Consider the following 72,089-nt stretch of genomic DNA (forward strand, 5'->3'; position numbering starts at 1 on the left):
ATTTTTATGCAAATTTTTGAATAAGAAGGATAGCCAAAATTGACTTGAAGGTCTTGCTAAATTTTTAATTTTTGATCAACCAATGATAATCATTGGTCAGCCAAAAACTAGTCATTGTTATGGTCGTTAGAATCGAACATACAAATTATGAGAAACTAATGAAGTTTTAAGTTGCTTAGCCAACTTTGACCAATCTAACAAGATTAATATTAGAGCAATCTAACACACCGAATGTAAGCTAGGCTATCAAAAATACAATTTGGGATTGTTTTGGACATTCAAACTTTAACTATTGGTACAAGGCTCTCGAATTGCTTTACATGATATCATCACATTAACAAGTGACATGAACATGCATAATTTTATAAATATTATTAGAATTAATATCCAAATAAGACATGATCTCAAATAACATTATACAAGATCTGATCCCATATATACGAAGAACTACGTGATGAAAAGAAAGCAAACACTATCATACATTATTTTTCTTTGAAAAATATTTATATATATGATACGGTGGTTAAGATGGATCCCTTGAGATAGGCCAAAGTCCAGAAGGTCGATTGATGTGGTGATTAAAGTCCAGAGGTGGTCAACATTCTGACCCAAGGTTTACCATCATTTAGACCGAAAGCTTATCCTAACCTGACCCTTTGGCCGATCAAGCTTCGAGCCTCGATCTCCTAAGTATTGATGAACCTTAAAGTCAAGTATTAGCTAGCCCCGACCAAGTGCTCTAGTCGATTGGACATAGGGTTCGATTGGATGTATTGGCCATGCTTGGTTCACCCGAGTTCTCTGTTCAAGTGAAGGGGCCGAGCAAAGGTCGAGTCGTTGACTGTAGTCACCCAAACTGGCCTGGCAGCTCTTGCGAGGGATGGTCAGTCAAACTATAATAGGGACTCGATTAGTTTGCCGGGTGAGCTTACTATGGGCCCTATAGCCCAACGGTTTCATATTTCTTTTTGACATTTTGTGTCACAGGGGACATCGAATATTCACATGCAGGTTGTACATTTGAAGTTTCCTCTTTGCCAAATGCAAAGATTGCATGTCCATTTTAGGAAAGATGTCAAAACATGTTAATGGTATGTTCTTTTTTGAAAATACTTTGAAATTTGTGCATATACAAACAGTAACCTTATAAAAGGGGTCCCCATCTACAGGCGTAGATATGCGACACTACATAATTTTACACGCTCATTACTACTGTTCTTTCCACTATTCATTTTCTTAAACTGATCATTAAGTTGAGCGTTGGAGAACCTACATCGAGGACTTTTTCCCTAGCCTGATTGCTAACGCTCTTTGTGACACGCAAGACAGCGAGGAGTCTTCGTTTGCTCAACATCAAATACACATTCCTGTTGGTGCAATCAACCTCTAGCGTTTCGATATTTGACAATATATTTGGTCAGTTTGACCAAGGGTTGATCCAAACAAGACTTGATGTTTGGAAGAGAGAAGTCTAGTCAAGACTAGATGACTAGTAAAGGTAAGGCCTAACTGAAGGATAGGCAAGTGAGAAGTCTACTGAGTGACTAGTGCTAACTGGAGGTTAGGCAAGGGGAAGTCCTGCGAGTGAAGTTGTGCCCTAGTGAGTGAAGCTAGGTAGTGAAAGTCCTGGTAAATGAAGTCAGACCCTAGTGACTGAAACTAGGTAGTGGAAGTCCTGCTAAGTGAAGTCAAACCCTATTGAGTGAAGCTAGGTGGTGGAAGTTCTAGTAAGTGAAGTCGGGCCCTAGTAAGTGAAGCTAGGTAGTGAAAGTCCTGGTGAGTGAAGAGGACCCTAGTGAGTGAAGCTAGATGATGGAAGTCTTGGTGAGTGAAGCCAGAAAATGGAAGTTTTAGTAAGTGAAGTTGTGCAACCCTAGGGGGAGGTAACCCTACGTTATATGTGATCGACATATTTTCGGTCGACTACGGGTGATCGACCAGACTAGCGAATCCTAAAATTTGTTAACACTGTTTTACTTTACTATTTTATCTATTGTGTTAACTCAGTGTTACAAAAAAAATATTAGTAGATCAGCTTGGTCAAATACTAAGCAAGACTAGAGAAAGTCCAAACAGGTCTGGAGGACCAGATGTTTAGTGGGTAAATGAAGGTAAGTCACTAGAGGAGAGTGACTAAGTGAGGGCACATCCTAGTTGAGGGGGCAGTAGGCGTTGGTCCAATTTAGGTCCATTTCAAAACCTAAATTGAGACTTTAATTAGATCCGGATCTAGAAGACAGGATTTAATTAATACTATATTTATTGTGTCACGCCCCAGAGGAGTCTCTGTCCGAAGAAATTTCGGCAGCATCTCCCCTATACGGCGGACAATCTGAAACTTTTCTACAAGCACTATATACCTCAGCCACATGCGGCTGGAATAATAACAATAAAAGAAAACAAACACCACGCAGTTAATATCAAATTCAGCCTCTGGCTGACACCACCACGCAGTTAAAAATAAAGCAGCCCACTCGGCTGTACCAAAACCAAAACACAAACTGCTAGCCGGCTAGGCTTACACAACCAATAACAAATACAAAATACCACATAACGACATCAACACTCCAAAAACAAACCGGAGTACAGAGCTAAACAAACTGATACATAAACAAACAAAACATACGTGAAATCGATAAGTCCTCTGATGTGACGTGGGGACCAGCAGACAGGATGCTCCAAGCGACACCATAAATAACCTGGTACCTGAAAAATATAGAGTCCACGGGGGTGAGTTCAACAACTCAGCGAATACCAATAGACATGCCTAGTAAGATATATCTAACAGCAATAAACATGGAATACAGCTTCCTAATCATATATCTAGGAAAGATGCAAAACTGAAAGGTAACTAAGGAAGCTGTACTCACCAGGAACTCCTATCCAAACAAAAGGGTCGTCAAACCGAAAGTGCCCTAAATCCTGTATGCATGTCAAACATATGCATCCAACCAAATGCAGCAAATAAATGCAGCAAACACAATCACAAGAAATAAATGCATCAATGCATATGATGTCAATGATGCGTCCTGGTCACCCAGTCAATCATCTCACATACAAATGGCGAGACCGAGTGGGTAGGGTGTGACAACCGTGCACTCTGTCACCGCTCCCGATGAGTGACCGAGTGGACGGGATGTGTCGGAGTACTGTCCTGTGACCCCAAATAATAAATGGGGAGCTCAATACTCTCAACTCCCGCACATGATGGGGAGGAATCCCTGCCGCTAACACGTTGTGTCATACTACCCATGAGCGGACCAACGAGCCAAACAAAGTCCCTGCTACAACACTTGCTGAATCGACCACTAACCCATGAGTGGTGGTGTGTGCGGATCCATTAACTGGCGATGTGCTCAACGACAATGGAGTCGACTATCGCACAAAGATGCAATCATGATGCATGACACTAAGCATGGCAAAACGATCAACATAACCATATCCATACATACAAAATGGGTACTGTAAAAGCGATGGTCACATACCAAGATCTAGAGTACACGCAGATAGAATATCAATAACCCTATGTCCCGAACATAATAAGTATGGAATATCCTGATCAGCATAGAAAAATCCATATATACATAATATGGGTACCACAGTATCAGTAAGTCAAATCCACGGATCTAGGGTATACAAGTCCTCTAAGGTATAACAACCTAGACCCAAATCATATCCCTCTTCCATAGCATATGTACCAACAATATACACAGATCAAAGAATCAGGGTCTAAACACCCGAATCATATATGATATACAAATAGAGGTACACAAATCTGATATGGCACAAAAACCTAAGTATCAGATAATCTAGATACACAGGCCAGAAACAACAATCCAAATCCTAGTCCTAACCTCAGTAAGCATGGTATGTCACTGTAGAAACAAAGATACTCATGGTAACAAGATAATCATGGCAACAATCACGAGATATAAGCACGGATACATCACAGGTGACAAACCTAACATGCTAAGGATATCAAACAGTGACATACCAACGACAAACATGTTCATTGCATGTAGTTATAAAATACTATGCATATCCAAAGACATTATCATAAAAGATAAGTCAAGAGGTACCCGCCTCCAATAGAAAGGGTCTCATCCGATCCAAATCCAACGTCGAGTTGCTCATCTCGCGTCACAGTCCTGTAGTACATAGTATACAGATTTAGCTAATTAAATACCAATTAATTAGCTAAATCAAATCCTCGAGAAACTAACATAAATCCAAATCCAATTATAAACCCTAATTGGATCATTTAACTCCTCAATCAATTCTAATTAATTCATTCGAATTAGGGCTTGCAATAAAATAACCAATCATAGTATCTTACTTGATTTAGCCCTAATTCAATACATACCTAATTCATCAACAACATGAATCAATTTCCCTACTTCATACCTTAATCCACAGCCCAACAAATCCATAGCAAAGACAACTTGCTGTTGGAACAGAGGTAGCTATTGGAAATCAAGAAACGCCCTGCAATGCACTGTCTAGATCAAAATGAAGCTCAAGAAATCAACATCCAAACAACAACCAAATTCCCAGAACAACCTGAGCACCTTACCTCTTCCTCTAATCGCCTGAGATGACCAAGAACCCGACGAAGCTGCTGCTGGAAACCTTAATACCAGAGACTAAGGTCGATAACAAGCTGGCGGCTGGCACTGGACGGCAGGCAGACCAGTGCTAGGGCAGAGAACGATCGGAGTGGTGCCGGGAAACTAGGGCTCGGCGTGGAGAGGCTGGAACAGCCCGATCCGGCGGTCGGCAGTGGTACACAAGCACAGATCTAGGGCACGGCTCGGCCCTTGGTCGAAGGTTTGCATCGGCGACCGTGAGTCGGAACTAGAGTAGAGGGAAGATGGTTGCCGGCGCTAGGGCACGGGGAAGACAACGCCACACCGGCGTTGTTCTGGAAGGAGACTTCCGAGTGGCGCTCAGGCCGAAGAAGTCACGGTCGGTGCTAGGGCACAGGCGCCGACGGCACTGATCGAAACTGGTGGCCGGCAGAGATGGATCAAAGATTGGCGTCGCGTTTGCTAGAGGAGAGAAATCGGGCATCGGCACTTAGAGAGGAAGATCTAGGGCTTTTCCCTGGCTTGTCGTCGCGTGTGAGAAGAAGAATGAAGGCGCCGGCGCGAGGTGATTAGGGCACGGGTCGCGGCAGGGAAGAAAAGTCGGCCACACGGTGTCGAAGAAGAAGGGAAACTGCACGGCACAGTAACTGAGGGAAAAGAGAAATAAGAAAAAGAAATAGGAAAAGAAAAAAAAATAAAACTTTTCCTCACCAAAATAGGATAGCCTAAACAGGCTTTCCCGAATCCCGTTTTTATCCCCGTTAACTCATCCGTACGAGCTATGAAAAATTCCCGGAAAATTTCCAAAAATTCCGAAAAATTCCCTTATTAATATTCGTCTATTTTCGGTATTTTACATATTGTCTTAACTCTATTTTACAGGTTACTATTTATTTTTGAGCTAACATTGACTTGCAGGATCGAATGGTACAAATTCATCTCAGATGAACAGTGGTGAAAGTGCCTTTGAATTGGTTGGAGGCACCCTCGTGCATGGGTTAAAGGTGCCTTAGAGCTAAAGGAAGGCACCCTCGTGCTTGGTCTGAAGGCGCCTTAAATTGGATAAGAACATTGCTTTGTCGTGGATAAGTGTTAGGGTGTATACTAAAAGCCTAGTTTTTGGTATAAACATTTATCTAGTAATAAGAATCACATTGGTCAAATATCTACATTTATGATAAATGTAGTTGTTCAATTAATTTATATTGTAGATAACATGGTGTGTGATGTCACACACAGAGGATCATGTTATCAGTACCTTATAAATTATAAACAGTAGCTCACAACCAAAATGGAAAGGAACAAACCATTAGAAAGTCGTAGTGTAATTAGGTATCAGTTTATCTTGACTGTATAATTACACTAGTACACTTAGAGTGTATTGAGTAGGACCATTTGAGGTCGTTTCTTTTATACTGATTTTATAAAGAAACAAAGACCTCAGTTATTATGGAAGTGTGTGCTCTTAATCCTAATATAATAACAAGCACATATATTTGATATTTATTTCTTTAATTTATCAATGGGTGAGATTTAGTTCGATGAATCAATAAGCCCGATAAGTTGAGAAATGGTATCACTTATAGTGTGTGTTGTTGATTATAGAAGGAAACTGTGTCCTAGAGATACTAGGTTGATAATGTCCTCAAGAGGAGCTCATAAGGATTGTCATGTTAAACCCTGCAGGTGGACCTAGTCCGACATGATGATAAGGTTGAGTGGTACTACTCTTGGACTAAGATATTAATTAAATGAGTTGTCAGTAACTCACTTAATTAGTGGACATTCGATATCTTAAACACGGGAGACTAACACACTCATGATAAGAAGGAGCCCAAAATGTAATTTGGGATTGGTGCGATAGTTCAATAATAGTTCTCTAGTGGAATGAATTATTATTGATAAAATTAAGTTGTGTGTTCGGGGCGAGCACGGGATGCTTAATTTTATCGGGAGACCAAAACCAATTCCTCCTCTCGGTCCCTATCGAAGCCTCTTGTATATAGAGATTTATACCCACCACATACCCACCTTCTTACCCAACCAATAGGGGCCGGCCAAGCCAAGCTTGAAGCTCAAGCTTAGGGTCGAGCCTTAAGGTGGTCGGCCAATAGCTTGGAGCCCAAGCTTGGGTGGCCGGCCACATCATATTAAAAAGGATTTTTTATTAAAATTATTTCTTATGTGGATATCATAGTTTTAAAAGAGAGTTTAAAAATTAAATCTTTCCTTTTAAAAGCTTTCTACAAAAGATTAAGAAAAGATTTGAAATCTTTCCTTATTTGTAGATTGAAAGGAGATTTTATTTTTAAGAAAAACTTTCCTTTTTAACCATGATAATAATTTAAAAGAGAAGTTTAAAAATTAAATATTCTCTTTTATTAGTTTCTACAAAAGATTAAGAAAAGATTTGATATCTTACCTTATTTGTAGATTGAAAAGAGATTTTAATTTTTAAGAGATAACTTTCCTTTTGGAAATGATCCACATGTTTAAAAGAAGAATTTTAATTTATAAAATTTCCTTTTTATTAACCACCATGAAGGGAAAATTATTGGAGAAATTTTTTATAAATTTCTGGAGACAAATTAGGAAGTTTTAATTAATTAAAACTCTCCTTGTTTATAGCTTGATGGTGGCTGGCCATGTAAATTGAGAATAGGAAAATTGTTTTTAATTAAATAAATTTTTATTTTTCATGGCAAAAGAATTAAGGAAGTTTTTAATTAAATTTCCTTATTTGCCAAGACCAAGGATTATAAAAGAGGGGGTAGAGGTGCCTTCATGGGTGATTAACTCTATTATTCTTCTCCTCTCTTTTCCTCCTTGGTGGCCGGCCCTAGCTTCTTCCTCTTCTCTTCTTCTTATGGCCGGCGACAACCTCTCTTGGAGCTCTTGATGGTGGCCGGCTCTAGCTAGGCGAAGAAGGAGAGAAAGGTGGTTTTGTTTCTTGCATCCCTTGGAGCTTGGTGGTGGTGGCCGGACCTCTACTTCTCTTGGAGAATTGTGGTGGCCGAAACTTGTAAGGAAAAAGAAGGTGCTTGGTGGTTCTCATCTCGGAAGATCGTTGCCCACACAACGTCCGAGGTTAGAAGAGGAATACGGTAGAAGATCAAGAGGTCTTTTAGAATATATAACTAGTAATTTTTCCTTTCCGCATCATGCTAGTTATTTATGGAAATAATACTAAATACAAGAGGCATACGATTCTAGAGTTTCGAATTCGTTTTCGATATAGTGTTCTTTTGTTTTTCTTTTCCTTGTGATTTGATTGTTCTTTTCGGTTAACCTAAAGTTATTTTAGGAAATTAAATATTAGCTTTCTATAAAAGGTTTTGTCTAGTCGGTGGTGGTTGCTCCCATATCCAAGAAGGTCATGTGCCTCGCCACGTCAGTACTGGGAACCGATTATGGAAATTAATATTTAATGGAATTAATAACTTAAGGTGACTTGGGTCGAACGTGTTAAGTTTCGCAGGAGATCCAAGTCAAAACCTAAAAGAACAAATAGATTAAGTTTTGGATCAAACGTGTTAAGTTCCGCAGGCGATCCAAAATTTAATTTAAAAGAACACATGGTAGCTAGGAAAAGGTTCAGACCTTTGTACAAAATTTTTGTACAGTGGAACCTCTAGGCTTTCCGAGTAGCAACCAACAATTGGTATCAGAGCTAGGGTTTTGCCTCTGTGTATTTGGTATTAGTTTAATTATGCACATGTCATACATAATTTAGGCAGGATAATAGTAGGATGTGCTAACTTTGTGGATGCAGGATCCAACTATTATGGCTTATAGTTTTATGTGTGTGATTGGACCCTTGGACATGTCAAGGGCATTTATATGTGTGTGCATGATTGTATTATAAAATACAGCAGGAGCTGTATTTAGTTTTATTAGGATTTTATTTTTGATCTAGATACATGTACATTCCTTTTATGAAATATAGGATCAAAATTGTAAAATTCTATTTATGTCGCGGATCGAATCTTGCAAAGCATGGAACCTTCTAAGGACCAGAGGCGCAGCGGAACAAGGAGCAAGATGGATGCGACAGCTAGACCCGGTGGCGGTAGCCAAATATGGCAGCAGCTTGGGATGACAACACACGGAGGACAACTAGAGATAAAAGTCATAATAGTTGAAAATTAGATTTTCTATTTATTGCTTTTATATTGTGTTGTGTGTGCATGTTAGTTTACAAGTTTAGTAGGCTAGCATAGTTAAAATTCCTCATTAATAAATAACTAAGTGAGAGAGGGATTTTTAAGTAAATCCCATGGTCTCCATTACTGGTTTGTAAGTGATGCAAACAAGCTTGCGCGTTGGCTCTGAGTGCCTTCCTCCATAACGGATGAGCTTGTTTGTGGATCACTAGAACAAACTTCCATTTTTGGATGACTATAGGAAGTTAATTAAGAGCGTGTGATCTTCCCCAACGGAAGGGGCATAATCTTATTAATGGACTTAGTGTCAAGTAATGGTATACACTTAGATACATCTAATAGTATCCTCCCCATCGGAGTCACTGCTATTATTTGTGTGACCAAATGAAACCAACTATTAATTTGTCATAAAACTAGGTTGACAAGATAATAAAATTAAAGGGTTAAAACCCCTCTTACAAATGATTGATTTTGTATACGTCCACACTAACGTGGCATACAAAATTAACGGTGTTTGAGATAATTTTATTTGTCATAAAGTTACGTTGACAAGATAGTTAATGGGTAAAACCCTCCTCTTACAAATGTTGATTTTGTATACGTCCACACTAACGTGGCATGCAAAATTCACGGTGTTTTGAGGTGTTGGTAAATTTAAATAGTATTGTTAGAGGAATCAATATTATTTTAAATTTAGAGTCTTGACCAAATATTTGATTAAAGATAGACCAACTATTAATTTTATTCATCATAAAGTAAGGTTGACGAGATAATAAAATTAAATGATAAAATTTCCTCTTTGAATTTGTATACGTCCACACTAACGTGGCATACAAAATTCATGGGGATTTTTAAGGAGTTGGTCTTAACCAAATATTTTTGTGATTCTTAGGAAGATGGTCAATCCCTAGCTGATATACTTTAGGATAGACTTAGTGGTCCCAATTATAATTGATTGGAAATAGAATTTGGACATTAAGGTAGACTGTCCTCTTAGAACTAAGAACAATATAGGTGTATTTTATTCATTAGTTGATACATGTTTAGTGGAGTTATCTACCGGTACCTGGTGTGTAGATATGGGAGCCACTGATCATGTCTGCAATTCATTGCAGGGTTCCAGGAAACCCGACAACTAAATGAAAATAAAAAACACCGTCCACATGGGCACTACTGCAAAAGTAGCAGCTGTTGCAGTGGGAGAGGTTTATTCTCTAATAGGAATAAAATTTGGATTATTAGGAATTGTCTTTACATACTAAGTTTAGAAAGAACCTGATTTCAGTTTCTAAACTATTATAGAATAGATATTGTGTCTATTTTGATAACAAAGTTGTTATCAAGAAAAATAGGCAAGTTATCTATTCTGGTATGTTGGTTGACAATTTATAATCCAATAACTCCCATGATGCAACAAATGGAAATTAATAACACATCTTCTAACTTAAGAGAAAGCAACCTTCGAAAATGAACCAATTATATCTTTGACATCTAAGGCTAGGTTATATTAACTTAAGTAGGATTCATTGGTAGCTGATGAACTTTTGGGTTCATTAGTAGTGGAAATCTTTCCAACCTGCGAGTCTTACTTGGAAGGAAAATAACCAAGAAACTTTTAAGTCCAAGGAGTATGGAGTCAAAAATATGTTGAAATCGGTTCATTCTGATTTGTGTGATCCTATGACTATCCAGACAAGAGGTAGTATTGAATATTTCATCTATTTTATAGACAACTATTCAAGATACAAATAAATTGTAACACCCCTAGAAAGCCTAGATAAGAAAGTAAGGATAATGAGAGTTTGAAGGTAGTGAAAAGAAGGTGTAAATATTCTAAGTTGAATATTAAGATGGGAAGGATTTAGATGATTAAAACTTTATGAAAGAAAAATAAAGTTGAGAGTATAAATCATCTATGCATGATTTAAAATGTATGGAATTAATATGGACAAAAGGAAGAAATATGAGATAATATATATATGTATGAAATATTTATGCATAATGCATAATATAGTAATATACGAATTATTATGTACAAAAGAAAATAAAATGTTAGAAGAGAGATTGAACCTTGGATCTCTTGTAAGGAACATGTATAGGATACCAAAGGGGATAGGAGAATTATTGATAAGGAGAGAAAGGATTAAGTAGTTAAGAATAAGAAAGGATTCTTTCTACTTAAAAGAAAAAGGAAGTAAAAAGAAGTAAAAATATGCATAACCAAGTTTTGATCCTTGGTTCTCTTGTGGATGCATGCATGTGTTAACCAAGTGGGATAGAAGAGGATATTATAAGAGGAGAGATAGAAAATTTTATTAAAGGAGAGAAAAGAGAGAAATTAAGGGAAAGAAAAGAGAGAACTCAAAAGGCATCTCTCTAGAATATTCTTGTCATTTAAGGGGAGAAATGAATAGGGAGGATGAATCAAGTCAAGTTTCCTCCCCTCATCTTAGTATAAATAGGCATGGAGGGGGGACTTCAACTTCATCCTCAACCCACTCATCCTCCTCTCCTCCCTTTGTGCCGAGACCCACTCTCCCCTCTCTTTTCTTCTTGTTGCCGAGCAACACAAGAGGAAGAACACCTTCTTCCTCCTCACTCTCCCCCTCTTTTCTTTCTTGTTGTTGCCGAGCAACACAAGAGGAAGAGAAGCCTCTTCTTCCTCCTCCTCTCCACCAAAAGACCTAGCCACTCCTCTCCTCCATTGGTGCCGAGCAAAGCAAGCAAGGAAGAAAGGTTCACAAGCAAGTTCTCAACTCTAGGAAACTTAAGCGAAGAAGGTAAGCTTCCCCTCACCTGTGGTACAAGGCTTTTTATATATTTTTCAGATTTTATGAGGATTTTAAAACCTAGAAACAAGTTTGAGAAAATTCGGTTAAGAAGAGCTTTCGAAATCTAGTGAGGTTCAACTAAGTCTACACTACATGATAGATTTTCTATGCCATAGAAAAGGGATCTTCTTCATGTTTTTACACCTATATGATGCTTGATCAAAGGAGTACTTAACCCTAGAATTTCGGCCAAAAATATTTTTAAGAGGCTAGGGAAATTATTGTTTTACCCAACTAGTACGAGGTTCTCCCTATGAAATGTTAAGGATCATGTATTTGTTTTCTTGTTTAGAAGATAATTGAAAATAAAAGAAAAAAAAAAGGGGAAAGGAACCTAGGAAGTGTTATACATAATGAGAAAGAATGAAATTTATGCTATGTATATGCCATGATATGTGATAGCATAGGAAATGCTATACATAATGAGAAAAAAAATGAAATTTATGTTATGTATATGTCATGATATGTGATAGCATAGGAAATGCTATACATAATGAGAAAAGAATGAAATTTATGTTATGTATATGCCATGATATGTGTTAGCATAGGAAATGCTATACATAATGAGAAAAGAATGAAAAATGAAATGCATGAAAGATTGTTAGGGATATGATATGATAGTTATGCATGATAAATTATTTTTGTATGGTTTGTACCAAGGGTGGGCTCCGTAAACGCCCCGGGGTCGATGGAATAAGACTCGGGCCTCGGGGCTTCAATGCCCTAGGTCGATGGAGTAAGACTCGGACCTAGTATGTATGTATGGTAGGGTTCAAGACTTGCTACCTTGGACCTACTTAAGAAGCGCGCGCATTATGTATGTGGTACAAACCGGGATCCCCTCTAATGATGATATGAATTTCAAGTACTTATAAGTATAAGTTTTCAAATTCATGATGCATTGCCTACATATGTGCTTGAATTATCTGATGATTAGATATTATGTCACGTGATATTATGATATGACTATGAATATGATACCCTTGTATGTCGTATGCTTATGATACCTCGCATGATATTGATATGCAATGATATGAATTCGGTTTTAGTGAGTAGGAAAGGAACTTACTGAGCCATGAGTGCTCATAGCTTACTTTCCTTGTACCGCAGATAAAGAAGCTGGATGAGCTAGAGGAGCAACAGGAGGAGCAGATAGTGATGTGTGTGGTGGTGGCTCGGCAAAGAACGATCCGGACAAATTAATATGATTAGTTATAGAATCAACATATGCACATTTGAACAAATCAGAATATGTGATATTATGCTTAATAAATTAAATTCTTTAAAGTTTTTATTCTTCCGCTGTTATAACTAAAGCATGTACGTAAGTAGTATAAGAACGTAGCGCCACCTTTGGTTGGGTAAGAAGGGTGGGCGTTACATAAATTTACTTAATGTACCGCAAGACTAAGTACTTTGATTAGTTCAAAGAGTATAAGGCTGATGCGGAGAAATGTTAAAGTAAATGTCACTATGGTAAGATCGTAGTGGCAAGTACCTCTTGGGAGAATTTAGGAGTCACTTATCAAAAGTAGAGATTCAATCCCAACTAACTGCACCTGGTACACCCCAACAGAATGGTGTAGTAGAAAGAAGGTAAAGGACTCTTATGAAATAATTAGATAGATGATGAGTTATTTAGAAAATTACCAAATTTGTTTTAAGGATAAACTCTGATAACGAAAGTGAACATAGTACCTTCCAAGTTAGAACTCTCTACTCATATAGAATTGATGAATAGGTGAAAACCCATTTTGAAGCATATTCGGATTCGGGTAATCCAGCACATATGTTAAAGAGAGACAATGATAAGTTGGATAGGAGTTCACTTGTTTGTAAGTTATCCTAGATAAACAAAAGTAGGTTTATAGTCTTAAAAATCAGAAGGTCATTGTTAGCATCAATGACTGATTTTTTAGAAAAGGACTATATAATGAACCACGTGCTCATAAGTAAATTTGTTCTTAAGGAAATAATAAAGGACATGTCTAACCTAGTACCAACTGTACAAGATGAGATACCACAAGAAAACTGCAACACGTATCACAAATTGATACACAATTACAGAAAGTGTCTTATTGTAGTGGGAGGGTTGTTATGCAACCTAAATAGGTTCATGTTTTGGGAGAGTTTTGGACTCGATCCCTGGAGGGCATGAACCTGATCTCCGGTCATATGATGAAGCACTCCAAGATAAAGATGCAGCATCTTGGCAAAGAGTAATGAATAAAAGAATTAGAATATATGTATTCTAATCAGGAAGCTTGTAGAATCACCAAATGGTGTAAAAGCCGTTGGGTATAAAAAGGTCTATAATAGGAAAAGAGGGATAGACAGGAAGGTAGTAACTTTCAAAGCAAGGCTTGATGAAAAAGGAAACTTTTTCACTGGTAGTCATGCTTAAGTCTATCCGGATTCTTTTATCTATTTGGCAAGAGGATGTCAAGACAGCATTCCTTAATGGAAGTTTTGAAGAAAGCATCCATATAAAGCAACCAGAAGGGTTCATTGCAAAGGGCTAAGAGCATCTTGTGTAAGCTCAATCAGTCTATGGACTGAGGCAAAGCTTCAAGGTCTTGGAACATCCGGTTTATCAAAGTAATCCAGATCTATGGATTTATTTAGTAACTGGATAAGTCTTGTGTATACAAAAGGTGTGATGGAAGCGTGGTGGTATTTCTTGTACTATACGTAGATAACATTTTTGGTAGTTGGAAACAATATCAAAATGTTGTCAGAAGTAAGGGTATGGTTGTCCAAATAATTCGATATAAAGGACTTGGGAGAATGTATATATTTTTGAGATCAAAATAATAAGGGATCGAAAGAAAAATATATTTTACTTATCCCAAGCTTGATACATCGGAAAATCCTTGCTCGTTTTAAGCATGCAAAACTCCTCGAAAGGTTTCTTACTTTTTAAGGATGGAGTAACTTTATCTAAAGATATGTCTCTGTAGATATCAAAGGAGATAAAGGAAATAAAGGCAGTTCTTTATGCTACGGCTGTTGGAAGCCTAATGTATGCTATGTACGAGATCAGAAATCTGTTTTGCCAAAGGCATAGTTAGCAGATATCAAAGTAACCCTGGACAAGGACAGTGGACTGCAGTAAAGCATATATTGTAGTACCTTAGAGGCACTAGAGATTATATGCTAGTTTACAAGACAGTTAATTTGGTCCTTGTGGGTTGCATGGATTTTGACTTCCAATCGGATAGGGACAATAATAAGTCAACCTTGGGGTTTTGTGTTTACTTTAGGAGGTAAAGTCATAACTATGGAAGAGTGATAAGCATAGGTGTTTTTCTGGACTCCACCATAGAAGTTTAGTATATGGCAAGCCTTTGAGGTAGCTATAAAAGCTGAATGACTCAATAATCTCAAGATGGACTTAGATATGATTTCTGGTTTGTCCAAAGATTATTACAATTTATTGTAATAATATTGGTGCAGTAGCAAACTCGAAGAAACCATAAGTCTATAAAGGCAAGTAAACACAATAGAGCGCAAGTACCACCCAATACGAGAAATCGTATAAACGAGGAGAAGTTGTTGCTGCCTAGATTGCATCAGGTGATGACCTATAGATCCTTCCACCGAGGTCCTTAAGGCAAGAGCTTTTGATGGACATGTTGAAGGGTTAGGAATCAGATGTATGGCAGCAGATATGGCAGCTTAGTCTTTTAGTATAAGTGGGAGATTGTTAGGGTGTATACTAAAAGCCTAGTTTTTGGTATAAACATTTATCTAGTAATAAGAATCACATTGGTCAAATATCTACATTTATGATAAATGTAGTTGTTCAATTAATTTATATTGTAGATAACATGGTGTGTGGTGTTACACACAGAGGATCATGTTATCAGTACCTTATAAATTATAAACAGTAGCTCACGACCAAAATGGAAAGGAACAAACCATTAGAAAGTCGTAGTGTAATTAGGTATCAGTTTATCTTGACTGTATAATTACACTAGTACACTTAGAGTGTATTGAGTAGGACCATTTGAGGTCGTTTCTTTTATACTGATTTTATAAAGAAACAAAGACCTCGGTTATTATGGAAGTGTGTGCTCTTAATCCTAATATAATAACAAGTACATATATTTGATATTTATTTCTTTAATTTATCAATGGGTGAGATTTAGTTCGATGAATCAATAAGCCCGAAAAGTTGGGAAATGGTATCACTTATAGTGTGTGTTGTTGATTATAGAAGGAAACTGTGTCCTAGAGATACTAGGTTGATAATGTCCTCAAGAGGAGCTTATAAGGATTGTCATGTTAAACCCTGCAGGTGGACCTAGTCCGACATGATGATAAGGTTGAGTGGTACTACTCTTGGACTAAGATATTAATTAAATGAGTTGTCAGTAACTCACTTAATTAGTGGACATTCGATATCTTAAACACAGGGAGACTAACACACTCATGATAAGAAGGAGCCCAAAATGTAATTTGGGATTGGTGCGGTAGTTCAATAATAGTTCTATAGTGGAATGAATTATTATTGATAAAATTAAGTTGTGTGTTCGGGGCGAGCACGGGATGCTTAATTTTATCGGGAGACCAAAACCAATTCCTCCTCTCGGTCCCTATCGTAGCCTCTTGTATATAGAGATTTATACCCACCACATTCCCACCTTCTTACCCAACCAATAGGGGCCGGCCAAGCTAAGCTTGAAGCTCAAGCTTAGGGTCGGCTAAAGGTTGGCCTTAAGGTGGCCGCCAATAGCTTGGAGCCCAAGCTGGCCGGCCACATCATATTAAAAAGGATTTTTTATTAAAATTATTTCTTATGTGGATATCATAGTTTTAAAAGAGAGTTTAAAAATTAAATCTTTCCTTTTAAAAGCTTTCTACAAAAGATTAAGAAAAGATTTGAAATCTTTCCTTATTTGTAAATTGAAAGGAGATTTTATTTTTAAGAAAAACTTTCCTTTTTAACCATGATAATAATTTAAAAGAGAAGTTTAAAAATTAAATATTTTCTTTTATTAGTTTCTACAAAAGATTAAGAAAAGATTTGATATCTTACCTTATTTGTAGATTGAAAAGAGATTTTAATTTTTAAGAGATAACTTTCCTTTTGGAAATGATCCACATGTTTAAAAGAAGAATTTTAATTTATAAAATTTCCTTTTTATTAACCACCATGAAGGGAAAATTATTGGAGAAATTTTTTATAAATTTCTGGAGACAAATTAGGAAGTTTTAATTAATTAAAACTCTCCTTGTTTATAACTTGATGGTGGCCGGCCATGTAAATTGAGAATAGGAAAATTGTTTTTAATTAAATAAATTTTTCTTTTTCATGGCAAAAGAATTAAGGAAGTTTTTAATTAAATTTCCTTATTTGCCAAGACCAAGGATTATAAAAGAGGGGGTAGAGGTGCCTTCATGGGTGATTAACTCTATTATTCTTCTCCTCTCTTTTCCTCCTTGGTGGCCGGCCCTAGCTTCTTCCTCTTCTCTTCTTCTTATGGCCGGCGGCAACCTCTCTTGGAGCTCTTGATGGTGGCCGGTTCTAGCTAGGAGAAGAAGGAGAGAAAGGTGGTTTTGTTTCTTGCATCCCTTGGAGCTTGGTGGTGGTGGCCGGACCTCTACTTCTCTTGGAGAATTGTGGTGGCCGAAACTTGCAAGGAAAAAGAAGGTGCTTGGTGGTTCTCATCTCGGAAGATCGTTGCCCACACAACGTCCGAGGTTAGAAGAGGAATACGGTAGAAGATCAAGAGGTCTTTTAGAAGGTATAACTAGTAATTTTTCCTTTCCGCATCATGCTAGTTATTTATGGAAATAATACTAAATACAAGAGGCATACGATTCTAGAGTTTCGAATTCGTTTTCGATATAGTGTTCTTTTGTTTTTCTTTTCCTTGTGATTTGATTGTTCTTTTCGGTTAACCTAAAGTTATTTTAGGAAATTAAATATTAGCTTTCTATAAAAGGTTTTGTCTAGTCGGTGGTGGTTGCTCCCATATCCAAGAAGGCCATGTGCCTCGCCACGTTAGTACTGGGAACCGATTATGGAAATTAATATTTAAAGGAATTAATAACTTAAGGTGACTTGGGTCGAACGTGTTAAGTTCCGCAGGAGATCCAAGTCAAAACCTAAAAGAACAAATAGATTAAGTTTTGGATCAAACGTGTTAAGTTCCGCAGGTAATCCAAAATTTAATTTAAAAGAACACATGGTAGCTAGGAAAAGGTTCAGACCTTTGTACAAAATTTTTATACAGTGGAACCTCTAGGTTTTCCGAGTAGCAACCAACAATAAGAAGCTGCTTCTTCAGGGATAAGCCTTGGGGTTGAAGGCGCCTCCATGGGCATTGGAGGCGCCTCCAACAGCATACAAAAGGCCAGTTCTATTGGTGCAATCGACCCAAGTTTGATCGGTATGATCATGGTTTTGATGTGTGTGTCAAAGAGTTTAAGTTAGACTTTCATATATGTTTGATATGTGTTTGAGTCTTGCAGGACTTGGTGAAACACATGAGGAGCTTGGTGCGGTCAAGATTGGAAAGCTCATCCAAGGGCTCAAATCCTTGAGTCGGTGAAGGATGGTGTGGAAGACATCCGAGGGACCGTCGAACGAGGAGCAATGGAATGGAGCTGAGGGAAGTGGATTTCAAGGCAACGTGAAGGATGGCACGGAGAGGGGCTGCGGGCTCGGATGCATCTGATGGACAAAGGCCGAGGAAGAGGACTTCAAAGATGACTCTGGAAAGGATGAGTGTGTGAGAATGTAATGGACCAGCCGACTGGTCATAGGGCCAGTCGACTGATCCAATTTCACAGAAAGCACAGAATGCTTCTGTGCTCGTCGGCTAAGGGGACCAGTCGATTGGTCCCATGACCAGTCGACTCGTATATGGTTGTTGGCAGAAGGTGGCTTCTACAAAGAGTCGTTGGTTGTGTTTAACGACTACATCAGGCGACTGGTGCATGGACTAGTTGACTGATGTCGGGGTTTGAGTTGATATGATGATCAACTCTCTCCTCTTATTTATAGGAAGCTTTGGGGTATGAAGGAGGTTACTCATGCTTATTGAATAACTCCTAGTCTTTGACCAAAGCTTCCAAGTCTACTCTCTTCCTCCCAAACCTAAACTTCATCATTGTAAAGAGGAAAAGATCCTTTGTGAGAGGTTTGCTCCATCGAGAAGGAGAAAGCTCTAGCCGGAGATTGCCGGGGATTGATCCACCGAAGGATCAAGGGTTCGTCCACCTCAAGGACACATCGTGGAGTAGGAGCAAGCAATCTTCGAACCACGTTACATTGAGTTTATTAGCATTTTGGTATTCTTTCTTTATTATTTTCATTAGTTAGTTGTATTTCCGCTTGCACACTAACTTTGTAGGAGAAGCAATCGATTTGGGGGTGACCTAGCTATTCAACCCCCTTCAAACCGACCATCGATCCCCAATAAGTGGTATCAGAGTGAGGATGCCCTTCAACCAACTAATCGTCGAGAAGAGCACTTATCAAAATGGTCGGCTCAAGCATCGATCGACCCAAATTATATTCGAAGGAGACTTCTCTTGGTGGAAGAAGAAGATGGAAGTATTTTTCAAAACCGATTTCATTATAATGCTAATTATAGAAAATGATTTTGAGATGCCTAGGGACCAAGACAATAAGCTAATTGAGAAAGTAAGGTGGAGCAAGAAGCAAAGGGAAGAGCATGTAGCAAACTCAAGAGCAATGCATCACCTCCTAAGTGTTATTCCCCAACAAGAGGTGACTAGGATTGAAAACTACACAAGCGCCAAAGACTTGTGGGAAAAGCTAGTGGAGCTTCATGAAGGGACATCGGAAGCGAAATTAGCAAGAAGAGACCTCTTTCGAACTCAACTCACCAATATCAAACTTGAAAAATGAGAAAAGGTATCAATTTTATATTCTAGAATTAAGGGAATTTTAAATGGACTAACAAATGTAGGTGAGACACTTACAAACCGATACATCATAATGAAAACCATCAATGCTTTCCCAAGAACCTCAACATGGAGCTCAATTGTAGATTCGTTCTACATTTTAAAGGATCTAGAGAAATCTTCTCTAGATGAATTCTTCTCAACAATGGAGCTCCACGAAACTAGAGTTGAAAGGCTAGATGGAGAAGCCCATAGATCAAGAGGAGTAGCCCTTGTGGCAAACAAGGGAAAGGATAAGAAAAAGAAGTCTTCATTCCCACCATCCTCCAACTCCGAAGAATTTAGCACCTCAATGGATAACGACCAAGAGGCGTATATGGTAAGAAAAATGAGATGAACATTTAAAAAATTTTCATCTAACAAATCTCATGCTAGGAAAAGTTCAAGAAGCAAAAGTAGGACAAGGAAGATCATTTACTACAATTGCCAAAGAGAAGGACACATAAGAGATGATTGTCTTCTCTTGAAGAAGAAGGAAGGAAAGAAGAAGGAGGAGAAGAAGACAAAAGAAAAAGGGAAGAAGGCTCGCAATCTAAAAGCCACATGGGATTATCCATCATCATCGAAGGAAGAAGAGCATCATGTGTCCCATTTTGCTCTAATGGGAATTGATGATGTAGCCTCCACCTCATCTGAACAAGAAGATGGAAGGAGCTCAAGTGAAGATGAAGAAGGGAGCTCAAGTGAAGGGGGAGGTCAAACATCGGATTCAGACTTCTTGGTAAGTGAGGTACACAATCTTCCTCCCCATGTTTTAATTAAAATTATTTCAAGTACAAACAATAATTTGTTTAAGGCAAAAAGAAAGAACAAATCTTTGAAAAATGATATTTGTATGTTTAATGAAAAATTAGAATCCATGTATTCTAAGGACAATGATATGCATGCTTCTTCTACAAATTTAAATGATTCATGTTTAGAAGAAGAAAATAAGGCTTTAAGGGAAAAGGTAGAATACCTTACCAATGCCCTTAGAAAATTTGAAATTGGCTCTAAAACCCTAAACATGATTATTGGGAGCCAAAGGGCAAGTTTTAACAAAAAGGATTTAGGGTATAAGGAATCCAACAATGAAAAAGTCTATCATTGTCTAATTGCTAGGGGCAACACAAGACAAAGACCATAGATAGGAAATGAGTTCCTAAGGAGTAATTGGTAAACCCAATTAAGAAGAACCTCTATTGGGTACCAAATTAATCCTCAAGGGTTATAGAATTTTGGGTCAAGTCAACCATGATAGCCATAAATCTAATTTTTTTTTGTTGACTTGAGACCTTAAGGGGGAGCACTTAGCCTTGATAGAGATTCATGATCAAGAGGGCTAAGTAGAGGTTACCTTTATCTTATCTCACAATGACTTGCATTATTTTCAAAATATCAATGTGAGATGATAGGATGATACTTATAATTCACTTATTCTTATGGCATTTTGATGAGTTATGAAATGTATCAAATTTTTGAGTAATCATAAGACCAACTATGGGGAAAGTAAATGTTTAATTAATGGACATCTAGCCCATAGATCGTAGTTGACATTTCAAATGTTTTGAAAATAATTTTATATTTTATTTACAGTAAATAGTTATTTTGAAACATATGATTGCAAAATTGAGGTTAAAATTGATACATAACTTGCAGGTTTTGTAATTTTTGAGATTTGGTCAAAATTTCAAAAATACTTTGAGTTTTCATGAAAACATATTTTTCCTAGTTCAAAGACATTTCAAGAAATATGTTGTCAAAATTTCATAATTTTTTGAATTTTTTAAAATTTTTTATGTATTTCTGAAGTTGGCTGCAAAAGGTTGAAAATTCGGTTTCAAAATGTACCAGTCGATTGTATCAGTTACCAGTCGGCTGGTACCAGCTTTTCAGCATACTATTGTTTTCTGAAATCAAATTTTTGGTCAAAATTTGGTCATGATGTCATATAGTGTATGATTGTCTGGTACAATTTTTTTGATGATGTCAAAGGGGGAGAAATAGGTAGGTTTAAGTTAGAAACCTTTATTCCCATACTTGTGTGCAAAACTTGAAAATTAAGGAAGAGAGCATATGTTTAGGGGGAGTTTGGTTTTATGTTTCATGTTTACATATTGCTTGTAATTTTCAAAGTTATTATTTGTGCCTAACTTAAATATATTGTCACACATTAAAAATGGGGAGATTATTGGTGCAATCAACCTAAATTTGATCGGTATGATCATGATTTTGATGTGTGTGTCAAAGAGTTTAAGTTAGGCTTTCATATATGTTTAATATGTGTTTGAGTATTGTAGGACTTGGTGAAACACATGAGGAACTTGGTGCGGCCAAGATTAGAAAGCTCATCCAAGGGCTCAGATCCTTGAGTTGATGAAGGATGGTGTGGAAGACATCCGAGGGACCGACAGACAAGGAGCAATGGAGTGGAGCCAAGGGAAGTGGACTTCAAGGTAACATGAAGGATGTCATAGAGAGGGGTCGTGGGCTCGGGTACATCTGTGGGATGAAGGCTAAGGAAGAGAACTTCAAAGGCGACTCCGGCAAGGATGAGTGTGTGAGAATGTAATGGACCAGTCGACTGGTCATAGGACCAGTCGACTGATCCAATTTCACAGAAAGCACAGAATGCTTCTGTTCTTGTCGGCTAAGGGGATCAATCGACTGGTCCCATGACCAGTCGACTGGTATATTGTCGTTGGTAGAAGGCAGCTTCTGCAGAGAGTCGTTGGCTGTGTCTAACGGCTACATCAGTCGACTGGTGCATGGACCAGTCGACTGATGTCGGGGTTTGAGTTGATATGATGATCAACTCTCTTCTCTTATTTATAGGAAGCTTTGGGGCATGAAGGAGGTTACTCATGCTTATTGAATAACTCTTAATCTTTGCCCAAAGCTTCCAAGTCTACTCTCTTCCTCCCAAACCTAAACTTCATCATTGTAAAGAGGAAAAGATCCTTTGTGAGAGGTTTGCTCCACCGAGAAGGAGAAAACTCTAGCTGGAGATTGTCGGGGATTGATTCACTGAAGGTTCAAGGGTTCGTCCACCTCAATGACACGTCGTGGAGTAGGAGCAAACAATCTTCGAACCACGTTACATCGAGCTTGTTAGTGATTTGGTATTCTTTCTTTATTATTTTCATTAGTTAGTTGTATTTCCGCTTACACACTAACTTTGTAGGAGAAGCAATCGATTTGGGGGTGACCTAACTATTCAACCCCCCTTCAAGCCGGCCACCGATCCCCAACAGGTTCAAGCAACAAGAAGATGTGAACAAAAAAATTTGATCTTTCGTCATTCTTGCTGCTCCGTCTACGCTCCAACACTCTGCTACTCTACTGAGAAGCTGCTTCACCCAACACCGAGCTCGATCCTAGAAATTATAAGTGTTGGGTAACTTTTATTTTCAATCATTTCATTTGCTAGAGTTTCAAAAGAAAGTGTAGGGTTGTTACACTTTCCCTTCATACATTCTATATTCGATTCCATCTTCCGGCGGTTCCAGAAGAGGCTATTAGTGAATTACCCATTGATAGGTCCACAGGGCCTGGGTCTTTGAGTAGGAGTCACTGAAGATTTCGAACCAAGTAAAACCGACCATGTCTTTTTTTGTTTTCTTGTTTAATTTTCCGCTATGCACTTAAGTTTTAAAATCCAAAAGAAAAAGTTTTTCAAAATCACGTGATGCACAAGCCCCCTCCTCTCACATGTGTCTTGATCCAACAGTTCCCAACACCTACCTTCACCATTTTTGGACAAGATCATATTTGACATCATCTGTGGAAACTTCACCTGCATCCGAAACATAAAGATGGATGAGACTGGATGACTCACCACAGTAACATTGATGTAAGAAGAACTAGAGATGTTGATAAGATGGATGATACTTGATGACTCACCACAGTAACATTGATGTAAGAAGAACTAGAGATGTTGATAGTGTTGGTTTTGATGCGGCCAGTTAGAGGGGGTGAATAGCCCTGTAATTAAAAATATACTCTTATCATTTTTTTGACTTTAGCTAAGACACACTTGTTAATAAATGGAAATAAAATACATAAAAACAAACAAGGTCACTGGATTTACTTGGTTTGTAATGGGGGAGGTTGCTAATCCAAAACAAGTGAAGCGCACTATCAAAACTACTTTGAGGAAATTCTCGAAGGTGGAGAAGCCTCGTACAATGATTAATAGCTTTAAAAAATGAAAATAGTAATTAGAGATTCGAGTACAAGTGTTGTGTGAATGAAGAAGACCAGACATTATTTATAACATACTGGTCAAACTAGCTGTTTTGTTGACATGACATCTCTGGGTGCCTGGACCCAATCTAAGCGCCCCCAGCAGTGCACCTTATCTGCTCGCAACGGCTATGCAATGGTCTGAGGTTAAAATTTTATTCTTGCCCGAGCGCCTAAACCTATCCGGGCACCTAGACCTGTCCGGGAGCCCATACTGTTACTGACGTGGACTTCACGTCATCATCGCAATAACGAGCCCCCTTACTATGCCAGGGGATCCTGGCACCTGGAGTTCGGGTGCCCAGACATGGTCCAGGGGTCTAGACAAGTCAACTCCATGTTAACTTGTCCGGCTTTTGCTCCGGTCGCTTTGGTGATTCTTGGGCTATCTAGAGTTGAGCTCACACAAATCCAACTCCGACATTCTCTCCTTGAGCAGACTTCTGCTCTGGCTTCTTGTCCCTCTAAAGTGTTGCGCGCATCCTTCTCGTAGGTCGGTATACTCTTCCATAGCATCTCATCCTCTGATGCACCGAGCTTGTCGACTTGCTTCCTATGCGATTCTTCTCGTAGCTGTGTCTCCCACTCGACTTCCTGTGTTCCTTGTTGAGGATGATCGGTGGCCGGCTTGAAAGGGGGTTGGATAGACGTCACCCCCAAATACTCATTTTTCTACACTTGTTAGTTTGCGCAGCGGAAATACAAACTAATATGAATACAAAGAAAGCTAAAGACAAGAAATGCAAACCAAGCTACACAATCATTTAACATGGTTCGGAGATTGCTTACTCCTACTCGACGGCATGTCCTTGAGGTGGACGATCCCTATCCGTCGTTGGATTAGCTCCCGACAAACTCCGACTATCTTAAGTCGCTCCTTGTGGGTGGAGAAACCTCACTACAACACCAACCAAGACTCTTGAGACTAGTAGACTACTAATTAGGGTTACCACCACTAACTTCATCAACTCTAACCAAGCTCCCAAGCTTTGGTTATATAGCCCGCGGGTTGAAAACTCTGCCTACCAGTCGACTGTCAAAACATGCAGTCGACTACCCTCTGTGGAAATTCGACAGTTATATCCCAACGGCTCGATACCAGTTGACTGTTAAAACTAGCAGTCAACTGCTCTACAATGACCGAACGAACAGAAGCATTCTATTTGCTCCCAGTCGATTGCACGGTCGACTGCACCAGTCGACTGCTAAAACATGCAGTCGACTGCTACAGTAACGCTACAGTTTTGCTACAATAAAATCCTAAAACTAGGATTTTACTCCGAGTGCAATCTCTCATGCACTCGTACCCTCACCCTTATGACTCACTTGACGCTTCTTTACAACCTTGACCTCTTACCTTCAAGCCTACTTCCTTTGGCTCTCGTCCCTCGGATGCATTCAAGCTCGCGGCTCGTCTCCAATGTCATCCTTCACGTATGCCTCGAAGTCGCTTCCCTCGGCCCATGTCCTCACTGCCTTATCCACGGTCCCTCGAATGCTCCATCCTTCACCGGACCCGAAGCCATCAACCTGAGTCACATGTGTATCATGCATACCTGCACACTCACATACACATATCAAATAACAAGAGTGAACCTAACTTAAACCCTTTGCCCAAACATCAAAACCTATGGTCCCACGGACCATTGAGATTGCTCCAACAATCTCCCCATTTTTGATGTTTAGCAATACGTTTAAGTTAGGAAAAACATAATAGCAAATAAACATGCTAAAACAAATGGACTTACGTTGCTAAGGCTACACACTTGGACTTACATCGCCGAATGGACTTACGTTTCCAAGGCTACATACTTGGATTTACACTTAGACCCGACCCCGGGCCGGGTCTGGCCCGGACCCGGCCCGGGCCCATAACCGGGTCAACGGGCCGGTTGCCCATTGACCCGGTTCGCCGGGTCGAACCGGAACCGGCCTGGCAAGTTGCCGGGCCGATTCCGGTTCATTGGGTGTAAAAACCGACGAACCGGCGGGTTGAACCGGCGGTTCAGCCGCAAATTTTTTTTTTTTTTTAAACGGCTTGAACCGCTGGTTAACCGGCGGTTCATAGCCGTTGGAACCGCTGGTTAACCGGCGGTTCGTAGCCGTTGGGAGGGTTTTTTAGGTATTTTTTTTCAACGGTTAGGATCATTTGACCTTTTTTTGATCAATGGCTATGTTTTAGTGTCCGTTACTATCAAAAATCTATAAATAGAGAGCTCATTTCATCATTTTTCACACACATCTTCTCTACTCTTAATCTCATTTTCGTATTCTCTAATCTCTACACGCTTTCATTTTCAATTTTCAATTACAATGGAAGGAGGCCGTGGAGGTGCATCATCTCGAGCTCGGAAGGGAAAGCAAATAATGAATCCGCGGGAGGAGGACCCCAACCCCAACATTCAATCCACCGATGATGAGATCGAGCATCTTCCGAATCCGACACCCGAAACACAAGGAAGTACCGATGCAATTACTTCTAAGGTTCGGGAACTTCCTCCTCTAAAGTCTTCTATTTTTACTAAACATTTTGAGAAGGTCACTCTTTCGTCGGGAGAAATGCGTGTAAAATGTAAGCACTGCAATGCTTCCTACAAATTCCAAGCCGGCGGCGGCTATGGGTCGTTGAAACGACATGTAGAAACGAAGCACCCAACGGAATATGGACTCGACCGTTCTCAAACACAATTATCAAGATTTTCTTCAACTAGCGGTAGTACCGATTCCGGTTTATTTTTATATTCGGATAATAAATTAAGAGAATCATTAGCTAAATTTGTTTCCGTAGAACATCTTTCTTTTAGTTTTGGATCTAAATGCACATTTGAAGATTTTTGTAAAGAATCTCTTAATCCATGTGCTAAACGTGTTCTTAGGACTACACTTACATGTACAATTAAAAAATTAGTAAAACAAGGAAAAAAGAATTTAATTGATGAATTTAGTAAATTAGATAATAAAGTTTCTTTATGTTCCGATATTTGGAGTGATCATTGGCAAACACATTCGTATATGGGCGTGACTTGCCATTGGATCGATAACTCTTGGAACCTCCAAAAAAGATTATTAGCTTATAGAGTTTTTGATGAATTACATAATGCTCATAATATCGCACAATTATTATGTTTAATTTTAGAAGAATATGGTTTAACTCATAAAATATTTTCAATATCATTAGATAATGCTAGTTCTAATACCGCTTGTATAGATAATCTAAAATTTGTTTGTTAACCTATTATTGGAGGTTTATTTTTTCATATTCGTTGTGTATGCCATGTTTTAAATTTATGTGTTCAAGATAGTTTAAAAATTTTAGAAAGTTATATTAAACCAATTAGAATTGCAATTTCTTATTTATGGTCTCATCCATCTATAATGAAACAATGGGGTAGGTTTTATAAAATTAATGGAATGAGACCTAAAAAATTTCCATGTGATGTACCAACACGTTGGAATTCAACATACCAATTATTACAAGATTCATTTCAATATAAAGAATTATTATGTTCATTTTTTGCACAAAACACTAATACTAATATATATTTATTTTCACAACAATGGAATATTTGTAGTAGTATTTGTGAAATTTTAAAAGTATTTAATGATGCAACCGAACAACTTTCCGGTGTTTATTATCCCACTGCTCAATTAGTTTTAGAAAATTTTTCTAATATAGTATTAGTTTTAAATGAACATATTAATAATGAATCTTTATCTCCTTGCATCTTAGCTATGAAAACTAAATGGGAAAAATATTTTTATTTAATTCCTGAAATTTATTTAATTGCATTTGCTTTAGATCCTAGATTTAAATTAGAAGTTTTACAAGAAATGTTAACTTTATATTATGATGCTTTAATTCCAATTAAAGATTCTTCTTCCCCTGATCAATTAATATTATATATAATGTTAGAATTTATTTATATGATATTTATAATCAATATTATGCAAAATATGGAACACAAATTAATATTTCTGAAATTCAACAAACTACTAGTAGTAATTTAAAACTTACAAAAGCACAACTCTTATTAAAAGAACGGACAAAACGTCCACGGGGATCCTCAAGTTCCACACAGAACTTGAGAATTATTTTACGACTTCTTTTGATTTTAATGAAGCAGATAGCGAAAACTTCGATATCTTAAAGTGGTGGTCACAGAAGGCTCAAAGCTTTCCCGTTCTCTCCGTGATCGCAAAAGAAATTTTAGCTTGTCCGGTGTCAACTGTTGCAGTGCCAGCGGCAACATATTAGATGAACGACGATCAACTTTGTCTCCCGACTCATTGGAAGCCCAAGCATTACTGGACGATTGGACCAGAGCGGAGAAAAGAATCCAAGGAATGCAACTTTCAGATGACGAAGTTGAAGATTTTGATACTGAAGGAACAAATACGACAGGAACAGGAAATGGAAGTGAATGAAAATGTAAAAGGATAAAAATGTAAAAGAACTACGTGGGCTTTGATTCCCCTAAAGGGATACGTAGGCAACTTAAATAAGTGCAAGCCCTTTTTTTAATAAATTTTAATTTCTAATTTTTAATGTTTAATGTTTAATTTTTAATTTTTTTTAACATATTAATCTTGAACCGTGACGAACCGTGAACCGAACCGTGAACCGGCGGTTCTGAACCGTGAACCGTAACCGTCTTGGGCGGTTAAGGTTAAGGGTCGACCTGCCTGGAACCGTCGAACCGTCGGTTCCGAACTGTGGTCAGGTCTATTTACACTGCCAAATGGACTTACGTTGCCAAGGCTACACACTTGGACTTAGACTGCCAAAATAAAAATGCAAACATGCATTGGAACCTATCCCAAGGCTCCCCTATACCTATGCTCCCCATTGAGTTAGGAATTTTTCATATAAGACTTTTTAAGAACCTATCACAAGGCTTCCCCTACACCTATGCTCCCCCAATGAGCTAGGATTTAAGAACCTATCACAAGGCTCCCCCTACGCAAAGACACTAAGGTTTTCCCAACTAAACCTTTACTTCTCCCCCTTTGTCTAACATCCAAAAAGCTTTCAACAATATACCAATTGTCGAAAACTTATCATCAAATTGACCCTAAACTCGTGTATTTATTCCCCATGGATCTCATACACATATACGAGCTGACCTGGTCAAAATCCAGTGCTGAAAACACTTTCAGACTGGTATCAGTCGACTGCCCTTATCGAAATGAGCTTACAGAGACATTCTATGCTCAAAAACACTGTTACCAGTCGACTGCTAACTGTAGCAGTCGATTGGTACGTTATTTCTGAAAAAATTAACCTTTTCTGACCAACTTCAAAAATGCACCAGAAATTCCATAGACCTCCAAAAATTCTCAAATTTTGTGGAGATGTTTATTTTATCAGTGTATACTTGGGAAAAATATATATAAAAATATATTTATCACAAATCCCAAGATTGACACAAAATATAAAACTAGCTAAAAAGTTCAATTGAACCTTGACCTAAAGTCCTAGTTTTGGCTTCCTCTTGATGTATTTGCCCATACTAACCCATAATACATCCCTAGCATTGGTTTATATGACATCTATACATCCAAAATCAATTATCATGCTATATGACCCCAATGTCATATTTTTAAGCATGAAACATAAACCAATTGTGTCAAATCCCTAGGTTTGAGACTTAAGTCCACCTCCAAACCACTTGGCACATTCCATGGCTCATCTAGACTCCCAAGTAAAACCCACTTGAGATCCATTGGCCATGGGTCCCAAATTGACTCTTTGAGCTCCCCCTAGAGCTCTTAGCCATAGCCACCTCCCTAGGTGACTCATCTACAATAGCTAGGCCACATCGGTGCACCTTCGGTGACACTTGGCCTACAAACCTAACCTTCTTAACTTTGGACACGTTGTCCTTGGTTAATTTTCCCTTACCTTTAAATGACTTTCCCTTGCCATTTCTTGACTTCTCCTTGCTATAGTCATATGCAACCCTAGCATTGGAAACACTAAATCAGTATCCTAGACCCGATCTATCATTGTTGGGTCTTTGACTACCCAACACCATACTTAAACCCTTAGATCCAACATTGAATCTTTCTAGGGTTTTCTCCAACTTATCAAGCTTTGCCTTTAAAACTTGATTTTCCCTTTCTAGGTTCCTAAACCTAGAGTCAACATGTCCACCATGGACATTCCTAGACCTACCCTTTTTAGGCATGTGTCTCCCCTTCTTGGGATTAATGTCTTGGGTCTCCTTAGGTCTACCATTTCTAGAGTTATCATGAATAGGTTTTCTAGGGTTATGATCCACATTTACCCTACTCCTATCATGATATTTAAAACCAAAGTTATGCATGGGTAAATAATAACAATTATTTCTAGCATGCATGGAGGAGTTTAAATTTGAATTAAACTTCAAGTTAGGATATACCTCCCTTACCCTTGAAGCTTCCCCTTGATTTAAGCTCCTCTTCTTCTTCTCCCACTTCTTTAAATGCGCAAGCTTCTTGATCTCCCTCTTCTTGGGCCATTTTGTGTGGTAGTGTCCCTTCTCCCCATATGTGAAGCATACAATACACATTCTCCTTCTTTGAGATTCTTCATTCCTACAACCCTTGTTAGTATTTAAATTAACTTGAATGAGTTTAGAAGTTACCTTCTTCTTACCCAATGGACACCTACTCTTGTAGTGCCCTTTTTCATTGCACCCGAAGCACACAATGTGAGCTTTTGACTTTGCTTTGGTGGAGGTGTTCACTAGGTTGACCTCTAAGACCTCTTCTTCATCCGTCATGGATTCTTCTTCAACCCTTGAGGATGTTGAGCATGACCTTTCTTCATCCTTCTCTTCCTTGGATGTTAAGCATGACTCAACTAAAGTTTGCTCCTCCTCAACTTGAGCAATTAAACCCAACTCCTTGGGTTCTTCTTCTTCTTGTGTAGGTTTATGTTCTTCCCATAGAACCATCTTCACTTTGCTCCATAAATCGTGGGCGTTCTTATATTCACCTATACCACTCATCACATTAGACGGTAATATATCTATTAAGATTGATATTACCTTTGAGTTTGCCTCCGATCGTGAGGTTTGCTCTTCCATCCAATGTCGTGGTCAGAGTCTTTTCCCTTCTTGTCTCTTGGAACTTCGAACGGGTCCTTGATCACCATCATAGTGTCCCAATCCATGTCGAAGAAGACTTCCATCTTTATCATCCAAAATGTGATGCCCCCAAGGCTTCCTCCTTCAAACTTTGGAGGTTCAATCAAGCCGGTCATCTTCTTGTATTTTCTCTTCTCGACGATTAGTCTGGTGAAGTGCGACCTTGGCTCTGATACCACTTGTTGGGGATGATCGGTGGCCGGCTTGAAAAGGGGTTGGATAGACGACTCCCCCAAATACTCGCTTTTCTACACTTGTTAATTTGCACAGCGGAAATACAAACTAATATGAATACAAAGAAAGCTAAAGACAAGAAATGCAAACCAAGCTACACAATCATTTAACATGGTTCGGAGATTGCTTACTCCTACTCGACGGCATGTCCTTGAGGTGGACGATCCCTATCCGTCGTTGGATTAGCTCCCGACAAACTCCGACTATCTCAAGTCGCTCCTTGTGGGTGGAGAAACCTCACCACAACACCAACCAAGACTCTTGACACTAGTAGACTACTAATTAGGGTTTACCACCACTAATTTCGTCAGCTCTAACCAAGCTCCCAAGCTTTGGTTATATAGCCCGTGGGTTGAAAACCCCGCCTACCAGTCGACTGCTAAAACATACAATCGACTGTCCTCTGTGGAAATTTAACCGTTACATCCCAACGACTCGATACCAGTCGACTCCTAAAACTAGCAGTCGACTGCTCCACACTGACCGAACGAACAGAAGCATTCTGTTTGCTCCCAGTCGATTGCACGGTCGACTGCACCAGTCGACTGCTAAAACATGCAGTCGACTGCTACAGTAACGCTATAGTACAACTACAGTACGCTATAGTTCTGCTACAGTAAAACCCTAAAACTAGGATTTTACTCCGAGTGCAATCTCTCATGCACTCGTACCCTCACCCTTATGACTCACTTGACGCTTCTTTGCAACCTTGACCTCTTACCTTCAAGCCTACTTCCTTTGGCTCTCGTCCCTCGGATGCATTCAAGCTCGTTGCTCGTCCCCAATGTCATCCTTCACGTATGCCTCGAAGTCACTTCCCTCGGCCCTTGTCCTCACTGCCTTGTCCACGGTCCCTCGAATGCTCCATCCTTCACCGGACCCGAAGCCATCAACCTGAGTCACATGTGTATCCTGCATACCTGCACACTCATATATACACATATCAAATAACAAGGGTAAACCTAACTTAAACTCTTTGCCCAAACACCAAAACACATAGTCCCAAGGACCATTGGGATTGCTCTAATATTCCTAGGTTTCTACACACTTACACACAAGGATTAAATATAATAGGACCTAACTTAACCTAGTTAATCACATCAAAATTTATCCGGAGTACTTACAATCTCTCCCTTTTTGATGTGAATCAACCCCAAGTTAAGTTAAGATAATAAAAGTAAACTAGAATAAGTAAATATTAATTTTATAATTTACTACAAAAATTTTATAATTATAACAAGTAAAGAAAATTTGTAAAATCTAAAACCTATACCACCCCATAAAATAAATCTTCTCCCTATTTGATAACATCAAAAAATAGGGGCATATATTAAAAAACTATAAATTTTTCTATGCATTACTAAAACAATGACCAGATTAAGAAATTTTTTTCAAGATGTTTTTTCAAATATTTTAATTTCTAAAATTTAAAAACCAGATTTATCTAAAAATAGTTTAAAAATTCTTTTAAAGTGTCAAACAATTTTAATTTTTTTTTCAAAAGTAACCATAATAATTTGAGAATGTGATAAAAATTTAAGGTATAGATCATTTTTTTAACCATAGAAAATATTTTAAATAGATAAAATTATTTTTGAAAATAAAATTTTAAAAGTAGCTTTTTATGTCTAAAAATTTGACTAATTTTTCTCAATATTCAAAATAAAACGGTAATATCTTAAAAATTAAAAATTTTAAAATTAATATCAGTAGAGATTTTAGAATTTAAATTATATTTTTTAAGTAAAAAATTTAGAAAAAGTTAAACAATTATTGAAAAGTCCCAAAAAATTTATAGTAACAAAATATTCATTTTTCCAATACAGGAAAATTTTTTTAACCAGAAATATGAAAAGCCCAGCATAATAACTAATTAATTTTGTAAACAAAATTAAAATATGCATAAAAAATTATTTAAACTAAGCATGAATTAAATACCCAAAATAATTTTTTTTTACTGGATTAACAAGATATTTTCTTAGAATATATTTTCTTGTTATTTTTTTGGTTTGTCTCTTGTACAATCTAAAATATCAATTTAGCCCTTAATAATTATGAAAATTATCTTTAAATCTCCAATCACAACTTAAACTTTACATGCAGTCCCCATTAGGGGCGAATAATCAATCTGTTAAACCGACCAACCGGCTCATACCGACCCAAATTGAACCGGAAAAACTCCGCCGGATATATGACCGGATGTAGGGTCCTGATATTACATTATCTGATCTAGTAAAGTCAGATAATTTTTTACCCCAATAACCAAGCCAACCCGATCCGTGATCACCCCTAGTCCCCATGTCAATAAAAGTTTATTTTCACCCCCTAACCAAACATAATGGATATCAATTTACCTAATTATCCCTCATTTTTTAGATAAAAAAAATCCAAGATGAGGTATAATTCTTCCTAAATTCAGTACATTAAACTAAAATATAGTATATTTTATATTAAATTAAAAATGACTCTTTTTTCCATCTGACCAAACAATTGAGAGCTTATACCAATCGATTGGCTTAGACTGCATTAATTGGGTAAATCGATTAAGCCTAAGTTAATCGATTGATTGGTCGATGGGAAAAAAAGTTATGTTCAATTGGATAGAAAATATACTAGATTTTCTTTAAAGTGTGCTTAATTAAATAAAAAATATACTAGATTTTCTTTAAATTATGTTTAATTGGATGAAAAATATACTATATTCTCTTTAAATAGTGCTAAATTTAACTGACGACCTAGGGTTTACCCCGCCATGCGCCTATGACCTGTGTACCTGTATGAACCTCCCTCCATATCCGTGGGGCCGGTACTAGGGGGGCCGCTAAGGTAGCGGATCTATCTTTTTTTAAATAGTGCTAAATTTAAGAGAAATTATATTAAGTAGGAAAAAAGTCGTGCTCAATTTGATAAAAAATATACTCGATTTAAGTTTAAATTTACTAAATTAAAAAAAAATTATATCTCTTTTTTGGATTTTTTTTTTGTACCTACAAAAATTGAGAAGTAATTAGGTAACTATATTTATTTATAAGGAGTTAAGCAAATAAAATTTTATATGTAAGGATTAGAAATAATTTTTTTTACTTGGAGATTACATGTAAAGTTTAAACTATGATTAGAAATTTTAAAATTATATTTTTCATAATAGCAGGTTATCTGCTATGCACTCCCTCATCCCCATCTAGTCGTTCGGCCACCACCTCACTGGTCCTATCTTCTTCCACTTGCAATAAAGTCACTTGCATATGTATCTTGTATCGGATAATTTAACATGACTTTCGTGTTTCTATTAATGACAATCACATATTGCAATTTCATGACTTACCTACCTTTCAATGCAATCTTCTACTCTTTATCGTCTATTTTCCATTCACAATTTGTATATATCTGGAGCGGTTAGTACATAGAAGTTTGTCATTTGAGAGCATGAGTTCGAACCACGAGGTAGTCAGGGCGTAATTCACTAGTCCCTGTGTACCTCTTCCCACTGCGCACTAACTTCTCCAGCTACCGTGATTTACCTCCCTCGTGAAGACTTTGGGCGTGGTGCGGCGGGGGCGCTGGGGACGAGCGATATCACCTTTTGCCACTTGAACTAGGCCCGAATTTGAGGTGAGGCGCAGGAGGCGCTCGCCTCAGGTCTATTTTTGAGAGGGGCCCAAAATTTCGATTCCACCCTAATTTTGCTGTGAGCAACCTGACGTCGACTCGTCGAGATACTTTTTATCGGATCGGACGCTGTCCTCGAGGGCTCCGCCGTGCCCTCCGCCGGCTTTGCCCTTTCCGTCATCTCTAGGCCTGCCCTTCCCTTCCCCCCTTCAGTGTTCTCTTCCGCCAACCTCCTTCTCCCCTTCCACTTCATCCGTGTTGTCGCCTCGAGCATGGGGCGGTGGGTATTGTTTTCCGCTTTCGGCCCTCCCTCGTCGTCGGTACTAAGCTCCTACTCTTGAAGGGTGCTCGTCTCCTACACGGCCGACGATAACAACCTCTTCGATTCATCTTCTATTTTGGTAAGTTTATGTAATTTGGTTCGATCTGTCCAGTTTTTGTTTCCGATCAACTTCGTTGGCTTTCTCCTCTTGCTTGCGGCATTAGTTCTCTTGCTTTTGATGCATTGTGTGTTTAATGTTTTGTGCGATTACAAAATCAAGGGAAAAGATGAGATCGATGAGAGGGAGACAAAAGCAATTAAGCAAGACCAATTATTCTTGTTCTCTTATGTTATGCTTCTACTCCTTAATTCCTATTAACTCCATCCAATTTGATTCGATTAATTTGCGTCATTAAATTTGTTAGGTTGTTGTATTTGAAATTTTTTACTTCTAATTAGATACACTTCTAATAGATCATTGTAAATCCTATTTTGCATTATTCTTTTAAGCTTAAATCTATTTTATCATTAAATCATCATTGGTGCATTTCATTTTACATTCTGATATTTATATGTTTACTATTATCTTACCTAATTTTTCTCAATAACAGTGGTCTATTTTATCTTTGTAGCTCAGTAGCTCTTTGTGCACATTGCAATTAGTTCAATTTTATTTGTATTTCTTAATGCTTATGTTTATAAATAAATCTCAAGTTGTTTTCTTGAAATATTTGATTGTTTGACAATATACTGTTTACTAGTCTAATACTATTTGATTATGACTAAACTGAATTTTTATTGTCTCTTGTCAGATACTAGATTTGATAAGAGGAAAGAGCATATTGATGATAATAGATTCATCAATATGCTAATGAGGATGCTACAAAGCTAGTGGAACTTGCTTCAAAATGTCTACCGTTCGAAGCAAGAGATGCACATAGTAATTTATAGTGTTTACTTCATATTGTTACATAATTTGTAGCCTATGACATTAATATTATTTATCCTTTTAGAGATTTGGATTATGGGTTTATTGAGTTTGGTAGTGAAATGAGGCAAGACTTTTGGCTTTCATATTTTAAAGTGTGGATGAATTTTTAAACTAAAATAGTAATAAGATGTTATAAAGGGGGCTATTTTTTTTTTTAAGCTCGACTCATATCATCAAAATCTCAAGTATGACACTGCCTTAAACAGTATTGCTCATAGTACCTATGACACACCCCTTAGAGCATAAGAACACTCTTCGAATGTATTCTATCGCAAAGCATGCTCTCATCGAACATCAAAGCATTTTGTAGATGGTCTCTCTCGCCAGAACTCAAGCTTAATTAAGCTTGTTATGAATTACTAGTCTTTGGTGGTAAATATTTCTCTCAATCCTTCTTAGCTAATCATTTTATCTGTTCCAAAAATAATTATTCTTGCCATATTGATTTTTTTTTATTGTATCTTATTTTACAGGAATGATTATTCTCTTTACTGTGGATTAATGTTCAAAACCAATTTTTTAAACAATATATACAGGTCTTGGTATTGGCCCCCATTGACAACAAATATTCTTAGGGGAACAAGTGACCAAATCCGTTAATATTTTAAGATTATCTTGTGTGATCATATCTCTCTTTTTTTTGTTAAAATATTAAGATGGTGTTTAATTCCACTAAATCATGATTCATGTGAAGTAATATTTAAAAAATCATACAAAATTAACACCAGCTATGAAGTCTTAAACACACAAATAAATTGATTGAAATGATCAATTCTTTTGAGGTAGTCCGGTCAATGATTTGGAACCGAAAAAAATTCTATAGTTGTGAAAAAAATCCTTTTTAAAAAAAAAAAATTGTGGCTCAAATGGTAAATAAATATAACCCTAAACTTTGATCCCTCATCATGCGCCTCCTACCCTATCATCTTATTCGATAAATCTAGTTCTCTCAGGACAGTATAGTAGTTAGTGTATGAGATACTATCAACTTGAGGTCTAGGGTTTGAATCAGTCGAGGTAAATGATTTCTTCATGTGTTAGTTATTATTCCAAGGATTAATGATAATCCATGATTTACCTCCTTTGTATTGGTCTGTGACAAATTAAAGAGTATTATTTTGTTGATTCTTATTTTTATTGGATGATGTATGGTTGGGTAATCTCTTTACACTATATTTCTTATATTTATTCATTGAGATTATTATTTGTGGTCTTTGTGAGCAGATCTATCTGATCTAGAATTGTGGCTTGAGATTTTATCCTCAAAACTTATCGATGATTTTCATACATTATCCTGTACCAAACGGTATTTTATTGATCTCTAATTTTGAAAGTATGACACTAAATTATCATGGTCATTGAGTAACAACCTAAATTGATAATCATTTATTATTACTCCTCTGATGTCATTATTATAATTTTGACATGTTGGAACCCAATTAATTCAACCATAACTAGTATGTTGACTATGGTCAATCCAATGACCGAGTCCACCTAAGTTTAGACTATTCTCACTTAATTATATTTGCTCTCAAGTTTTAGCTCACTATATAATCTTTACCATTAGGTCATCTCCGACATGGTTTCTTGTCCATTGGATACATTAAGCTCTCGATTCATTTCTTATGTCATCCTTCAAGCTGTGTTTATGTATGTTGCCTTAGTCATCTCTTATCAAGTTTCTCGTCCCTTAGATGTACTAAACTTGACTCTCTTCTGTGTCATTCTTCATGCTCAGTTTATGTAATTCTCTATCTTAGGCACAATTGCACTCTAATGCTCTTCATCCTATGATCCTTAGGATGTACATCTCATGGTAGAGTCAGAAATTATAATATATCTATGCTAATCAGTCGATGAAATGAATTGTATATATATTATAAAAATATCTCCGAGCTGTATGAGGAAAAAGAAACCCCAAGCTAAAATGGTTAAATCTATGAAGAAATGTCATGATCTTAGCCATGCTAAGTCATTTTCATGTGTGCATCCATCGTACATATCAAATTACGGGACAAACTTAATTTAAATCATTTGTACAAATATCAAAATTTTAAGATTGCATTGAAATATTTGGGCTATGATTATACTAATGATCTTCTCCTGTTTAAAATTTAGCAATATTAAATATATTCAAACACATGTAACAAATGCAAAATGAGACTAAAACCTAGTCTCCCATAAAGCTAGGATTTTATCAAATTCATTATTATAATTTTCAAATAAATTTAAATGAAATGCAAATTGCATTGAGACCTATGTCTAGGCTCCACTAGAATCAGAATTAAGAATATTAAGTCTCCTAACATAAACAACATCATTTTCCCCTTTGACAATATTAAAAATATACATAAAAATATCCCAATTATCAATTTTATGCATCTTTCATGATGCTTAACTTGTATTCAAAGTTCTCCAATAGAATCTATACCAAGATACAAAGACCGTTTGATCCTTTCTCAAGTTAAAAAAAAAACTAAATTTATCCTTTCTATAAGGTGCTAGAGGACTTATACACATCGACTAATCTTAGTGCTAGTCGACTACTCTCCAAATTAAGATGATCACATAATGTTGATCCCTTAGTGAACTAACTAGTCAATTGACCAAGATTATTACGACCCAACCCTCTCTACTTTTAAATTTTAAAATAGTCACTATTTTTTTTTTTACTCATGTCACTATTCACATGAACAGTGACTTAGACCAGAGTTCGTATTCTAACCATTTCGTAGAACAAAAAAAATTTATAATATTCAGGGAATAGGAATTGGATAGAAATATCATCAATCATCAAATGTTTGAATTTAACCATAAGATAATCGACAGTCTTGAAAATACATCAACCCTATATAATACTTTTAACTTGACTCAAACCGAAACTATTTTCAACTAAACTTCCAAACATACTTAAAAACCAACTTGCAGAAAACGTGAAGGTAACTAGGTTATGTGCTAGGTTGTGCTTCCATCCACTCAAGCATCCTACCCCTCAACCTCTAACTGAACATCACCTGCACCAAACAAATATAGTGAGTTTAAAATTCAACAAGTACAAACTTAAGAAATAGCAAATACCAAATAATACAGTCACATGCAAGTAGAAGTATTTGTACTAAGATAACTACTCTTTCGAAATTAAGAGTATAAAATAAACTTTACTTAAGGATTTTCCTATAAATTAAATTCCCAGACTATGGCTCCTCAACCTCATCGCCTCTTGATTAAGCTAAGTAAAACCATAGTACTAGGCTGGTAGGGCACACTAGCACTCATTTGGAGTCCACTACCCGTCAAGTGTAAGGTACCCCGGTACTTATCCGAAGTCCATTACGTGACAGTTTGATATGGCCAAAGCCCCATATCCCTCATAGATCAACCACAATCAAGTCATATCATTCAGAACAAATTTTTTTCAGCTTCGAACCTAAAAATAATTTTTTTTTTCTCAAAAACCTTGTCATTTTCTTTCACATGAAATTTCTCGTAACAAAAAAATCATAATAATTAGTAATTTGAAATAAACTGCTAAACGTCATAAATTAAGCTTAAAATTATCATGATATCGTTCATGACAAGTGGTTGCCCCTAAAGACTCAAAAGGCTCAACCTGACGAATTTTACCCCGCGAGCCGCACTTTGAGCCAGTAAACCAAAGAAAATTATAACTCCTTTGTTTCTCGACCAAATCACTCCCTACTTGAAACCACATGACCCTAACTCAATGGGTTATGTTCTGTGACCAACCAGAGCAACTCAAAGCACTTGGAACGCCCTACACAAACAAATCCACTGCTCGTAAATAGAAACAAAAATAGCATATGCACCGAAGAAAAATTATAACTTATTTGTTTCTCGACCAAATCACTCTCTACTTGAACCCAGAGCCAGATCTATTCAAGGGCTATACTGGGCTATAGCCCAGTCCTACCAGCCCAAAAAAATAGGTATAATATGACATTTGATTGCTCAGTCGCTCCCATCTCCAACACGCGCACGATACACCCCGTCCGACAACCGACGACACCGTGAAGGCGCACCGCTGCACCGGCATCGTCTAACATCAGAAGGACTCCACTGTATCGGTACTGCCGCATCAACCCGAGCAAGTAGCATATACGCATCTAGACTCTGGACACGGGACAGGTAACCCTAAATAACAAAATCCCTAATATTTTCTTCTTCTCCTTTCTACTGTATGTTCGCAATCACCTCCCGACTTCTTTGGCGTGGCCACCGCTAAGCAGCAAGAGAATGTCGTGGCTTGCTGTCGGCTTCGCTGCAAAAGCATCGCACATTCTAATGGTGTTGGTTACATTGCCGACTTGCCATGTTGATTTTGGCATTTTGCCAAAGCCGACTTCAGTCTTCACAAATCACAGTATTGGTTGCCGTGTTGATTTATAATTTGTTTTTTTTATAGTTTGTCATTACTCATTATTTTAAAAAAAACATCTCGAACTGCAAGGGCATCAAAGATTGAAAATATTTCATCAGTATGGACTTCTATAGTTCTATTATAATTTGTCATATGGTGTTGAGATTTAAACATCTTTTTGAACTTAGAATTGATTTTATCAATATTTTTCAATTGGCATTAGCTTTCAGTATTTTATTTTAGAATAAGATAATAATTTACATTTTATCTCAAGTTATAACTATTTCCCTACCTAATTCATTGTACTTTAAGCCATTAGTAACCTATTACTTGTTTATTTAGGGATTTAATTTTAACTATTTCAAGATGGAACATCAATCTACTACAAAGAAAGGAAAGACATTAATATCATCTTTCTTTAAAAAGAGAGATCGTGAAACTAGTGAAAGCACTTCAATTTCTACTACAATGGAAAATCAATCTAGTGAAGGTCTTCTCATTCCTAGTGTCCAAATTCCTTCAATTTCTTCTCCTAGCAAAGACCATCGATCATCGTCTGCCTGTATTGAACGAGATCAGGGAAAAAGAAAACAAATATGTAATATCATGTTAATATACGAGATGAGATAAGATGTTCATATCGAAGGATGGGCCTTTATCAACCAGATATGTTGGAGTATCTGGCTACAAAATTTGGAAATCAAAATCGTCGGTTTCAGAAAAATGGTTTCAGAAATTTCATTGGTTAGAGAATTTGCCTTTAACAAATAAGGCATATTATTTTTATTGTTTTCTTTATCTGAATGATATTAATTCATCTAATATCTTGGCACTAGTCAATGAAGGATTTGACAATTGGAAAAGGGTAAACCAAGGAAAAACATGTGCATTTCTTGCCCATATTGGTTCTGCAACTCCTTCACCTCATACTATGTCTGAGATAAGGGTTGAAAATTTGATGAGACCCTCTCAACATATTGATAATGTGATGTATGTTCAAAACTAAAGAAGAAAAGGAGAAAAATCGTTTGCATTTGAAGACCTCAATTGTCACTGTTCGATGGCTAGCAATTCAAGGTTGCGCCTTTAAAGGTAACGATGAATCTCTATTTTCATCTAATCATGGGAATTTTCTTGAATTGGTGAAGACTTTTGCAAAAATGAGTAAGGAAATTGATGAAGTTGTACTTGAGAATGCTCCAAAAAATGTCCAATATATTGCTCTAGAAATTTAGAAAGATATTTTATATATTATGGCTAATAGAGTATGATAGATGGTTTGTAAAGAAGTTGGAGATAAATTCTTCTGTATTCTTATTGATGAAGCACGAGATATATCTAAATGGGAGCAAATGACCATTATCTTGAGGTTTGAGAACAATCATTGGATTTTGACAGAAAGATTTTTTGCTATCAAAAGTGTTAGTGGCACTACCTCATTGAATTTGAAAAAAGAAATATCAAATGTTCTTGTTCATTATGATCTACAAGTTAAGAAAATCAGAGGTCAAGGATATGATGGTGCTAGCAATATGTGTGGCGTGTAGAATAGACTCCAGGCATTATTTCTCAGAGATTGTCCTTTTGCATGCTATGTCCACTGTTTTGCTCATCGACTACAATTAACATTGGTTTCTGCCACTAAGGATGTCAGTGTTATTTGGGAATTCTTTTCTCATTTGGAAAATATTGTCAATATTGTTACTTCTTCTACTAAGCACATTGCTGAGTTACATACTGCACAAAGAAATGAAATTGAACATATGTTGGCAATTGGAGAATGTGATTCTGGAAGTGGGGCCAATCAGATTGGTAATTTGCAGCGAGCAGGAGCTACTCGTTGGAGTTCTCACTATGACTCAGTAAAAAGCTTGATAGGTATATATGCTGCAAGTTGCAAAGTTTTTGAAGTTCTTAGTGACTATTCTCCAAATGGAAGAGCTAAGGCCGAAGTTCGGGGAATTTACAGAAACATGGCAAGCTTTGAATTTGTAGTCATTTTGCACTTAATGTATAAAATTATGATAATAACAGATACTCTTTGTCATATTCTTCAAATAAAATCTCAAGACATTTTGATTGCTATTACATTTGTCTCTACTACCAAAACCATCCTTCAAGAACTTAGAGAATGCGGGTGGGAAGAATTTCTTCATGAAGTGAAAGTTTTTTGTTTGAGAAATGATATTGATGTGCCTGACCTTGATTGCCTATATAAGATTGGTCGTTCTTGTCAGCAAACTACAATTGAGCATCATTATCACTTTGATGTTTTTAATGTAGCAATATATTTCATCTTGATGGAGTTAAATACTCAGTTCAATGAGTCATCAGTGGAACTTCTTTCTCTTAGTACAGCTTTGGATCTGAAAATTTTATTTGATTCAATTAATAGTGATGATATTTGCAAACTTGCAAAGAAGTTTTATCCTGAAGATTTCACAAATCAAGACATCGTTGCTTTGAATATGAATTGGTACATTATAAACTTGATGTGATGCAAAATTTGAAGGTTTCTACACTTGTTGAGTTGTGTCAGCAATTGACTGAGAGTGGGCGGTCAAAGGTTTAAATTATGTTAACTAGATTGATTCATCTCGTTTTGACGTTACCTGTTTCTACCGCTACTACTGAGTGAGTCTTTTCAGCAATGAAGCATGTGAAGATGACACTTCGCAATAAAATAGAGGATGATTTTCTTGAATATTGTTTGACACTCTATATTGAACGAGATTTACCTAAAGATATAAATATAAATTCTATTATAGATAAATTTTATGTTTCAAAATCTTGAAGGGCACAACTTGGTTGAACAATATAATGTAATAACTTTTTTTGTTATATATCTATATAATTTATTATTTATTTTTAATAATAATATATAATTTATTACATTAAGTTCAAGCCCCCACCCCCAACTATAATTCCTAGATCCGTCCCTGCTTTAACCCACACGACCCTAACTGATGGGCTATCTTCTGTGACCAACCAGAGCAACTCAGACCACTTGGAATGTCCTACACAAAACCAACAAGCCCACTGCTCACAAACAAAAACAAAAACAACATATGCATCAAAGAAAAAAATATAACTTATTCGTTTCTCGACCAAATCACTCTCTACTTGAACCCACATGACCCTAACTCGATGGCCTATCTTCTGTGACCAACTAGAGCAACTCAAACTACGTGGAACGTCCTACATAAAACCAACAAGCCCACTGCTCACAAATAGAAACAAAGGCATCATACACACCTAAGAAAAATTATAACTTATTTGTTTCTCGACCAAATCGCTCCCTACTTGAACCCACATGACCCTAGGTAGTCTTGTCATAACATTCCATCACAAATCTTCACACTAACATCATAAATATAGGACATGCAACACACAATATTATGGATGAAAGGTGCATAAAAGGGGTCTTGTCCTTGTCTTGATCGAAAAACTTACTACAAGGACGTTGCGGGGTTGCAAAGGAGATTATGGAACACCTAACACCATTGGAATCCTCAAAAATTCGAAGCCTCAAGGTGGGGGAAAAGAGGGTGGGGCGCCGACTTGACCTAAGAACCCTAAGGATTTTTATCTCCCCTTTCTTTTTTTATAGATGTGTGTGTGATTTTCAGAAAAAATATCCTCTGAATGGGGAAAAGATTATCTACTTAAATAACATAATGTATTTGTGTAAAAATTGCTAATCAAGTAATTATAAAAGTGCTATTTAAAATACCAAGCTATCTACCCTCTTGATTTTTGGAAATAAGGCTAAAAGGGCTAAAAAAATCTTCGTTCTAAAATTTCCTAATGACTTGGAAGCAAGCTCAAGAAATAATTTATAAGAAAGTCATCTTTACCTCGGTGTTCCCGTCTTCTCCTTTTTAGTCTCGTATCATCTAGTCTCAAATTCTAAGGAAAACTCATCATTAAATAATTTAAATAAATTAAATAGCGTGATCATGGAATAAAATCAATTCTAATAATAACAATAATAATAATAAAAATGATCATTTTACTATTATTATAAACAATATTGGCATCAAAACATAGACTACCCCTCAATTCCTATATTGTAGGAAACCAAATAACTCTAGGTAGTGCTCCCTAATATCTGCTTCTGCTTCTGCTTCCCATGTAGCTTCCTCTTCAGAATGATTCAACCATTTGACTTTGACCATGGGAATGGTTCGATTTCGTAGCCTTCGATCCTGTCTACCTAGGATCTGGATGGCTCTCTCTTCAAATGTTAACTGCGGTGAGAGCTGTAGTGGCTCTAAGTGTAATACATGTGAAAGGTTTGGTACGTATTTCCTGAGTATAGAGATGTGAAAGACATTATGTACTACTGTCAGACTTGGAGGTAGAGCCACTCGATATGCTATAGCCCCCACTCGATCTAGGATCTTAAAAGGTCCTATGTATCTAGGTGGCAACTTTCCTTTCTTCTCAAATCTCATAGCACCTTTCATAGGTGCTACCTTCATGAAAACATGATCGTCAACGACAAACTCCAAGTCCCTCCTCCTTAAATCAGCAAAACTCCTCTATTTGCTTTGGGTCATTTTCATTCTATCCCTGATCCTTTCCACTATAGCTATAGTCTGCTGAACCATCTCTGGGCCTAACTATGCTCCTTCACCCACCTCATCCCAATGAATGAGTGATCTACACTTCCTCCCATAGAGCACTTCGTATGGTGGCATTCCTATGGATGAATGAAAACTGTTGTTGTAGGTGAATTCCATTAGAGGTAGCTTTGCATCCCAACTCCCTTGGAAGTCAATGGCACAAGCTCGCAACATATCCTTTAGTATTTGGTTCACTCTCTCGATTTGCCCAGCAGTTTGGGGATGAAAAGTTGTGCTGAACTATAATTTGGTTCCCAAAGAGGTATGATGGCTCCTCCAGAATGTTGATGTGTAACAGGTATCTCTGTCAGATATTATCGAGACTGGTATACCATGCAGTCTGACAATCTCCTTGATGTACAATTCTGCGTATTGAGTCATAGTGAAGGTGGTCTTAATTGGCAGGAAATATGCTAACTTTGTGAGACGATCCACAATCACCCATATGATGTTCGATCCTCTGATTGTCCTTAGTAAACCCACGACTAAATCTATTGAAATGTTCTCCCACTTCCACTTGGGAATAGGGAATGACTTCAGCAATCCGACGGATCTATGATGTTCGACCTCAACCTACTAGCATGTCAAACACTTAGACACAAAATGATTGATATCACGTTTCATACCTGGCAACCAATATAATTGCTACAAATCCCTTTACATCTTCATGCTCCCTGGGTGAACATAATATGGTAATGTATGAGCCTCTGTCATGATCATCTCTCTCAGTTTGTCACCCTTAGGTGCCCAAGAGCATCTCGTATACTTCACAATCCCATCACTCATAGTATAGAGTCCACTGCCCTTCGCCTTATCCTTTAGACTCCACTTCTACAACTTCCCATCACTTTCCTGACCATTGCGGATGCGGTCTAATAGAGTAGACTGTATAGTCAGTGAATCCAATCTGTGTGCTCATCCCGCAATGTAAACCTCCAACCCAAAACTCTGAATCTCTCAGTGCAATGGCCTCACAACTGTCAAATGGGCGATAACTAAAGTCTTCCTGCTCAGAGTGTCAGCCACTACATTAGCTTTCCCCGGATGGTAGCTAATCTCACAGTCTTTCACCAACTCTAACCACCTTCGTTGTCTCATGTTTAGCTCTTTCTGTGTAAAAAAGTATTTAAGGCCTTTGTGGTTAGTGAAGATCTTGCACTTCTGATGTGCGTAGATATTATGATCGTTTATGCATACTTTAACGCATATTCATTTACTTTATTTATATATATTCTTTGCACGATCATCTCTCTTATCGTTTATTCAGTATTTATTACTCTTTTGTCGGAGATCTGCTCTTTGTTTACTTTTGTGTTGATAGAGACAATTTTTGGAGCGAAAACGACAATTGTTGATGCACCCGAGAAAAGTAGAGCATGGTCGTGCACCCCTGCACGGTCATGTGGCGATTCCAGATAGAGAGCAGAGCACGACCGTGCAACCCTACACAGTCATGTGGCCATTCACCGAGAGAGAGCGGAGCACGACCGTACCTTACAACCAGTAGCCAAGATCCACATGGCTATGTGAACCTCACACGGCCATGCAGTGCAACCCGAGCCAAAGCAAGACACAATCGTGCAGACATGGCATGACCATGCCACTTTACCCGAAGACAAGAAGAGCTTGGTCGTGCGGACTTCACACGGCCGTGGCACGGACCATGCGGCGCCCATGCCCTAGCCTATATAAAGGCTTTTAGCTCTTCTTCTCGAGGGAAGGAGGTGAGCCGTTAGAGAGGATTTACCTTGGTACCGTTCCACGTTATCTCAGACTTCCGAGATCACCGTCATCATCGCATCAACTCCAGAAGCAAAGGATTGGACCCGAAGATCACTCGACATTTTTGGATAAGCATCTTTTCTCTTTCTCTCTTCTCGTTTGAGGATTGTATGCTTACTTTTATTATGTCTTTGGGTTTTTCTCCAGCGTTTATGGAGTAGATCCCTTGTTCTAGGATCAGAGAGTAGTTGTGGATAGGGTTTGATGTAAGACTCATGTTTATGCCTTTACTTATTGGATGATTTCGCTTACTTTGTTTCTATTTGATATGCATGAGACTCACTGAGATTATCTCGTCATATTAGTTGATTGTGTAGGAATTGCTAATTCCGTAAAGAGAGGATCTTAGATCGTATACCTGAGGGGCCCTAGTGACAGGGGTAACCCGTTCACAGACATCTAGGATACTCCCTTGAAAGGAGAGGCAACTTCTCCACAAGGAAGTAAGAGACCGAACCAAACCCCTATCTCTATCCTTGATGATACCTATTAGATTTGTATTCTTGTGATCTACCGAGGTGCCCTAGTGACAGGGGTTAACCATAACAGAATTTCACAGGGATCTTCTCTGTTTACTGCTTAAGAATAGCAGCTTTAACTTCTGGCGAATGCATGTTGATTGACAATGAGAAAAAGATAAAACATGATACATCAGGTTCTACCACAACGAAACTGAACTCCTAGAACTCTTCCCAAGCCAAGTTAACCTTTCTCTCTTTTGCTAGTTCTCACGTCTACTTCCCCATTACCTTTCCTCTTAGGAAATAGTTAACTTATAACTATCGGTAGTTTAGCTAATTCTACGTGAACAATAGCCAATGCTTATAACCAGTTCTCGTGGGATCGATAATATTTTATTATTGATGACATATCCATGCACTTGTGGAAGCGTAACAAGTTTTTGGCGCCGTTGCCGGGGACTGCATCTATAACATTAGAGATTATCATTTGAGTTGGACTAAACTTTTCTTTTCTTTTTTCCTACATCTAACTTGTAACTAGTTTCTTATCTTTTCATTTGCATTCTTTCATTACATCCTTTCATTGCATGCATTTATTGCATTCTTTCATTGCATTTGTTATTCTTTAATTCTTTTTGTGAATTAAATTCTTTCCATTCTTTATTCCCTTCTTTGAAGATTAACATTAGTTGATTAGCTTATGAATTACTCTAGACATTTTTTTTTATTTTTTTTGCATTTTCTTTCTTTTTTTTTATATAGCATTTTATTTCTTGTCTATAATTCTTCAATTTTGTTCTTTCTCATAATTTGTTTTTAGATATTCATGAGCACTAACATGTCAAGTAGGCCCTTAAGAAATTTTTCTGCACCCATTTCTGCAAGATTTCTATCTCCCATTGTGCAGCCTCATATTGAAGCAGAAAGTTTCCAACTAGACTCGGAGTTATTTTCATGATACAAGGTCACAAATTTGGAGGAGAAGTAACAGAAAGTCCTTATCTGTACCTTGAAACATTTCTAGAACTTTGCAATATGGTGAATTGTGAAGGAGTGTCAGCAGATGCAGTTCGATTGATAGCATTTTCTTTCAGTATCAAGGATAAAACAAGGACTTAGTTATATTCCCTCCGTCCTCAAAGCATCACAAGTTGGAAACAATTGGAGAAACAATTTCTGGATCATTTTTTTCTCCAAGTAGAATGATTTATATGAGAAATTGCATCATAAATTTTGCTCAGGCATATGGAGAATCATTATTTGAAGCATGGGACAGATTCAAGAGTCTACAAAGACAGCGTCCTCATCATGATTTGAAAAAATGGCTGACCCTGCAAATATTCTATAGGGGAATTTCTTTCTCAGATAAGTGTTTGTTAGATTCATCAGCTGGATGTTCTTTTATGGACAAGAGTGTAGATGAAGCATATACGTTAATTGATCAAGTGACATTGAACCCCCATGAATGGTCGAACAAAAGTTAGATGGAATCTCCGTTAAAAATTCAAGAAGTCCAAGCCATAAATGTAAGAAAGCCTGTCAAACAAAATGCAGTTCAACCACCCAAAAATGTTGAAATTCACAAGTCACAGAATGAGGGGCTCAAATATTTGGCGGCAAAAATTGATAGTATAGTTTCAAAATGGTTCAAAGAAGACCTTCCTCCTACACAGACAAGGTCTAGTGTAAATGATAATGATCTTAAGTTGAGAAGTGGCAAGAATCATGAAGAACTTCTGAAGAAGGACATGTTTAGAATTGAGGAGAAGAACAATAGAAGACCACATGAACTCAGTTTCGTTACTCCAGGAAGTTCCCAAAGGCCACAAGTACCTTTTTCTCAACGTTTGATCACACCAACACTAGATAAGCAAGTTGAACCTTCACCTAAAGCTCAAAGAGAATATGAGATAAAGAAAATACCTTTCCCAAGCCCTTCACTAAGGGTTCCCTTTCCACAAAGGCTAGTGAGGGCCAACGAAGATAAAGATCCTAGCAAATTTTGTGACACTGGTAGGGTTGAGTGCAGATTTCATGATGTGTATAAAGACGAAGACTCTTCAGATGAGGATTTTATTGATAATGCAGTGGTGAACAAGTTTTCAAATCTACCTCTAGATTTTACAGGGTGTTATGATGAAGTTGAATTTTCAGATAATGCATGTGATGTGGTAGATCAACTTAAAACTACAAGTGAAGTTATTGACCCTTTTATAATTGATTCTCCTATTGAGGATATTGATGTTGGTTTATTTTTTGATGTATGTGTTGATGATGATAATATGAAAGAATATGTAGGGAGTTGTGTTGTGGAAGCAGCATCTCAAGAATCACCTCCTTTGTCCACACAACCCTTAGAGATTATGAGAATTTCAAAGATTGAACATGCTGTGGACCAATGTGTAGAGACTTATGCAGAGTTGATAGAGTCTAAAGAATCACCACCTTTGGTAGGACCAACACCTGAGCCAGAGCCAGAACCATCAGTTGATTTAGAGGAAGTCACATCCACATGTTTAGAACCTTCAAATTTTCATGAGGTCGATATTTGGAAGCCCAATCTGAACCGTCTTCGACCACCTGAAAAAACTTCAAAGAAGACGAAGATGGAGAGAGTAATACTTCATTTTTTAACTCCAACATTGAAAACTCCCTCCATAATAAGAGACCCTGGTAGGAGGGTTCTAAAATATCTTACCCCTCCAAGAGCGAGATTTAGATGAATCTAATGAGGTGGTCGAGCTAATGACCTTAAACAAGCATTTCTTGGGAGTTAACCCAAGGGTTACTTTTCACTTTCATGAGCTGGCCATGATCGTTTCATGGGTGTGGAGGCATCATAGGAGTCAAAAAGGTGAAGGGCGAGACACTACACGTGTAAGGGAGCCAGCCGTGTGATCCCACACGACCGTGTGAAGCTAACAGAGGAAGAAATGCCACTGGCCATTCAACCCTGCATGGTCGTGTGGCTTATACAAAGAAAGAATAATACACTGTCGTGCCAATTGGCACGGCCGTGCGAAGTCACCAGAGGGGAAGAGGGCACGGGCCGTGCAGATCTGGCACGATCGTGCGATCTCGGCCGAGAGGAGAAAAGAAGGGGCTGTGTCAACCTGCACGGCTGTGCGACGACCCAAGCTACCAGGTCGTGTCTTTAAGACACGACCGTGCCTTACCCGTGTGTGCCACCAACTATCCTAAAAAGCCCTAATTCCCATCTCCTTCTCTCCCAAAAGCTTTTTCCTCCCCACTACACCTCGTCAACCTTCAATTCCTACACCTAAAACTCATCTCTACTAAGATCTACATCTAGATCTAGGATCTCTTCAAGCCCCAAATCCGGAAAGAGAGGAACAATTTCCCTATTCTTCTTCTTTCTCCTCCTCCATCCTCAAGATCCATCTCCACCCACAAGAAGTTCCTCAAGTTCACCTTGCACATCATGTCTCAAATATTGAAGAGACTCCAATGAGGAAGCGGTGTATCTGGAGAAGGAGATGTACCGGGAGGAGACAAAGGCAAAGGAAAGACTTCTTCTTCCAAAGGCAAAGGCAAAAGAAGTGACACATGACGAAGGTAACGAAAATGAATTTAATATTATTTTTAGAAATCATGAACATAAAGCTAGATATGATATTCTTGTCACTAGAAAAATTGTGTGCACTAGATATATGGATCCCACTACCATGGATATGTTAGGAATTAGGGATGACGTGGATTAGATTATTAGCTCATTAGATTGGAATGATATTATGTACACACGTTTATTGACTTACCCTCGCCACCGTATTAATTTCATCGGGATGATGAAAAGTCTAAGTCGGGGGGGGGGGGGGGGTTGGTGTTGTGTTTGACTCGAGTCGACTCGAGTCCTTTTCTTTTCTTTCTACAAATTTATTTAGTTTGCTTGCATTCATTTTTATTTCTTTTAGTTTCAAACCTATATATATATATATAGTTTTGAGCCATATTTGAGAACATCAAACCTTCTACTTCTTCTGCTGACTTGTCCAATAGCAAAATGACTAGCACGTGTATTTTCTTAGTTCATGTATTGTAGAAATAATGTTAGTATGTTTGGTGTACCTCCTTTCTCTATCTTTAGTAGCATGAAATAAGCTAAGCATTGCACGAAGTTTAGTATAAGTCTTAGCTTGACCTTAAGGATCTTACTTTCACTCACTTAAGTACTTAAGCTTGAATAGTAGAAATATTTTGAAATAGTTATGATTCATCAAATTTGCTTAGTACTTTTGTTCCCATGGGGATTCCTTAGTTACATTTTGGTTACTGGATGACCTTGGATCATGGAAGTTCATTTGAAAAAATCTAAATCCCAACATATGCATCTGACATTTGTGATTAGTGCTACACCTCTATAGCACCAATAATAATAATAATAATAATAATAATAATAATAATAATAATAATAATAATAATAATAATAATAATAATAATAAAGAGCTGAATAAGGGATAAAAAAATTGTCGTGAGTGGAAACTAACAATTTACCTCTTTGAGATCGAGTTAGGTTACCGGGGAAATAAATGTTATGTTTCTCTTGATTCCGAATAGTATTCTTTGAGACCTTGTGTGATTTAAGGAAAATAAACCAAGTGTGTGGCAGGTAAGTGCCTATCACCGGGAACATTAGGAATTCAATTGCTGACAACTTAACTAGGACAGAAAATTGAAACTTGAAGAGTTTGACTTACTTATTGCACCGAGCACAAAGAACTTATGCTTAAGTTATACTTAGGTTACTCCACAATCATGCTTATCAATGAAACTAGTTGATAGAGTTAGGCGAGTACACTAGAGATTATGATACACTATAGGCACTCGTGAACATAGATTGCAACGTTTTGCTTGAGGACAAGCAAAGGTTCAAGTCTGGGGGTGTGATGTGCATAGATATTATGATCGTTTATGCATCCTTTAACGCACATTCACTTGCTTTATTTGTATATATTCTTTGCACAATCATCTCTCTTATCGTTTATTCAGGATTTATTACTCTTTTGTTAGAGATCTGCTCTTTGTTTGATTTTGTGTTGACAGGGACAACTTTTGGAGTGAAAACGGCGATTGTCGATGCACCCGAGCACAGCAGAGCATGGCCGTGTTCCCCTGCACGGCTGTGTGGTGATTCCAGATAGAGAGCAGAGCACGACCGTGCAACCCTACACGGCCGTGGCCATTCATCGAGAGAGAGCAGAGCTTAGCCGTGTAACCTTGCACAGTCGTGCCTCACAACCAGCAGCCAAGATCCACACGGCCGTGTGAACCTCACACGACCGTGTAGTGCAGCCCGAGCCAAAGAAAGACACGGCCGTGCAGATGTGGCACAGTCATGCCACTTTACCCGAAGACAAGAAGAGCTTGGTCGTGCAAAATTCGCACGGCCGTGCCACGGGCCGTGCGGCGCCCATACCCTAGCCTATATAAAGGCTTTTAGCTCTTCTTCTCGAGGGGAGGAGGCGAGCCGTCAGAGAGGATTTACCTTGGTTCATTCCACGCTATCCTAGACTTCCGAGATCATTGTCATCATCGCATCAACTCCAGAAGCAAAGGATTGGATCCGAAGATTACTTGACGTTATTGGATAAACATCTTTTCTCTTTCTCTCTTCTCGTTTGAGGATTGTATGCTTTCTTTTATTATGTCTTTGGGTTTTTCTCTGGTGTCTATGGAGTAGATCCCTTATTCTAGGATCAGGGAGTAGTTGTGGATAAGGTTTGATGTAAGACGCATGTTTATGCCTTTACTTATTAGATGATTTCACTTGCTTTGTTTCTATTTGATATGCATGAGACTCGCTGAGATTATCTCGTCATATTAGTCGATTGTGTAGGAATTGCTAATTTCGTAAAGAGAGGATTTTAGATCGTATACCTGAGGGGCCCGAGTGATAGGGGTAACCCGTTCACGGACATCTAGGATACTCCTTTGAAAGGAGAGGCAACTTCTCCACAAGGAAGTAAGAGACCGAACCAAACCCCTATCTCTATCCTTAATGATACCGATTAGATTTGTATTCTTGTGATCTACCGAGGTGCCCTAGTGACAGGGGTTAACTGTAACAGAATTTCACAGGGATCTTCTCTGTTTAGTGCTTAAGGATAGTAGCTTTAACTTCCGGCGAATGCATGTTGATTGACAATGAGGAAAAGATAAAACATGATACATCAGGTTCCACCACAACGAAACTGAACTCCTAGAACTCTTCCCAAGCCCAGTTAACCTTTCTCTCTTTTGCTAGTTCTCACGTCTACTTCCCCATTACCTTTCCTCTTAGGAAATAGTTAACTTACAACCATCGGTAGTTTAGCTAATTCTACGTGAACAATAGCTAGTGCTTATAACCAGTTCTCGTGGGATCGATAATCTTTTATTATTGACGACGTATCCGTGCACTTGCGAAAGCGTAACAACTTCTCTCCATACAAGTAATGTCTCCAAATCTTGAGTACAAAGACAACGGATGCTAGCTCGAGATCATGCGTTGGGTAGTTCTTCTCATGCATTTTCAATTGTCTAGAGGCATAAGCGATGACTCTATCATTTTGTATCAAAACTATGTCTAGACCTAACTAAGACGTGTTGGTGTAAAGCACGTAGTCACCCTGACCCGATGGCATAGCTAAGATAGGTGATGATATGAGGGCTTGCTTCAGTGAGTCAAAACTGTCTTGACACTCTAGGATCCAAATATACTTGGCATTCTTCTTTGTCAACGCAATAAAGGGCACTGCAATGGAGGAGAAGCCCTTGATGAACTTCCGATAGTAACCCGCCAATCCAAGAAAATTGTGGATCTTAGACACATTCTTCAGCACTGATTGCCTCAACCTTAGATGGATCGACCTCTACTCCTTTGCTAGAAATGATATGACTGAGAAACGTAACCCTCCCCAATCAAAACTTGCACTTGCTAAATTTCACAAACAATTTCTGCTCCCTTATAACTCCCAATACTATCCTCAAGTGTTGACTATGCTCCTCCCTGCTCTTTGAATATATGAGAATACCATCAATGAAGACGATGACAAATTGGTCTAGATACAGCTGAAATACATAGTTCATGAGATCCATGAATGTTGCTGGAGCATTGGTTAGCCCGAATGACATCACCAAGAATTCATAATAACCATATCTAGTCCTGAAAGCCATCTTATACATATTTTACTCCTTCACCTTCAGCTGATGGTAGCTAGAATGAAGGTCTATCTTTGAGAAGATCGAAGCTCCTTGCAACTGATCAAAGAGATCCTCCACTCTAGGCAATGGATACTTGTTCTTCACAGTCATGAAATTTAGCTCTTGGTAGTCAATGCAAAGTCACATGCTACCATCCTTATTCTTCACAAACAAGACAGGTACGCCCCATGGGGAAACACTAGGGCAAATGAATCCCTTGTCTAGCAACTTCTGAATCTTCCTTTAGCTCCTTCATCTTAGTAGGAGAAAGACGATATAGTGCCTTTGAGATTGGCACGGTACTTGGCAGCAATTCAATGGAAAACTCCACTTCTCGATTTGGTGGAATCCCTGGAACATCACCGGGAAAGACATTTGCATAATCCTGAACAATCTCCACATCTAAAAGAGATGGACCATCCTACACTGTAGTTGCTATAATACTAGCTAAGAACGATGGACAACCGTTGTCAATAAGCTTTCTCACCTGCAAAATGATATGAGTTGAGGCTTCCTTGAATTCCTTAATGCCACAAAATGAAGGGTTCTCCCCCATGAGGTCTAAGATACACTATTCTACATTGAAAATCGATCACAACTTGATTCCCTAACTACGAGTCCATCCCTAGTATGATATCAAATTCTGGCATAAGGAATACGATCAAGTTTGCACATACAATATGGCCTTGAAGTATCATCTCGAGATTCCGGATGATGTTGGTCATACTTAACTCCTCTCCAAATGGGATCGTCACTACTAAGCTCTCTGCCAGACTCTCCTGAGTAATACCCTTACGTCTCACAAATGCAGCCAAAATAAAAGAGTGTGTTGCCCCTGAATCAAATAAGGCTTTGGTAGCTAGTCCTAAAACGATTACTCTGCTTGTAACCAGGTACTACACATACACAAAGAAGAATATGTGCTAAATTTACATGCCATGCAAGAACTCTAATTATGAGGCATCATAGGTTTGCTTCCTCAAATTTACTATATTCGAGTAGGAAGGCTTACTTGTGATTAGCGTAGTGTCTAGATCAACCTCCTCTACTTGCATCACAAACACTCTACCTGTTGTTGGCTTCCTCAGTGGTGGACAATCAAAAGACAAATGCCCTGGCTGCTTGCACTTGTAGCAGACTCCAGGTCCCATCAAACATTTCCTTGCATGTTGGCGTCCGCAGGTCTTGCACGTAGGCTTCTCCACCGGCATCCCAGGCTTCGAAGTTTGCTATCCCTGTGGCTTCACTGACCCTGATGGTTTTGTTGATCCGTTAAATTGCCTCTTTACCTGTGACTGTTGCTGATGCTGCTGCTGAAATGGTCTCTTCCATTGGGCCTCAGCATGCAAGTGCTTCAGTGTATGCTCAGATCTAAAGGCCCTCTTTAGTGCTGTAGCATAGTCTACAGGATTCACCATCAGTACATTCCTACGAAGGGAAGGACTCAAACCATCAAGGAAGTACTGCAGCTTCTCGGCTAGATTATCGACAATGAGAAGTGAGAAATGGAAGCCTCGGTCGAACTTCCTTACATACTTGACTACAGACATATCTCCCTGTCGGAGATTCTAGAACTCCCTCTTTAGTCTCGCTTGCACGTAGGGAGTGAAGTACTTGTCATAGAATAGCTTCTTGAATTTAGGCCAGTCCAGCATCTCCACATCCACAATCTTCTTCGCTCCTTCCCACTAGAGTGCAGCATCCTCATTTAGTTGAAAGATAGCATGAATCACTCGAGCAACATCCTCCATCCTCATATACCTAAAGATGGTCTCTAATGATATGATCCACCTCTCAGCAACAAATGGGTTAGTGGAGACAATAAACTCAGGAGGCCCCATCTCATGGAATTTCTCATAGGGCCTCTCCGTCCTCGCCATTGACATGGCGTTAGCATTCTGCCTGGGATCTGAGCAAGTTCAGCCAACACCTGCTCACTAGTGGTTAATGGTGGCGGTGGAGGCAACATAATTTGACGTCTAGGAGGCATCTGGGGATACATAACAATCAACTAATTAATCTCAACATGCTCACATTATATATATATATATATATATATATATATATATATATATATATATATATATATATATATATCCTCATAACATAAATAAATCATCAACTTTAAAATACTCAACATCATAGAAGCACATACTATAACTCAACTAACATATAGTACAGTTAAATGCTAAGACTTATGGGCTTTGAGGCGAGATTCCTTGATTTCCCTGCAACCAACTGTAGGCACAACCCAAACCAAGGCCATTCTTTGATACCAACTGTTATGACCCAACCCTCTCTACTCTTAAAATTTAAAATAGTCAATATTTTTTTTTACTCACATCACTATTTACGTGAACAGTGACTCAGACCAAAGTTTGCATTCTAACCCTTTCATACAAAAAAAAATTATAATGTCAAGGAAATAGTAATTAGATAGAAATATCATCAACTATCAAATGTTTGAATTTAACCATAAGATAATTAACAGTCTTAAAAATACATCAACCCTATATAATGTTGGTGCAAGAAGCACCAAATGATTAGATCTAGGTTTTGATTATGTCAAAAGATCTAAAGTTAAGTTGTCCTATGATCAAACAAGGTTGATTGAGCTTGCAGGAAAGTCCTAAGTTGTCTTACGTAAAAGTCCTAGTGGATTCTAAGTAGGTAGAAAACCCTAGGGGATGGTAACCCTAGGTTATGGAAAATCTTAGGGGGAGGTAGCCCTAGGTCCTAGGGGGTGGTAACTCTAGTATTGGGATGTATACTATAAGCCTAGCTTTTTTATGAACATCTGGTTTGAAATATTTTGAAATGAGAATCACTTTGGTCAAATGTTTGTATTTTATATTTATATAGATGTCAATGCAGTTATCCATTTAATTTATATTGTAGATAACATGGTGTGTGGTGCCACATAAAAGATCATGTTATTGGTTCCTTATAAATTATAAATAGTAGCTCACAACCAAGATGGATAGGGACAAACCATTGGAACGGTTGTAGTGTAATTTGGTATTAGTCTGTCTTGATTATAAAATTACACTAGTACACTATGTGTGTATTGAGCAGGACCATCTGAGGTTGTTCGATTTATACTGACTACATAAAAGAATAGAATCTTTGTTATTATGGATGTGTGTCCTCTTAATCCCTATATAATAACAAGCACATATACTTAATATTTATTTCTTTTAACTTATCAATGTGTGAGATTTATTCGTTAAATCAATAGGCCCGATGAGTTGGGAGAAAGTATTATTTATATGGTGTGTTGTTGATTATACAAGAAATATGTGTCCTAATTATTTTGGTTGATGATGTCCCCTTGAGGAGCTCATAAAGATTATCATATAAACCCTGCAGGTGGACTTAGTCCTGCATGATAATAAAGTTGAGTGATACTACTTTTGGAATTAGATATTAATTAATTGGGTTGTCAGTAACTTAATTAATTAACGGACATGTAATATCTTAAAAACGGGGAGATTAACACACTCATGATAAGAAAGAGCCCATATTGTAATATAGGATTAGTGCGGTAGTTCAATAATAACCCTTTAGTGGTATGAGTTATTATTGATGGACTTGGGTTGGGTGTTTAAGCCAAACACAGGAAGCACAAGCCCATCAGGAGGCCTAAACCAATTCCTCCTCTAGATCCCTGTTGTAGCCTTTATATAAAGCCTCGCATCCACCCATCCATAACTTAGTTTGGTTTAACTAGGTTTGGTTTAACTTGGTTTAGTTTAACTTAACTTGGTTTGGTTTAACTTAACTTGGTTTGGTTTAACTTGGTTAAAGAAAGAGAGACTTTTTCTAAACAGAATTCTGCTATAGAAAGAGAGATTTTTTCTAAACAGAATTCTGTTATTTTTCTTTCTTTGTAACCGATGTCAAGCCTATAAAAAGGAGTAGGTGGTGGCTCCTAAAACCTAATTTTATAATTTTCCTAATTCTCTTTTCCCTTGCTTGTGGCCGGCGGCACCTCTCTCTCCCTCTAGGGTCGGCGCCCCTTTTCCCCTCCTCCTTGCTTATGGCTAGCGCCCCTTTCCCCCTTCCTCTCCTAGCTAGGGCTAGTGCCCCTTCCTAGCAATCCATTGGTGGTCGGCGACAAGAAGAAGAGGAAGAAGAGGAAAGAAGAAGGAAAAATATTAGAAGGTGCCCCATCCTAGAGCCTCTTTTTGTAGCTGGCGGTTTCGAAAACGAGAAGAGAAGGAGGGTGGTGTTGTCTTGGTAGATCATCACCCACACGACATCGAAAAAGAGGAGAGGAATATAGCAAAAGATCAAGAGGTTTTTAGCTACAAAGAAAAGGTACAATTAGTTCTTTAATGCTGCTGCATAATTAGTCGAGTTTTCTTTGTATCGATTTTGAATACCAACACTAGGGATGTAAATGAACCAAACGGTTCGCGAGCTATTCGGAGCTCAATTCGGTAAAAAGCTCGTTCGAGTTCGTTCGTTTATCTTATCGAGCCGAGATCAAGCTCGATTTCAAGCTCGATAGTTTTATCGAGCTGAGCTCGAGCTTAAGGATATTCGGCTCTTGAGCTCGCGAACATGTTCGTTTATAGGCTCGCGAGCCAAAAAAATGAGCCTTAAAATGAGCCTTAAAACGAGCCTTAAAATGAGCCTTAAATGAGCCAAAAAACGAGCTCTAAAGCGAGCCAAAAAAATGAGCTCTAAAACGAGCCTTAAAATGAGCCAAAAAATGAATTCTAAAATGAGCTCTAAACGAGCCCGAAAACGAGTCTAAGCTCGCTTAATGAGTTAGGCTCGTTAACTTTGATAATCGAGCTAATAACGAGCCAAGCTCGAACTGTTCACGAGCCTGATAATTCTAAAACGAGCCGAGTTCAAGCCTTGTGATAAAAGCTCGATTCGAGCTCAAGCTGAGCTTGAGCCCAAATATAACTTAAACGAGCCGACCTCGAGCCTGATACTGTTCGGCTTGGTTCGGCTCGTTTACATCCCTAACCAACACAAGAGGCCAACGATCTTGTACTTCGATCAAGGTGTGCTTTGATCCGTCAAGAACTTGCTTGATTGATCAACCACATGTCTGATTGAGCATGCAGGTAGCTAGGAATAGTTCTGTACTTGTACAATTTTTGTACGAGGAAATTTAAATAGAACGGAATTCCAACGCCTTCAAGTGGTATCAGAGTGAGTTTTCTGCCTCTGTGTGATTGGTTTTCAATTAAATTATGCACTGTTCGTACATAAGTTTAGGTCGGATAATAGTAGGATGTGCTAGATAGATTAACTCTGTGGTTTCAGGTATCCTAGATCCAACTATTATAGCTTTGTGTATTTGCGTATGCTTTGAACCCTCGGGAATGTCGAGGTTGTTTGTGTGTGCATGATTGTAATAATTAAATACGGTCAGTTGCCGTATTATTATTTTTTTTTACATTTTGTTCGATCTAGATTACATATAAATTTCTTTGTGGAATATAGGATCTATAAATGTAAATTTTTATTTTTTTGTTGTGGCTTGTATCCTTGCTATGCGTGGTGCTATTTTGAGGGTCGGAGGTGCGGCAGAGAAGGAAGCGAGATAGGCGCAATGACTTGATCCATTGGCGGCATATTAGAGGACAACGATCCATTGGTGACATATTGGAGGACAACATTGGATAATGCCATAATAGTTAGAAATTTTATTTTCATATTTATTATCTCTATATGCTGTTTTATGTGCTATGATGCTATGTGATGTGATGTTATGTGTTGTGATGTGTGTGCATATTAAAATTCCTCGATTTAAATAACTAAGTAGAAGAGGGATTATTTAAATAAATCCCACGGTCTCCATTACTGGTTTATAAGTGATGCATTCAAACTTGCGCGTTGACTTTATGTGTCTTCCTCCATATCGGATGAGTTTGTTTGCGAATCACTAGATCAAACTTCCTCTATGGATGATTATAGGAAATTATTTAGGTATGTGTAATCTTCTCTATCTGAAGGGACACAATCCTAATTAATGGACTAAGTATCAAGTAATGGTATATACTTAGGTGCATTTAATAGTGTTCTCCCCATCGAAATCACTGCTATTATTTGTATGACCGAAGATGAACCAACTATTAATTTTATTTGTCATAAAGCTAGGTTGACAAGATAATGAAATTAATGGGTAAAACCTCCTCTTACAAATGTTTGAATTAATATATGTCCACACTATCGTGGCATACGAAATTCACGGCGTTTTGAGGTATTGGTGAATTTAAATTATATTGTTTGAGGAATCAATATTATTTTAAATTCTAAAGTTTTGACCAAATATTTTATTTTGTGATTCTCAGGATTTCAAAATGGTTTTCAATCCTCTTGATATTATTATTTTAAAAGAAAACAAACTTACTGATCCAAATTATATTGATTGGAAACGAAACTTGGATATTATCTTAACTGCTGAAGAATACAAGTTTGTACTTCTTGAGGTTTGTCCTAGTGTGCCTGATAAAGATTTTAGTGAAGAGGAGATAGAGAGATATAGGAAATGGGTCAAAGCAGATGAGATAGCGCGGTGTTACATTTTTGCTTCTATGTCAAATGTGTTGTAACATCAGTATCAGACCCTACCCACTGCCGATGACAAGATGCTCAATCTCAAGGAACTCTTCGGACACCAGAATTGGGCTGCTAGGCAGGAGGCCATGAGAAACTTAATGATGACCACCATGACTGAGGGGACACCCGTGAGGGATCATATCCTCAAGATGATGGCTCATTTGAATGAGATGGAAGTCCATGGAGCTGAAATCGATGGGGAAACCCAGGTCGATATCATTCTCAAAATGATGCCCAAGGGTTTTGACCAGTTCTGCCTGAACTACAACATGAATAAAAGGGTTTATTCATTGGCAAAACTTCTGACAGAACTCCAAGCGGCAGAAGGACTATTTCATCAAAGTTCTCAAGTTCACATTACTGAAAACGTTTCTGGCTAGAAGCCGAAAGGCGGAAAGAAGAAGAAGAAACAAGTTGGTTCGACAAAGAAAGTGATTCAACCTCGAGGGAGTTGGCTGCAGGCAGGTGTGAAGAAGTCGAAAGGCAAGTGCTTCACATGCAAGCAGTCTGGACATTGGAATGTGGACTGTCTTCGCAGAAAGTTGAACAATAAAGGTATATCTTATTCATTAGTTATTGAAACATGTTCAGTAGTGTTATCTACCGATACCTAGTGTGTAGATACGGGAGCCACTGATCATATCTATAATTCATTGCAGGGGTTCCAGGAAACCAGATGACTACATGAAGGGGAGATCACCGTCTACATGGGCAATGCTATGAGAGTGGCGGCTGTTGCAGTGGGAGATGTTTAACTTCCATGATGCAATAAATAGAAATTAATAACACATCTTCTAATTCTAATAAGAGAAAGCAACCTTCGGAAATGAACCAAACATATCTTTGACATTTAAGGTTGGGTCATTAACTTGAGTAGGATTAAAAGGTTAATAGCCGATGGACCTTTAGGTTCATTGGTAGTGGTAAATTTTCCGACCTGTGAGTCTTGCTTGGAAGGGAAAATGACCAAGAGGCCTTTTAAAGCAAAGGGGTATAGAGCCAAAGAAGTGTTGGAATTAGTTCATTCTGATTTGTGTGGGCCTATAACTATCCAGGCAAGAGGTGATTTCGAATATTTTGTCTCTTTTATATACGACTATTCGAGATATGGGTACATTTACATGATGTGCTGCAAGTCTGAGTGCTTTGATAAGTTCAAAGAGTACAAGGCTGATGTGGAGAAGTATCATGGTAAACGTATCAAGACACTACGGTCTGATCATGGTGGAGAGTACCTCTTAGGAGAGTTTAGGAGTTACTTATCAGAGGCTGGGATTCAATCCCAATTGTCTGCACCTGGTACACCCCAACAGAATGATGTGGCGGAACGAAGGAATAGGACTCTTATGGAAATGGTTAGATCAATGATGAGTTATTCAGAATTTCCAAATTCATTTTGGGGATATGCTCTGGAAACGACGACGTACATTCTGAACTTGGTACCTTCTAAGTCAGTACCCTCTACTCCTATAGAATTGTGGAATGAGCGTAAGCCTAGTTTGAAACACATTCGGATTTGGGATAGTCCAGCACATGTATTGAAGGGAGACGCTGATAAGTTAGAATCACGTACAGAAGTTTGCTTGTTCGTGGGATATCTAGAGGAATGAAAGGTGGTTTGTTTTATAGTCCTAAAGATCAGAAGGTCATTGTTAGCACCAATTCCCAATTTTTAGAAGAGGACTATGTAAAGAACCACAAGCCCATGAGTAAAATTGTTCTTGAGCAAATAAGAGAGGATACTTCGACTTTAGTACCAACAGTACAAGATGAGATACCACAAGTAACTGCAACACGTGTCACAAATGATGCACAATTATAGGTAGTGCCTCGTCGTAGTGGGAGAGTTATTAGACAACCTGATAGATTCATGTTTTAGGGAGAGTCTTCGGACTTGATCCCTGGTGAACATGAAGCTAATCCCTGGACATATGATGAAGCACTCCAAGATAAAGATGCAGCATCTTGGAACGCCCGGTTTGATGAAGTGATCCAGTCTTATAGATTCATTTAGTTTCTGGATGAGTCTTGTGTATACAAGAAAAGTGATGGAAATGTGGTGATATTTCTTGTACTAACGTAGATGACATTTTGCTCATTGGCAACAATGTAAAAGTGTTGTCAGACGTAAGGGTATGAATGTCCAAGAAGTTTGATATGAAGGACTTAGGAGAATGTGGACATATTCTTGGGATCAAAGTAATAAGGGATCGCAAGAAAAGGATGTTGTGCTTATCCTAAGCTTCATACATAGATACTATCCTAGCTCTTATTAACATGCAAAACTCCAAGAAAGGTTTCTACTTTTTCATCATGGAGTACCTTTATCTAAAAAGATGTGTCCTAACACATCAAAAGAGATAGAGGAGATGAAGGCAGTTCCTTATGCTTTAGCTATAGGAAGCCTAATGTATGCGATGCTATGTACGAGACCGGATATTTGTTTTGCCATGGGTATGGTTAGCAGATATCAAAGTAACCCAGGACCTGGACATTGGACTGCCGTAAAGCATATATTAAAGTACCTGAGAAGGATTAGAGATTATATGTTGGTTTACCAGGCAGATGATTTGCTCCCTGTGGGTTACACGGATTCGAACTTCTAATTAGATAGGTACAGTAGTAAATCAACCTTGGGGTATGTGTTTACTTTAGGAGGTGGAGCCATAGTATGGAGGAATGTTAAGCAAAAATGCGTTTCAGAATCCACCATGTAAGCTAAGTATGTGGTAGCCTCTGAGGCAGCCAAAGAAGTTGTGTGGCTCAGAAACTTCTTGATGGACTTAGATGTGATTCCTGATTTGCCCAAAGTTGTCACAATTTATTGTGATAACAGTGGTGCAGTAGCAAACTCGAAGGAACCACGAGCCCATAAGGCAAGTAAACACATTGAGCGCAAGTACCACCTAATACGAGACATCAAACGAGGAGAGGTTGTTGTCGCCAAGATTACATCAGCAGATAACCTGGCAAATCCTTTCACTAAGGCCCTTCCGACGAGAGCTTTTGATAGACATGTTGAGGGGATGTGAATCAGATGTATGACACTATAGTCTTGTAGTAAACGTGGGAGATTATTGGGATGCATACTATAAGCCTAGCTTTTGTATGAATATCTGTTTTGAAATATTTTGAAATGAGAATCACTTTGGTCAAATGTTTGTATTTTATATTTATATATATGTCAATGCAGTTGCCTATTTAATTTATATCGTAGATAACATGGTGTGTGGTGCCACACAGAAGATCATGTTATCAATTCCTTATAAATTATAAATAGTAGCTCACAACCAAGATGGATAGGGACAAACCATTGGAACGGTTGTAGTGTAATTTGGTATTAGTCTATCTTGACTATAAAATACACTAGTACACTATGTGTGTATTGAGCAGGACCATCTGAGGTTGTTCGATTTATACTGACTACATAAAAGAACAGAACCTCTGCTCTTATGGATGTGCACCCTCTTAATTCCTATATAATAACAAGCATGTATACTTAGTATTTATTTCTTTAACTTTTCAATGGGTGAGATTTATTCATTAAATCAATAGGTCCGATGAGTTGGGAGATAGTATTATTTATATGGTGTGTTGTTGATTATAGAAGGAATCTGTGTCCTAATTATTTAGGTTGATGATTCCCCCTTGATGAGCTCATAAGGATTATCATGTAAACCCTATAGGTGGACTTAGTCCAACGTGATAATAAAGTTGAGTGGTACTACTATTGAAATTAGATATTAATTAATTGGGTTATCAGTAACTCAATTAATTAACGGACATACGATATCTTAAACATGGGGAGATTAACACACTCATGATAAGAAGGAGCCTATATTGTAATATAAGAATGGTGCGGTAGTTCAATAATAACCCTTTAGTGATATGAGTTATTATTGATGGACTTGGATTAGGTGTTTGGGCCGAACACAAGAAGCCCAAGCCCATCAGGAGGCCTAAAACAATTCCTTCTCTAGGTTCCTGTTGTAGCCTCTATATAAAGCCTCACATCCACCCATCTATAACTTGGTTTGATTTAACTGGGTTTGGTTTAACTTGGTTTAGTTTAACTTAACTTGGTTTGGTTTAACTTAACTTGGTTTGGTTTAACTTAACTTGGCTTGGTTTAACTTGGTTTGGTTTAACTTGGTTATAGAAAGAGAGATTTTTTCTAAACAGAATTCGATTATAAAAGAGAGATTTTTTCTAAATAGAATTCTGTTATTTTTCTTTCTTTGTAACTGACGACAAGCTTATAAAAAGGAGCAGGTGGTGGTTCCTAAAATCTAATTTTCTAATTTTCCTAATTCTCTTTTCCCTTGCTTGTGGTTGGCGGTACCTCTCTCTCCCTCTAGGGCCGACATCCCTTTCCCCGTTACTCTCCTAGCTAGGGCTAGTGCCCCTTCCTAGCAATCCATTGGTGGCCGGCAGCAAGAAGAAGAGGAAGAAGAGGAAATAAGAAGGAAAAAGATTAGAAGGTGCCCCATCCTAGAGCCTCTTTTTGTAGCCGGCGGTTTGGAAACCGAGAAGAGAAGGAGAGTGGTGTTGTCTTGATAGATCATCTCCCACACGACTCCCAAGAAAAGGAGAGGAATACAGCAAAAGATCAAGAGGTCTTTAGTTACAAAGAAAAGGTACAATTAGTTCTTTAATTCCGCTGCGTAATTAGTCGAGTTTTCTTTGTATCGATTTTGAATACCAACACAAGAGGCCAATGATCTTGTACTTCGATCAAGGTGTGCTTTGCTCCATCAAGAATTTGCTTGATTGATCAAACACATGTCTGATCGAATATGCAGGTTGCTGGGAATAGTTTTGTACTTGTACAATTTTTGTACAGGAAAATTTAAACAGAACGGAATTCCAGCGCCTTCACCTAGGTTATGGAAAACCCTAGGGGGAGGTAACCCTAGGTCCTAAAGGGTGGTAACCCTAGGTTATGGAAAACCCTAGGGGGTGATAACCCTAGGTCCTAGGAGATTTTTTCTAAATAGAATTATGTTATTTTTCTTACTTTGTAACCGACGACAAGCTTATAAAAAGGAGTAGGTGGTGGCTCCTAAAACCTAATTTTCCTAATTCTCTTTTCCCTTGCTTGTGGTCGGTGGCACCTCTCTCTCCCTCTAGGGTCGACGCCCCTTTCCCCGTTCCTCTCCTAGCTAGGGCTAGTGCCCCTTACTAGCAATCCATTGGTGGCCGACGGCAAGAAGAAGAGGAAGAAGAGGAAAAAGAGGAAAGAAGAAGGAAAAAGATTAGAATATGCCCCATCCTAAAGCCTCTTTTTGTAGTCGACGGTTTGGAAACCGAGAAGAGAAAAAGGGTGGTGTTGTCTTGGTAGATTGTCACCCACACGACGTCCAAGAAGAGGAGAAGAATACAGCAGAAGATCAAGAGGTCTTTAGCTACAAAGAAAAGGTACAATTAGTTCTTTAATTCCGCTGTGTAATTAGTTGAGTTTTCTTTGTATCGATTTTGAATACCAACACAAGAGGCCAGCAATCTTGTACTTCGATCAATGTGTGCTTTGATCCGTCAAGAACTTTCTTGATTGATCAAACACATGTTTAATCAAACATGCAGGTTGCTAGGAATAGTTCTGTACTTGTACAAATTTTGTACGAAAAAATTTAAACATATCAGCATTCCAGCACCTTCACCTAGGTTATGGAAAACCCTAGGGGGAGGTAACCCTAGGTCCTAAAGGGTGGTAACCCTAGGTTATGGAAAACCCTAGGGGGAGGTAACCCTACATCCTAGGGGTGGTAATCCTAGGTTATGGAAAACCCTAGGGGGTGGTAACCCTAGGTCCTAGGGGGTGGTAATCCTAGGCAGAAAGTCCAATCGGTCTAGAGAACCGGTCTGGTAATAGGTAATTTCTCTTGAGAGGAGTAGGTGAGGACACATTCCTCGGTGAGGGAACAGTAGGCATCGGTTCGACCAAGAGTTTTGAGAAGAAATTCGAAGTCAGAACTGAACAGTCTGAAGACTGTCAAGTTAATGATTTATATATTATCTGCTATGTGCTAACTCTATTTTTTACAAGAGACTAACACTTTGTGTAGGGTTAGATTCAACCAAGATCGATTGACCAAACGTTCGGTTCAGTTGATCGAACCTCCAAGCAACAAGATCAGAGTTCCAGTGAGTGGATTGGGTTTGACCAGGGGATTGGTTGACCGAACCTCGGGTTTAGTCGATCGAACCAAGGATAAGCAATGACTAGATCAGGCTGAGTTGATCAGGATAGAGATCATTGACTGATTTGTCGAACCAACGGTGGGATCGATCGATCGAACGAAGGCTTATCCGAAGTGGCAAAATCTAGACGGGAAGTTGGGCTGATCTAGGCTGGGCTGATCTAGGCAGGATTAATCGACTGAACCAGGGGATCGATCGACCGATTAGTGATGCATCAAACTTGATCCAGAGATCAGTGGATCTAAATTAGGTCTGGGTTGGCTATAAAAGGAGGGCTCGACCAATTGCTTCAAAAACACAACAGAATTCCAAGATCAAGAATGAACAACTGCTGCTCTCTCCGATGCTACTCCAACAATCGACGAAAGACTTATATTTCTATTGTTGTCGGTAACTTTATTGTATTGTAATTGTACTTAATATTTGTACCTATTTCTAGATATATAGTGATTGCCCAACATAAGCGATCAATGATCGCGGGCCTTGGAGTAGGAGTCACCATAGGCTCCGAACCAAGTAAAAGAAAGCTTATTAACGTTGCTTGTATTTTCATTCTTTATTCTGTTGTGTATTCTATGTGTTTTCGAAACAAACAAATTAGCCACGAGTGTTATTCACTCACCCTCTAACACGTCATTGATCCTACATATAATACTTTTAACTTGACTCAAACCGAAACTATTTTCAACCAAAATTCCAAACATACTTAAAAACCAACATATGGAAAATGTGAAGGTCACTGGGTTATGTGCTAGGCTGTGCTGGCATCCACCCAAGGGTCCTGCCCCTCGGCCTCTAACTTATCATCACATGCACCAAACAAACATAGTGAGTTTAAAACTCAACAAATATAAACTTCAAAAATAGTAAATACTAAATAATACAGTCGCATGCAAGTAGAAGTACTTGTACTAAGATAACTACTCTTTCAAAATTAAGAGCATAAAATAAACTTTACTCAAGGATTTTCCTATAAATTAAATTCCCAGACTATGGCTCCTCAACCTCATCGTCGCTTGATCAAACTAAGTAAAACAATAGTACTAGGCAGGTAGGGCACCCCAACACTCATTTGGAGTCCACTACTGATGTACGTAGATTATATACACTTTTATGCATACTTTAATGCACATCTACTTGTATTTCATTAGCATAATCTATGTTTATTACACCCTATTTCATTATAATATCATACTTCCATTATATCCTATTCGGAGATCTGCTATCTACATATTTTGATTGACATGATGCATATTGGAGCGATGATAGAGTAAAAATGTACATGGGAGCAACTTTGGAATAAATCAAGCTTGGGTCGTGTAGGCCACACGGCCGTATGGCCATCCCGAAGTAAATCTTGTTTTGGTCGTGTGACCCACACGACCGTGTCAATCTCCCATGACCAAGCAGCACATGATCGTGCCAAATGGAACGACCATGCCAACAATCCAAAAGAGAAGAAGGTCATGACCGTGTGAATCCACACAACTGTGTAATTTTGGCAGAGAAGAAGAAGGTCATGGCCGTGTGAGCCACACGGCTGTGTGACTCAACCCGAGAGGAAGTCAGGTGAGGCCATGTGGAGGCCAACGACCATGTCATGGGCCATGTGGTTCCTGTTCCTTGCTCTATAAAAGGGGGTTTTCTCCCCTTTTCACTCATCTTTGGCTTGGGGCTTGCCCCCATTCCTTGGAGAAGGGTTCTCCTTCTTGGGAGAACCTAAGAAACCACATCTTCGCCAATCTGTCCACCTCCAGAGCAAGGGAACACCTCCAAGGATGCCACACTTCAAGGATAAGCACTGCCCTATCTCTACTTCTTTGTATTGGGTTGTAGTTTGCTTCTTTCTTTGTCTTTGGTTGTATTTCCTTTGCTATGGAGTAGATCTAGGATGTAGGAAGTAGATATGATATGATTGTGGATGTATAAACTATGTATTTGGATATTTCCTTATTCAATAAAGTGTTATGTCATGTTCTATTTGTGTTGTGCCTTCTATGTGTTTGATGAAGTGTGTGAATGGTGCAAACATGTAGATGTGGATTGATTGTGGAACCTTGATGTGCGTAGATTTTATACACTTGTTTAGCATGTTTTGACACACATTACTATATTTTACGCATGCTTTATCTATGCATTTTCACGCTCCTTGCTTACTTTTAGCATATTTACTCTTCTTTGTTCGGAGATAAGCTCTTGTGTGTTTTCTGCCTATAGGAGTCGAATTTGGAGAAGAATTGATGTTTGTGGCCAATTCAACAATCAAATGAAGGAAGAAGACACTAGCTATGAGTGCTACACGACCATGCCAAAGGAAAATAACCTTGGCCGTGTGAAGCTGGCTGACCGTGCAACTTCAGTAGAGAAGGAGAATGGCATGACCGTGTGAGAGCCACATAACCGTGTCACTTTTGAAGCTAATCCAGAACACGGAAGTGTGGATCTACACGGTCGTGTAAGCCGTTCGGAGACCAAGCATTGCCTGGCCGTGTGTGCCACACGGCCGTGTGACATTTCCAGAGGAAGAACATTGCGTGGCCATGTGGATCTGCACGGCCATGCAAAGTATCCAGTAACAAAGCATGGCACGACCGTGTGGCCTTGGCCAAGAGGGAACACTGCCAGGCCGTGTGAGATCCACATGGCCGTGACATGGGTCGTGTGGCACCCAAACCCCCCTCTCTGTATAAAGAGTTCTTCTGCTTTGAAAAAGGAGAAGGCTCTCCCTTTGGGGAGGTCCAATCTTGAGGTTTTCCTTCACCTTTTGGGCGTTGATATGACAATTTCAAGGGGTTTCCATCCAAGATTCGACTCTGGTAGCACAGATTGGTTCCGAAGATCACTCGTCGTCTTTAGATAGGCATTTCTTCTTTATCTTCTTGATTGAGATCGAAATGTTTACGATTATCTTGTCTTCGGTTCTTTTCTCTTGTTTCATGGAGTAGATCTCTTTGTTCTAGGATGGAGGGAGTATTTGTGATGTGAATTGATGTATGAATTCATGGATTTACCAACTTTTTGTTTCAATGATGTTGTTATGTTTATATCAATTCAATCTTGTGTGGACTGCTGTGTTTGGATTTAATTACCATTCTTGATTGAATGTTTGTAATTCTTGTGGATCTTGTAGAGGAATTCTCTAGATTGTATGACCGAGGGGCGTCGTGACAGGGCTGGCCCGTTAACGGACATTTAGGGGATCACCTTGATGGGTGATGCAAGAATCTACAAAGAAGAGAGATAGATGAATGTGTTGTACCCTATATCTTAATTTGAATTGATTAGTGATGAGTTTCTATGTTGTATGACCGAGGGGTGTCGTGACAGGGTTGCCCCGTTAACGGACTTCATAGGGATCATTTGTATTTAGTTTCTTAAGGAGTAGATTAATGTCCCTAGTCGGTGTTTTCTGCAGAAAATAATCGACAACTTCTTGCAAACTGATAACTATGATTTTTCTATATTATTTTGATTAATAATGCATATCTTTAATGGTCTTTTCATAGTCTAATCTCACATTTTACATTGTATTTCATAATTGCATGTGATATTGGACTTAATTGCAAATTAGACTATTTTCATGGTATTTGATGCTAATATTTGTTTATTATTTTGTAGGCTTCAAAAGGGTCATGAACCCGATCAAATCAAACCGCATTTGGGCTCAAATCAAGGGCTTAACGAGGCGATCAAACCTTGGAGCATTATGGACCGTCCATTGAAGATCAGAGAGATCTGAGCCATCCGTCGAGGATTTGGTCTATCCGACCTAATGAGGAGCAGATCTGGACCGTAGATAAAGATCAGTACTGTTGGATCAGATTTTAGACCGTTTTCCACCGTTGATCAAGCTCCGAGAAATCTCAGCCGTCCGATCAGAGAGGGGAAGATTTAAAACCCGCGTGAGAAACTACAGTGCTTGGGCTCGGCGTTTTCGCGACATCGCACTGTTCTTCTTCCTACTTCCGCGACGCTGAGGCTCCGTTCCTCAATTCCAGATTTGAGGCCAAGTTTCTTCAACGACGGCGATCCTAAGCTGCCAGCGTCCATCTTCCAGTGATCAGAGAGCGGCAGAGGGAGGTATCTCAGCGCCAATTTGAATCTGTTTCACTGCGGTGATCCTGTGAGAGGGAGGTTTCTCGATCAGCGATCTTCGTATCCAACTGAGCTCAGAGGGAGGTTTCTTTGAGTCTTAGATCTTCTTCCGATCTTCATTCCGTAACTCAAGTGGATCGATCTGATCAATCGATCTAGCTTGGACAAATCACAGGTTCATACTCTGTTTCTTTGGTCGATGGGATTATCAGTTAGATGGGAGCTTGAGGGGAGGTTTCCAAGAGCCATGAGCATCATCTGGTGATAGTTGGAAGCTTGGTAGTTTGTTGGATGTTTGAGGGGAGGTTTCCGAGAACAAATCTGTTTAACAGCAAAGAGGCTGCCGCAAGGTTTTGGTATGTGGAATGTTTAGGGTTTGGTTTTCTTTGTTGCTTTCTTTGAATTGTGTTTAAACCTGCTCAGATCTGAAGATCTGATAATATAGATTGCATTTTAATCTTTGTTTACGTTTTCTATTTCAGTTCTTGTATGAATTTATTTCTGCAAACCCATTCCTGCATTTCCTTTGCAATTTCGTTCTTGATTGAGCTCTATAATTCGAACCTTGATTTATTTGTTTGCAATTTTTGTTCATTTAAACTTGCAATGCCGGTTATAACAAGATTGTCTAGTTTCGGGCAGTAGCAACATTCCTATTTGCATTTAATCCGTTCTTATATTAAAATCACTTGATCTCAACATTTGATCTTTGTGCTGTGATTGAATTTAATTGAGGAATACTTGACTTGATGTTTTGATTGTTTACCTCTGTTCATTGATATTGAGAA

General features: G+C 38.3%; 1 protein-coding gene and 1 non-coding gene across 2 annotated transcripts; one reads left to right on the forward strand and one right to left on the reverse strand.

Moving 5' to 3' along the window:
• Positions 1-41,623: 41,623 nt before the first annotated feature.
• On the forward strand, positions 41,624-42,847 carry LOC121979517. The gene is made up of 2 exons (XM_042531508.1): positions 41,624-41,770; positions 41,996-42,847. Exons 1-2 carry the CDS (start codon positions 41,624-41,626, stop codon positions 42,845-42,847), a joined length of 999 nt encoding a protein of 332 aa, XP_042387442.1.
• A 5,582-nt stretch (positions 42,848-48,429) lies between these two features.
• LOC121983482 lies at positions 48,430-48,535 on the reverse strand. Its single transcript, XR_006112532.1, has one exon. It is a non-coding gene; the product is annotated as a small nucleolar RNA R71 (small nucleolar RNA).
• Positions 48,536-72,089: the final 23,554 nt, after the last annotated feature.

Source organism: Zingiber officinale, chromosome 5A (genome assembly GCF_018446385.1).
Source record: "Zingiber officinale cultivar Zhangliang chromosome 5A, Zo_v1.1, whole genome shotgun sequence".
NCBI lineage: Eukaryota > Viridiplantae > Streptophyta > Magnoliopsida > Zingiberales > Zingiberaceae > Zingiber > Zingiber officinale.

Excerpts from the sequence above, each read along its gene's own strand:
- LOC121979517 (XM_042531508.1), top strand. The coding sequence starts at position 41,624 with ATGGTTTGTAAAGAAGTTGGAGATAAATTCTTCTGTATTCTTATTGAT. Across the intron at positions 41,771-41,995 it reads GATTTTTTGCTATCAAAAGT|GATGTCAGTGTTATTTGGGA; the intron begins GTTAGTGGCACT and ends TCTGCCACTAAG.